This window comes from Carettochelys insculpta, chromosome 10 (genome assembly GCF_033958435.1).
Source record: "Carettochelys insculpta isolate YL-2023 chromosome 10, ASM3395843v1, whole genome shotgun sequence".
Classification (NCBI taxonomy): Eukaryota; Metazoa; Chordata; order Testudines; family Carettochelyidae; genus Carettochelys; species Carettochelys insculpta.
In genome coordinates this window covers 52,773,731-52,843,548 of record NC_134146.1, presented here as the reverse complement: position 1 = coordinate 52,843,548, position 69,818 = coordinate 52,773,731, and the positions used below count along the sequence as shown (strand labels likewise).

The 69,818-nt window shown below is 53.8% G+C and overlaps 2 protein-coding genes across 3 annotated transcripts; one reads left to right on the top strand and one right to left on the bottom strand.

Annotated features, from left to right (window-relative positions):
- Positions 1–18,923: 18,923 nt before the first annotated feature.
- FAM43A (family with sequence similarity 43 member A) lies at positions 18,924–20,160 on the bottom strand. The gene has a single exon (XM_075004134.1). The coding sequence runs from the start codon at positions 20,037–20,039 to the stop codon at positions 19,071–19,073; it is 969 nt and encodes a 322-aa protein (XP_074860235.1). The 5' UTR covers positions 20,040–20,160; the 3' UTR covers positions 18,924–19,070.
- A 23,884-nt stretch (positions 20,161–44,044) lies between these two features.
- Positions 44,045–68,923, top strand: LSG1 (large 60S subunit nuclear export GTPase 1). Of its 2 annotated transcripts, XM_075004224.1 has the most exons (14): positions 44,045–44,572; positions 45,921–46,047; positions 49,158–49,278; positions 50,801–50,887; positions 51,824–51,910; positions 58,965–59,025; positions 59,629–59,805; positions 61,357–61,773; positions 62,061–62,162; positions 62,554–62,699; positions 63,074–63,195; positions 64,518–64,597; positions 65,229–65,402; positions 66,740–68,923. In XM_075004224.1, exons 1-14 carry the CDS (start codon positions 44,483–44,485, stop codon positions 66,917–66,919), a joined length of 1,971 nt encoding a protein of 656 aa, XP_074860325.1. In that variant the 5' UTR covers positions 44,045–44,482; the 3' UTR covers positions 66,920–68,923. The 2 variants fall into 2 exon arrangements, with proteins under 2 accessions (XP_074860325.1, XP_074860326.1); XM_075004225.1 differs by lacking the exon at positions 51,824–51,910.
- Positions 68,924–69,818: the final 895 nt, after the last annotated feature.

The following is a 69,818-nucleotide window of genomic DNA, read 5'->3' as shown; positions in this document are numbered from 1 at the left end:
GGTACAGTCGTTACATTCCCAGAGGGGACGAACTATCACTTCCTGGCTTTCCAAGCTATGCATGATCCATCTTTATGTTGGTTAATTAGCAACAAACGACTAGCTAATCCACCGGGCCTTGCTAGTAGCACCACTTCACTCTTCCTTGCCAGGCCCTGAATTATAGCAACATTTTCAACCGTGGGGCACATGGCTCTGAATGTGTTTCCCTTTGTGTTGTTTGCCCACAGCTCTCGCCGGGCTCCTCTGGGCTCGTTTCTGATTTGCTGTACAAATTCCAGCTGGCTCCTAGGTTGACTTGTTCATGATGAATTGCACATTTCCTGTTTGTTTGCCTGTTCATTGCCCACTATCCCTGCATGCACCAGGATCCTCGCTCTTACTAGGGTGGTACCCAGCTGCATCTCTGGGCTGTTAGCTGCAATATCATATTAAGAATGTCATGTCTGTGCTCAGACACTGCATTGTCAATTGCCTGCAGGCCTGAGAAGGACCCAGAAAGGAGGGCCCCAGCCACTGGCCCCCATCGAAAGCTCATTGCCCTTCTGCTTCAAGGGCCCTCTGCTCATACTAAACATCCTGCTCTGCCAGGAGGCTCTGCAATCACCTGAGCCTGGGTCGCCATCCACATACAGTCAGTCAAACAGTGCTGACCTCAGACTCTGCTAACCCACTCAGGGCCTGAGGGGGGGGTCACACTCCATCACAGTCAGTATTGTTAGCCCCATTTTACAGATAGGAAACTGAGGTTCAGGGTACTTGCTTCTGTACCATTCAAGTCCATGGGAGCTTTACCATCAACTTCAATGGGCACAGGATGAAAACCAGACATAAAGTGCCTTGCCCAAGGGTGCACAAGGCTCTGTAGCAGGAGCTGGGTGAGGGTCACCTGAGTCCCAGCCCCACCTCTTAACCACACGAACGGACGTCCCTCCAGCTGCAGCAACTCACTCCCAGCACTCCACTGCTGGATGCTGCTCCCTGAGGCAACAGGCCTTATTATGGATGTTATTCACTGAGCGACCCACTGCTGTCGCGTGACGAATCAGTAGGGAGAGGGGTGTGACAGGGCCTGAAAACCCCACGCCAGGACTAAGCGAGCTGCTCTAGGCCCAGCCAGCCCTGTGCGGCCACACGTGCAAAGCACCCGCATGTGAGCAGCCAGCTCAGGTGGGAAGCAGTGGAGGGGCAAGAGCTGCACCACACGTGCTGGCAAGGAGCTCCGGCACCTGGCTGCAAAGAGGTTGCCAAACTCCAAAGGGTGAGCCTAGGGAGTCTGAGACATCACTTGTGGGGCCTGGCGTTCGGCATCTGTGTGACATGTGATGTTTGACCTCTGCGTGTGGGAAAGTGGGCTCTGGCCGGAGGGGTCTAGGGGGGCAGCAGTACAGCACTTACCACTTACACTGGCCCCTTGACTGCAGCCTTAGCAGGGATCAAAGGCAGGAGCCTACCCCCAGGGGAGTGTCTAGGGCAGAGAAGACCCTGATGACACACGGGTCAAGATCCTGAGACTCACCCCAGCGTTCAGACCTGGGGACTCCTGTCTCACCCCAGCCTTTGGATGTATCCTGAATGGGGCAGACACAAGCCAAATAAGCTGTCAGGGGGCTGCATCGTGGCAGGGGCAGATCATGACAGGAGCAAAGTGCTGCCAACAGGGGGTGCCAGGAAAACAGAGAAACTGCCTGAACCCCAAGGAGCTCCTGCCGCGAGTAACTCCCTTTGCAAAGGGATGAGTCAGCACTTCCCATGTGTGCCACAGTGTGAAGGCCTCAGCTCAGTGCCCTCAGAGCAAGGAGAACATCCTTCAGAACGTGAGACATTGCAGCTGGAAACAGACTCCAGACAACCAAATGGGACCTATGCCATGGCAGCACCTCCCAGACATCCACCAGAGCTGGCCACGACCATCTCCGCCACACAATCTGGCCAAGTGGCTGTACCATGGGCCAGTTCTTTACGCCTTAACTCCAGTAAACTTCCCTTAAAATAAGATCTTGTGCATATCAGCATGCAAATGCCCTGTGCATATCAGCATGCAAATTGCCATTGGTGGTCTCCAAAGGTAGTTCTTGTATTCTGGGCTCTGTGGTTTCCAGGTTTGCTGTTCTGAGAATATGTACTGAAGTAATAATGGCACAACAAAGCTGTGTGCAGTCAAGCTCTGATTCTGATACTTATTGTCATACGTTTCTTACAGATATTATTCCCCAGCTGTCCATAAGTGTCAGGATCATTTTTCTTTTTACAGCTTGAAATTTAAGTTGCTCCAAAGCCTGCAGAGTAGACAATGCTGCAAGCCACATTACACAATTTTGTGTTGCAATCCAAAGAAAACAAGTTCTTCTTTTTGGCAATTACCAAACTACTTAATTGGGCAATTTCACTGCATTTGCACTTTTTTCAGATAATAGCATTCCTTAAAGAGTGAGAGCATATCTACAGCTGCATGAGAAATATTGCTGTTTATGGCAGTACAGAGGACTATCCAAAGTTTCCTGGGTGCTTTAATTGTTGCAAATACAGTATTAGCTCCCAAATCAGACAAGGTTCACAAACATTAGAGATGGGCCTGACTCTCTGCATAAGAACACTCCCAAACTTGAATGTGAATGGAGACCTCAACTGGGCAGCTAACCCCTGAACAAAAACCCTGGACAAAAACACTCCAGATTTGTGGGGAATAAAAATCCACATTCGAATTTTGCAACTTGGCTCCGTCTCTGCTCCACCAGCCAGCTGTACTCTCTGGAAGAATAATGACCCAGCTTTGAACAAACCCTGTTTCAAGCAAGCTCAAGGAGTGTTTTGGTTTGGTATCAAGTCATGCAACTCTCCCCAGGCAGGGCGGCTTTGCATGAAAGCAGATGAAATTTGAACTTTGAATTACTTCTCACAAGGAACTCAAGTGGAGCTGAGGCGTGAGGAGTGAGGAAACCCAGGAGATTGGAAACCAAAGCAAATAGTTGCACAGGCCTCTGCGAAGCAGCACCAGGCATGGGGCAATATTTGCGTGTGCCCTGCTGCTCAGACTGGCAAGCCAAGTCCAAGGATTAGGCCAGAGAAGCTGGCTTGTTGCTGGGAGAAGTCCATCCTGAATTACATCCTTTAAGAATTTCAAATGAACACCCCCTCTTAGAGCTCTTCTGGACCTGGCAAACAAAGGGGGTGAGGGGCCCCCGGTGTAACACTCCAATAGCAGCCAGCTAGCTAGTTAAGGAGCAAGGGGGCTTCCCCGACGCTGTCAGGCAGGCACGTTGCAGAGCTGAGCACATGACAAGCCTTCTGGCTGTAGCACGACAGGCGTTAACTCACGTGCTGTCGCCTGGCCTGCACAGGAACCATGGAACACGTGTTTCCTCTTTTGCATTCCAAGGCCCTGTGGAAAGGCATCAGAGCCCCCAGAGTCAGTGAGCCGACCAGCACCAGCCTGCGCTCGGAGATGGCTGTTAGAACTGCGTGAAATGGCTGTGTGCACCCTGGCGGCACAGCACAGAAGTAGGGCCTTGTGAGCAGGTCACCTTAGTCCAACAGCAACGCCCCGTGCGGTGCCATCTTCATTGCTGCCACGGCCACCACCCTGCAGGGCTGGGCCTCGCCTACGTGCGGGAGAAGGCCCCCGTGGGCAGGGTACTGTGTACTCAGAGCTCCCCTTCCCTGGCGGGGGGACAGGCCAGCCACTCCCAGGGGAGCCCCCCACTTCTGGAGCCTGAGTAACCCCAAAGCACTGTGTGGGTGGGGTAAGAGGGGTGGGCTGAGGTGGAGCCACAATTCACTCACCAGTCTGGGGCATTAGCGGCTTTCCCACTTTGCACTGAGGAGCTCCCCACCCTTTCAAGGCAGGAGCCTGGGGGCAGCTGCAGCCAGGAGGCGGGATGTGGGGTTGGCTCAAGGCCTCAGCCTGGGGAAGGGAGCCAGGCCTAGGAGTCACTCTCAGCCCTGCTCCAGGTGGAACTGGGCAGCCTCCTGCCACGTGTTTAGCTCTAGCAGGGATGACAGGGCTCCAGGCTCGCACATCAACACAGCCAGTACCGGCTGCTCACAGCCCACAGGCTGGCCAAAGTCTCAGGCTTACCTCTTCACCTGAAAACCAGCACCTGGTGGGCAGGGGAGGTACCACCAGGCTGGGGGCTAGGGCCGCACTGACTCAGAGAGCACCCCATGTCCTCATAGGTTCCCACCAAGGGCTGTGAAATGACTCTCGGAGCTTTGCAGAAAGGTGGTGGTGTGCACACTCAGCGCACAAGCCCTCAGGGCATCGGCCCCCAGCAGACGGGCCCCAGGGCAGGGCGTTTTATCAGTGGGCCACCTCCACAGAGTAAACTGTTGTGCTTGAGAAACTTCCCCAAAGCAATGTAACAGAAGAAATGGATGCACCACCAACGCCTCCCACTGCTAGGCTCAGCCAACCCCCACCTTAACATTGGGTGGCCAGGCAAAGCAACAGCTGGGATACCCGCAGGGCAGCGCGGAACGCTGGGCACCTCCTGGGGACCATTCCTGCCTTTCCCTCCTTGCCTCTCAGGCCAGTAAAAGGGTTTCAGTTGGGAGAGCACCAGCCAGGCACTCCCCGGGAATGCAGAGCTCGGTTCTGCAGGAAGAGCTCTGCTTCGACAACTGCAGTAACCGCCGTTTGCATTCAGGCTCCTGCCCCTGCGGCGATTCACATGGGCCCCTGCGTGGAACCCTACTGCTTTAAATGGCTGCTCCCCCCGGCAGGGCACTGTGCGGGAGCAGGGCCTTGGGGCGCAAAGCCCACAGCTCTCCAGACACCCAGCAACAAGCGAGCCCTCGTAGCGCTCCTCTACGTTGCTGTCTTCACCACCTTCCCAGTCTTACGTACTCCCGAACAAAGCCCAGTGTCCCACACCGCTGGCTGCGCCCAGGGCCCCCGACTCCTCTGACATGAGCTGACCTCAGTGGCCTTCCCTGCAGCCATACGCCAAGCCAGGGACGGAGCAGAGAACAGTGCCAGAAGGCCCATTCTGCCAGTTCCCTGGGAAATCGGGCAAGCGAGTTCTCCTCCTCTTTCCTGCTCAGCCTGGGGCCTGGCCAGGCAACGAAAGCCACGCTTAGGTGGGGTAGCAGAGGCAAAGTGGATGAAGGGATATTCTGTACTGGACCAAAGTCTGTCTGCCTCCGGGAAAGCTGTGTGTGACACAGAAGTTTGTGTCCCTCACTCACAGAGGATGGTGCAATAAAACATATCCCCCATCCTTTGTCTCTAAAATCCTGAGACCAACATGGCTACCACACTGCGCACAACATTTGCAGGAGGCATTGCCAGCTCACGCCTGGGGTTTAAATGCACCAGAATGAACTAATTCACCCTTTGATTCCTCCCCTCGGGCTTGCAACAGGAACAGCTCAAGTTCACTTAAATATTTCAGCAGAAGCCAGATCTGACTGAGGGATCAGATGAGCCTTAAACAGAGCTTTCCGTGGGAGCAGAGATGAATGCTGGCATGAGGTGAAATCGCCCTGTGTTCTTACGGCACACAAACCCCTACATGTTCTAGTGGCTGCCTGTTTCCTCCCTTCTCAGAGCAGGGGGGTACCCCTGCCACACCAGTTGGGCAGCACCACAGGCAGCACAGCAGGCAGAGAGGAGCTGCAGAGAGAGGGTGATGAGCATTTCATGAGTGCATCAATATTTCATCTCGACAGCAAGCCCTGGAAGGTGCTGAAGCCCTGACCTCACGTGCCTGTGCCACGCCTCTGGAAACATCAGAGCCCCACTTCGAAGAGCTGAGGTGGCAGAGCCTTCACAGCCAAGGGAAATGACATCAGACATTGCCCAGCCCAGTCCAACCCACCTCCACCCTTAAAAGAATGTTAAGGCGGTAAAAGTCAAACACTGGAAAGCTGGGAAAGGCCTGGATAACCGTTTCTGGGGCCTCCTGAGAGCAGAGCCAAACGCACACCAACTTGGCACATTCATATTAATGGGAGAAGGGCTGAGTCTTGGCTCTGCTGAATCAGAGACCTGGTCCTGCCTGCTAGGGCCTTGTGGAGCCTCTGTTAACCCATCTGTAAAATGGGGAAATGATGCCTGTCTGCCTCCCCAGGTGGGGGACAAGGCTGTCACAGAGCTGGTCAAACTCCCCCTGCTGGACACTTGCTGGGTTGCTGAGAGGGGCCCCTGCGTGGCCTTAGCTGACTGGGGGCTAGGCAGACAGGAGCACTGTCCGGGGCGCTCGGGCCCAGCATGCACACCAGGTGCAGATCTCGTGTCTGATCCCGCCAAGGCCCTGACATTAGTGCTGCCTCCCCCAGCCGCTCCTGGGGGTCTCCAGACTCACCCCAGAAGTCTGAGCCCTCCTGGCTCACAGGCCACCTCTGGGGGGACTGCAGTAAGGAAACCAATGGATGCCTGGAGAGATTTAGCGCAGGATCCAGATCACTGTTGCCCTTTACTTGGTGTGACCGATGCTGGGAGGTGTACAAATAAGTAGCCCACCTCCCGGCTGAGGTCCCTCACCACTCTGGGAGTTTGGGGGCTTGGTCAGAGCCCTTTGGGAGCACCTGGCATCTCTTCAGCCCCGTGGGGACTTTCCAGCTGCGCTAGCCACACTGGCTGCGACATGGGCTGCTCGCCCTTTAAACTAGATCCCAGTGCTACACAAGCCTGGTGTCTCTTTCCTTCTCTGTCCCCAGGCTTCCCACCATCAGGGCTAATGACTCTGCACTGTCCTTGGCCTGGCAGAGATGTGCTCCAGTCCCAGCCAGCAAATGGCAGAGCCCACCTCAAAGCCTTGCATGTCATCAGGCAGAAGCCGCACCTCTTACAGAACGATTCGCCAATTGCCGCATCGGCCGTGCCCAGGAGCAGGGCATGAGGGGCCCAGGATTACCCAGGCAGGGTACTGTAAGGGCAAGAACTCCCAGCCCAGCCCTGCTTGGGCTCCTTTCAGCCTGGGCACAGCTGCCAAGCCCTGGGAGCTCCATGTAGGGCCTCTTGCAGTGGGATGGGGATGCTAAATTCCCCTGCCCTGGGGCCCTGTGGAATGGGGGAAGGGCAGAGACTGGGATTCTGTCCTTCACACAGGATCTGTGAGCCCAGGTGAGAAGGGTCCTGGAGAACCTAGAGTGACTCACAGCTTCTTGGCCACCTCTGGGGGAAAGCAGGGAGCTGGGGGCTCAGAGGTGATGCTGGGGGCCTGAGACAGCTGGGCTGGGAGCCTGTGCAGTGCGTGCTCTGGGTATGGAGCACGTTCACTGCAGACAAAATGCCCATCACAGAACAGGCACTAACAGAGCACAGGCTAATGGGGACTTTTCCAGCAGCAACAGAAGTCAGCCACAAGGGTTTTCACAAGATCAGCAAAAAGCACCCTGACTACAGACTCCCTTCTGCCAAATACCAAGGCTCTAGTCCAAAGCCTGGAGATCCTACACCTAGACAAACAAACAGCAATTGGGCTTATTACGGGGTACAGGAAACTATTCTCCTTAAGTTTATCCCCAGAAAGAGCTGAAAAGTTTTAGCTAAAGGCTTCCAAAACTTCAGCCTCAGACAGGTACCCAGCAGGGAACACTGCAGCCCAGGTAAAGTTAGGCAAAGTTATAAGCAGCTGGAAGCAGGTTCTATTAATAGCACACGTTAGGCAACTTTACCCAGAGCTGGCACTGTCAGCTTGTTAAAACTCAGCCCAGGGCATGCAGGCCCCTCCCTCAGAGCCAGGCTGCGGGGGTTGGAGAATGCCACCGCAACCCTAGGAGTCAGGCTACCCCACAGATGCTACTGGCCTGATTCTCTGCTACTCTGCACTGTGCGTCATCAGGTCCTCCTGTGCGCAGAGCAGGTAGAATGTTGCAAATCAAATGTGGCACCTTGTGTACTGTGCACAGATGTAAATGAAAACAGGCGGCCCCAAGCAGCAGGAAGATCCTTCCACAGCCATTGGGTTAAATTGCTCCCCAACCTTCTGCAGAACGTGGGACTCATGGCTGAAGTGCATCCATCTATGCATGCAATGGAGACAGCATCTGGTAGGGTTCAGATAGTCAAGTCATGGTGCAGAGACCCCATGGCTGCAAACTTCTTGTGGTACCTCTTCTACAACCTGCACTGTTACTCCTACCCTTAGAATACCACAGATTTATCTCCCGCTGTGCAAACATCTCCAGAACACTCCACACCCTGCCCTTCCATAAGGAGCTTGAAAGACCCAAGCCTGCAAATTCCCAGCAGCAGCCATTTCGGTAGGACTACACACAAATGAGGACTACTCTCACAAGAGGTTAGCGCTACTGGGTCTTGATTCAGATGGGGGCTGTATATCTGGGGGCCACAGGAATCTTAATATCTCCTTATTTGTATTTGCATGTAGTTTGGCACAAGCTTTTCTAGTGCTGTTTATGGAGATGCTGTGAGGAGGCGCCATAAAACCCTGAATCTGGCTTTATTTCAGCTTAATAGACAGCTCCAGGAAAAGCCTGGCAGGACTGTGGAATGCAGAAACAAACACAAATGCACCCTGGAAACCCCAGACTTAGTCCCTCACTGCCACAAACCTCCATTGTTCAGATCTTAGTGTTTGGTTGGATGAGTGATGACAGTGAACTGCAATTGTTAACTTGCAACTTTCGACTACCGGTCCAGCTTCCTTTGTTTGTCTCCCTTGGGCTATTTAGGGCCACAGCGAGTTTTTGAGTCTTTGACTCAGTGTATATTTAGGGAATGATAGTTCTGGGGGCAGAAGGGAGGAGGGAACAACGAAAATGTTACATGCCGCAAACGTTCTGTCTCACACTGTTTTGACTGATCTATTTTTCCACTATGTGTCCCCTGGAAACCCTGCTAGAGCCGAGATCTCAGTGCCCAAGGTGCACTGGGGGACACAGGCGGTCCCAGCCACCTCATGTGAGCAACAGCAGCTGGACAAAGAACGCTGCCGGACAGGCATAGTTTAGCAATATTCTATAGCTGGCATTGTAAACAGAGCCCTGAGGATTCTACGATGCCAGCCTGCCTCTGCCTTGCACTCCAGTGCCCGTCAGCCAAGAAGCTGCTGTTGCACAGGTCAGACTGAATGCTCAAGAGTGAAGGTGATACACTGGTCCGACAAACACAAGGTCAAATTCATCCCTGGTGTGACCCCTCTGAAGTCAAACAGGTGTGGCTGGGAGAGGCTCCAGCCCATAGTAGAGTTAGTTGCAGATGAAGAGAAGGTGAGATTACAAAAGAAAAGTGACCCTACCTGCAGGAACAAGCCCCCTTAAGGGGCTCTCCTTTGGAGAACAATAATCTGCAGTGGATTGTAGCGATAGCCTTATTACATTTTCCAAGGGCTTTGTTTAGCTCTCGGAGTTTTCTGATGCAGCCCAGAGGAGCAGCATGCACTGCTCAATGTCATTGTTCTACCAGAGCAGGTTTAGCAAGATGGGTTTTTTCTTGTAAGAAATAACTAATTAGACTTGACATTTGAGAGTGTCACGTTGGTATCAAAATAGCTCTTCTATGCCACTACTTGCAAAGGTCCTACAAGAAACAATGGGCATACGTATCCATCGAACAGCCTGCAGTGGGTATCGGTTATACAAGACACACAGGGGCCCTAGGACAAAGAGCACACAAGAAGTAAATAACACTTACAGGTCCAATTGTCTGTAAAGTTGAGCCAAAGTGAATGACTGTTATACAAACCGGCCACCACTAATCAGTTGTCTGAGAAGAAGATAAGACCTCTTCAGAAAGATCCATTTGCCAACACATGCTAATTCTTTGTAATACGGCTCTGTGCCTGGAATGACCCTCACACAGCAACTCACAACCAGGCACTCAACTATAGCCCCACAGACCCAACTACTACTGATTCTGACAGACAGCATTTCAACATGCAACTTAACAAAGGAGACAGACCCTTCAAACACCCTGAAACAATGGCCAGGGACCTGCCTGGTTTCCCATTGCCTCAGATAGACTCTGCAGAGTGGTTATGAGCCAGGCGTGGTGCCCCGGGGCAGCAGGCTTTCTGCCATTCCCAATGTCTCCCCAGCCCGTTCTGGGCCATTCACTTACATCTTCTTCAGCAAAGGACCAGCCGCTGTAATCTCACTGGCCCTTCCCATAGCAGCCAGGCCCTTCCCATCAAGAGATGCTCCCTGTCCCTCGATCACTACACGTAAAATTGCCCCACTGCAGTCCTGGAGGTGAGATACTCAAGTCACATGACTGCACCTGCTGAGGCAGGTGTGCCAGGTGGGCTGGAGTCACCTGGGGGGTGTGCTCCGCTCAAAGGGAGCAGCAAGGGTCAGCATGTCTCAGGGGCTCTCGCAAGCCTTTGCGTGAATTTCAGTTGGGCGGTCAGTTCTCTCCCTAGGAAAACTAACAGACGAGTCGCGCAGGCGCCAGTGACATGATGGGGGCCATAGGGAGAGGTGGCTTGCTTGTGTGTGTGGTGAATGCCTTCAGCTCCCAAGCCGGGGGCCAGGGCGAGTGTGGCCAGGCCATATCTGGCTGATTGGACAGACCCCAGCCTCCCCTACCCATGACCAATGGTGCCTCCTGTGCCCAGTGGAGAACCTGGCCTGAGGCTTTGCCTTGTACACCATGGCGGGGCGAGCTAACGTTTTATGTCAGGCCCCACTTTTCAGCCCTGCAGTTAGCTGGGGCCCCCCAACCTGCGGGAGAACTACAGGAAGGGATGCGCGGGGCACTCAGGGAGGGGGTGTGATGCCTGGGAAGGGAATGCTGGGGGTTCCAGGGGGTGCCCCAAAAGGGGAGAGGTGTTTGGGGGAGGACCCCAAGAGGGTATGTGGGGCACTCAAGGGGACTCGTGGCTGCAGCACCCGGCTGGCAGTAGCCCTGCACCCCCACAGGCAGCAGCACTCGCTCCACGCCCATGTCTCGGGGGACTCCTGGGAGCCAATGTGACGTGGGCTATGGGGACCGATGCGTTGGCCTTACCCGAGCCGGGAACTCACCGACTTGGCCCTGCCACTTGACTTGGGGCCTCTGCACATGCCGACTGGCCCAGTGGTGAGGATGGGGTGTTCCCGGGGTGACAGCTGTGGTGGAGGAAGCAGAGAGCTGGGGAGGCACCGGAAGCTGTGGGGTGGGGGGGGGCATCCTGCTGTGCCCCCCTTACAAAATGGCTCACCCACACGTTGCGCACCCCTGCGCTGTGGGATGGCACAGGAGCTAAATGAACTGCCCTGCAGGAATAACCTGACCTTAGTGTGCCCTGGCACCTCCTGCTTCCTACTCAGCTTATTCCTCCTGTGCAGCGTGAAGCATTCCTGCGTGGCCAGCTCAGCTGCAGCTGCCAGCGTGCGCACCCCTCCAAGCACAGTCCCCTCCCCGGGGAATGCCCTCACGCTGTGCAGAGCCGTCACCTGCCAGGGAGCAGGGAGGGGGCTCGTGCCCTCTGAGCTTCTTGGGGACGGCCAGTGGAGGGCAAAGGCCTTGCCGGGAGGTGCTGCTGCTTGGCCACACCCGGCTGTCCTGGCAGCAGTGCGTGTGGATGACGGACATGCCGCGTAACTAGCACACCAGAGAGGGAAGGGCGGGTGTCCGAGCAAGGATGGGCTTTAACTCCAGTGACTAATGAACCCCCAGGAGAAGGGACTTCCTTGAGACAACTCACGCCACGCCTCCGGCGTTGAAATGGGTGAACTCCCCACGTACAGTTCTCACTCCCCTCCCTCCGTCAGACCTGACACTCCACATACCGGGCACAAGTTCCACTCTCTCTCTCTCCTTCCGCCAGGAAGGAGCCTATGCAGACCCAGTTTCTAGCATTACCCTGTACTGCAGGTCTCCTCCAGGTGGCTGGCCGTGCCCCTGCTGGGCAGTGGGACAGGGTCAGCCAGAAGCTGCCCTGGCTAACCAGGTGGTGTCACAGGCAGAGTGGGAGTGGGGGTGGAGAGGTTGCTATAAATCAATTAGGGCCAGCTGGCCCCACTCAAGGCTGCCACGGGCCTTTTAAAAGCCTTCCCCTAGCAGGGAGAAGTGAGGAAATTAGAGCAGGCAAGGGTAGAGCTGTGAAGGACAATGCCAACTGGATCAGAGACACTAGGGGAGGTGAGGAGCTTCTACAGGCTGGGAGGGACTGGTTACTCCACCTGGTCAGACCAGAGGGCTCCCACCCACTGTCCTTCTGGCTAAGGGACCAAGACCCAAACTCTGGTGAGGGCAAGGAGGCTCCATATTGTGGGACTATGGACTGAGCGGTGGTCTGGGGTCCAGGAGTGACACTGACCCTGTTACAGTGGCTGTGATGGACTGCAGGGTGGGTCAGCAGCTGAGCAGGCTACTGTCTCAGTGCTCTCAGGGGCTTGCCAGTGTTCCAGAAAATTTGGTTTGGGTCTGTTTGTCCTGTTTTCTTGCTCCTGCAATGTTGGGTGCCTGAGAACATGGAGGCCCTGGCAAGCTGGGCACAGGAACCAGTGACATTTTAAAACTCCCTTAATACAGCCTCAAACAGTGATCCTGGGGTGAAGTCTGAGGCCCGATCAGACCTGGCCACAGTGGGGTGCTGTGTGATGTGGCCTGAGGGGCTTCCTTGGCACATGTGCTGCTTGGGATGACCTGCCTGACTCACGAGTGGCTGCACCACGACTGTGTGATGCAGGTCACCTGCAGTGAGTGCCAGTAACAACTATACACCACGCCCCACTGTCACGTACGCTGCCTCCCATGGCCAGATCCCCGCAGGCTTTGCCGTCACAGCCATGTGCGAGCTGCGGGGTGGCATGTTCCTACCAGCAGAATCCGGGCACACCACGGGCAGCTGCTTGCTCACAACGGCACCCCTGGACGCAGGCTGCTGCCAGGGCTGTCAAAATACTTTGTAGCTCGCCAAGCTAATCTGCTCTCCCGCAGCAGCGCTCCCGCCTGCTCCCCTGGATGAAAGCTGCCTCTGTTAACACGGCTGGGGGTTGTTTTGTAATAAGGCTGGCTTTGGCTGATGCCCAAGGGCTGGGAAGTGGGATGATTACGCTGTACTACATTTCAGGGACCAACCAACAAAAGGCGCAGGCCAGCCAGGAGGCGTCTGTTTTCCAGCACAAGCTAATGGAAGAGACCGCGAATGCCAGATAGGGAGTTTGACTCTGTGATGGAGTGGGGGATACCTGTGTGTATGTGAGTGGCTCACAGAGGGTGGGGGGCTCCTGCTGAGGGTAACCTTGATGACCAGGTAACACCTTTGTACTGCAGACAAAGGAGGAGGTGAAGCCTGAGGGGTTTGAATTGGAACTGGGAGTTGGAAGCAGTGAGTCTGGGCTGAGGGAGAGAGAGACAAAGGAGGGGGCAAGGCCCCAGCTCTGGGGGCCCCTCAGGGCCTCCTCTCCTCAACATGGATTGGACTGGCTGTCTCTGCCTGATGCACTGAGTCCTCTGTACGATGCTGTGTCCTGTCGGCTAATAAACCCGCTGTTTTCCTGCTGAGTGAGACTCTCCTGCCTGCGGACAGGGTGCAGAGCTTGGGGGACCCCAGAACCCCATCACAGACTCATCTTGACATGTATTTAAAGAGCTGTAGCATTTGCATGCCTGCCTTCTGCCTGGGGGTTGTGGCCTCACACTGTACTGAGAACACAATACAACATATTAGTCATTTCCATTGGGGAGGAGACCCTAAGGGGCTGTCCCAACATGGCTGTAGCCACTGTATAAAACATTTCTTACCAGCTTGCAGTATAGGCGCTGTACTGCGTTCTGCCCAACCGGACCCACTCCCTGGGTGCTGAGCTTTGCGACCAACAGTGCACAGCTACAAGCCTCTACTCGCAGCCAGGCTGCTGAAGCGCTCACAGCCCTGCGAGGAATCAAGTCCTTACAGCCCCCTCCCAAGCAGGTGACTGTCACGACACTAGATGTTCAGAGGACCCGTCAACTTGAACCCAAGGTCATTCTGATGTCTCAATCCCAAAGCCAATTTCACAGACATTCCAAACTGTCTCCAGCCCCCACACATACCATGGCTCTGTCAGTCGCCAGCGGAAGGAGCCATACGAAGCACAGGGGAAAGTGACCACCTGTGGCTGAATCCTGCGAACATTCCTGCATGCACTGAACTTTGCCAAACGTACAAAGCGTGGGCAGGTTCAGCCCCCCACACGTGAACCAGGGAACACGGACACTGACAGGGTGGAGTCAGCAAACAGGGACCAAGTATTGATTTCTGTCCCCTCTCTTCCAGTGACGGGCATCACAGGCGGCATTTGGGAACTTGCACAGGGAAACCATTCCAGCAGATGTGCCATGTGTAAGCTGACCTGCCCAAGGCAGCTCACGGAATGGCAGAAACAGACCCCAGGCTGCTGGTTCTTAGTCACTGGCTCTAGCCAGTGGATGAAAATCTGTAAACCCCATCTTTACATCATGCCCGTCACACAGGCTCATGACTCTGCCACCACATCATCACACAGGGCTGTTTCCTGGCCAAGCTATCCCAAGGTGTCTGACACTCCGTTACTCACAGATGGACAGAGACATCACTTTTCTTTCTAGCCCAGACTGGCTGTAGCACATGGCTGCTCCTCCTCCTCGGGCAGGCGGGTGGGAGGCAAGTCAGACCACACCCACCGTTGACCTTCTGCATTTACACCAGGGGCGAGTAGAGATGCTTGACTGCTGTATTCACACCACTTGCTCCCCATCTGCAGCCCAAGTGATCCAACCATTCTGGCCTCCCTGTCCCTTTGCAGAGTGGCCCCTGGGCTGCTCAGTGTATCTCCAAGAGGAGCTGAAGGGAACAATGGAATCCCTTTGCAGGCCAGCATGAAAGCAGGATCTGGTCTCAAGCACCAGCTGGGATCGTGAAGGTGTTTGCAAATGCAAGTGAATGGTGCTCAAGCCAGGAACTGATTCCCTGCAGATCCCCACCAGCCCAGCAAGGGACTGCACCTGGTGCTCAGACAGCCTGTCCCAGTGCCTCACCAGGGGCCTGCAGGGACCAGCCTGCATGCCCCATTTAGTGCTGGGCTTCTTGCTGCAGCTGAGAACGATTGTGCAAATGAGACGGTTGTATGTGAGGCAGCAGACACCTGTCCTTAAACCAACCCAGAGACCACAAACCAGCGCGTGGTTGCTGGCCTGGGCTGTATAAACCCTGCTCAAGCCTGGAGAGGGTTAAGGAGCTGCTCTGGGCTGGAGTAGGGAGTCCCCTCCTTGGCTGCACCTGAAAGTCATGGCAGCGATGGCACGATTTACAAGACAGAAACTTAGTTCAGGAAGGCGTTGCTCTGGGAGGGGAGCAGTGCTGGGCATCCCAGCTCCCAGGAGGAGGCTGGAGAGCAAGTGCAGCCTTGCCCTGCACAAGGCTCTGCTTAAGCCAGGGGCTGTATCCTATAATCGGGCTGGACAGCCAGGCGGTTTTCAGTGGTTTTCTGTGGGCTGAGGACCCATCCCGGTTTCCTCCGAGGGCAGAGAACCAGCAGCCTGAATGGAACTATCTGCTCCTCTTGCTTCTGTGGTTATTTTCTTGGGCTGTTCCTGAGTTGTTGGCTGGTCCCTCCCAGCTCCAGAGGAGGGGGAAGTACCAGAGGGGCTCAGTGCAGGGCTGAGAGCCTGTCGCTGCCAGAGTGCTACAGCCCACACCACAGGAGAAACCGGGTCTGAGTCTCCAGGGCTAGAGGGGTGTTTTGTAAGGACGGGACCTAGACAGTCACTAGTGACCTAAGCACATGCAGGCTCCTGCCTGCCTGAGACAGGAATAGCCTCCTGGCCCTGTGGCTGTCTTCAGTGGGGGAGCCATTCGGTCCCCCCCCGTCTCACAAGGGTAACCCCAGGGACTGCACACCATCTTTGAGATATGCAGAGAGACTTGCAAATCAGCCCATGTACAGTGGACTCCGACTCTGCTAGAAGCTGTTTGTGCCAAGCAAAATAATGAGCGGTTCAGGCTGTTACAGGAACCTGGCCTAGAAAAAGGGACTGCACTTTCCTCCTGTCCCAGCCCTGCTGGGTGGGAACTGTGTCCAGCACCATCAATCCCACTCGCGCCCACTCCAGACGCATCACGCCACAGGAGGAACGCTGCACACAGGCAGCTACAGTGCCACCGCAGTCACTTCTTTGCTCCAGGCGAGGTTCTGACAAGTCCTGTTCGGAGGCTTTCATGAGCTGGGTTTAACAGAGGCAAAATAACAGACTGGAGCCTGCTGTCTACTGCAAATGATCCCCGTCCACACAGGGGGCTGCTCCTGTTCCCAGTGAAATCGGAGCGGTGCTCCGAGCCTTCCAGAGTGGCTGATCTCCCACAGCGGCACCAGCATGGCACAGGGTGGGATTCAAAGGTCTGCCTGTTGCTGCAGATGCACAAGCCGCTCTCCAGCGGGGAAAAGCACCGGTGGAGCTGGTACTCTGAAATGCACTGAAGCAAACACAGATTACATGAAAGCAAATGTGACTTTATCCTTCCCTCGCAGCGGGCGTTTGGAGGGCGGGTGAATCAGACTCTTCACTTATGCAGACCTCATGAGAAACAGACCCTCCTTAGTGCTTTTACTGGGCAAAGCCCAGCCTCTCTCTCCTTCCTAAGGCTGGTGAGGAGGCGTCAGAGGGGGATATGTGTAGGGGGCTCCTGTATTTAGTGTGTGATTTGTAATGGACAGGACAGGTGCCCTCAGCACAGGACGGGCACCTCGAGGTATGTTTAAGAAATCTGGAATAAATAAATGCAAAAGGATTCTCCCTGATTTTTTATGTCAAGGCCTAAATCTCTTCCTGCTGGGGTGTCCTTCCTGGAAAGTGAGTTTGGCAGGTGAGCCTCCTATGTCAGCACTCAAAGAGACGCTCCCCAAAGCAGCCAGGTGCTCTTGCAATTCAGAGCTGCCCCTGATAGGAGCAGTCAGGAGTGAGGGGCACACAAGCCCCTTCCAGAATTCCCTAGCTTGTAGCTAGTTTCACACAGACTTCTGTTCCTGGGAGTATGGGCTGAGCCCTGCGCTCCTCACTCAGGCAGCACTCCAGGGAAATTAAACGGGGGAGCCTGGAATAACTCTGGGCTGCAGGATTGGGCCCTAAGGGAACAGTAGCTCCACATCATCTCACCCACTTCTGTTCAAACATCTTTAACGTCATTTGGCTCAGTTGCACTTTGAAGGGTCCATCCAGAGCATGCAGCTAGCAAAGCTGAGCAATAGGGATGCAGGCGGGGTAACAAGCCACTCTACAATATAAAGGTCCAAATTTTGCAACTTGTCCTATGACATGGAGACATCTGGTCATCCTGAACCAGGCAGAACACACTGTCCCATTACAAATAAAACCCATCCCATGACAACATCTCCCCTCTAGGATTATTCTGCCTCTCCAGCATTAAAAAATCACATCTTTCTGCACAACTGCGACCTCACCAGGTCTCCCGCACAGGACTGGCCCACTGCAAGGTGCCTCTCACTGGCAGTGTGCTGTGTGTTTTAAGCAAGAATTAACAACCTCATGGGCTGGCTCCCGGCACACGGGCTTTCAAATGTACCCAGCAGCTTCTGGGCACAGGCACCGTCAGCCTGCTTCGCTAATCACTGGCTTTTCTGCCTTTGCCTTGGTGAGCACACCACCACTGTAGAAAATATTCACACATGGGAACTTAATCTCCTAACTGATACCTTCACAGTGGGACAAATGGCACCTGGACCATCTCTACTACCTTGGGAGCCTTCAGCATACAAAGAGATTTACGGCTGAAAATAACTCCGCAGCCTGGAGGGATCGGGCTAATTGACTTCACTGCTAATCCCTGGGGTTGGTTACGAAATCTGCCAGGCTTTCAGGGATCAGAGGAGGGATGGAAGCAGCCTGCTGCTCTGGCAGGGCTCACTGCAGCAGTCACAGCATTTGCCTCTGGAGCCTAAACAAGGACCAGATGTTTGGAATTTACAAAAGAAATAAACATTCTGCAAGCTCCAGGGAAGTCACCCTGGCCCCTGGATCTCTGCCCAGGTAAGCACTGCTGAATAGTTAGCTCCATGTTGGTTCCTCTGATCTGCTGCACCCCTGCGGGGTGGAGCATTTACTCTGTTCCTCCCACCCCACTCCTGGGGAGTTCAGAAGAAGACACAGCATCAAACATGCATAAAGCGCCTCCCCCATACAACAGAGCGATGTCAGCCAGAGTGACAATGCTTTAAAGCATTCAGAAACACGCCTAAACATCTCCTTCTGCACGACGGCCATCAGGAGCAGCCATCCCTGCAGATGCCAGATCTTACACACATCCCTGATATTACCACCTGTGTCAACTCAGTTCACCTTCTGGGCGTTATCGAACCCTTGGCCCGGGGAGAGGGGCGAAACGCACATCACCCAGTGTGGTGTGAGACACTGCAGCACTTTCCCCTAGCTCCAGCCTGCACTGCCTTTGCTGACACCTGCAAATGCCTTGCTAGGCAACTACTTACTAAAGCCATCTGCAGAACTGATCCGCCTCTCGAGTTTATTTTGTCCCATTCGCTTTACAAGACACACACAGGATGGCAAATCGCCACAGCCAATCCAGTTCTGTTAAATTATTGTCATCTTTATTATCTCCACTTGTGCGCAAACGGAAAGGGGGGTGTCCTCACAAGTAACCCCGCGTGCTGGACATACATCTTCCCCAGATGTACAAGGGAACATCCACACTTACATTTTTCTTTTGCATAGCAAAAGATATGAACCTTGAGAGAGGAGAATTGGGGATCAGGTACAAAAAAAGGGGAGGAGGGCTAAAAAATCTCACAACAGTGCAAAAATCTCTTACAGGACAGCGTGGAATGGAACGACTTGTTCAAAATATAGAAAAGGGCAGAAAACTCCCTGGTAGCGCTGAACCTGTAAACAAAAGGCCCCTCTCTCCCGCAGGCCCGCTCCTTGGCTCCTCCGGGCCCTCTGGCTCCGCACCACGCCGGCCAAAGGGGGTGCGTCCGCTCGAGAAGGGCAAAAACCTTCCGTAGCAAGAGGTGGGAAGCGGGAACCAGGCGGATCCGCTGCCCCGGCCCCGGGCGCCCCCGGATTGCACATATCCCCCGTGGCTCTGCGGCGCGGCTCTGCGCTCCCGCTGCCCGGCCGGCCGGGCGGGCGGGCAGTCCCGGCGCCCCGCAGCCTTCGCCGGCGGCTCCTCGGCCAGGGCGGCTCAGCCGGTCTCGGGCTCCGGGCCGGGGCAGGGCTCGGCGCCGCCGCCCTCCAGGGAGCTCTCCCCGGCCAGCAGGCGCGTGACGCGCGCGTCGGCCCGCAGCGCCCGCACGTCGTTGCCGATGCGGAGCTGGCCCAGGTCGCTGATGAGGCGGCTCAGGTCCTGCCCCGCCAGCAGGCCGGGCCCGCCGCGCTCCTCCTGCGCCTCGCCCAGCAGGTCCTCGGCGATGGAGCCCAGCTTGGGCGCGCTGCGGCTGCGCTCGGCCGGCGGCTTGTAGCAGCTCTGGGCGCGCAGCAGCGGGCGCCGGGGCAGGCCCTGCGCGCCCACCAGCTGCTGCTGCTGCCTGCGCGCCTCCTGGCGCCGCTTGAGCCGGCGGAACTCGGCCAGCGCGGCCGCCGAGGTCTGGTAGAGCAGCAGCGCCATGGCGCGGGCCTTCTCGGGCCGGGAGAGCAGCACGGCGTGGCAGCGCAGCGCGACCGCCTTGTGCCGCAGCTCGTGCCGGTAGATCCAGGCGAAGACGCGCGGCAGGCGCGGGTCGGCCACGCAGTAGGTGACGCGGTGCAGCAGGTAGAGGTGGCCGGGCCGGCGCGGGGCGCGCTCCTCGGCGTGCGCCATGCGGATGCCCTGCGCGCCGATGGTCAGCTTCATCCTGGCGCCGCGGCGGCCCGCCTCGCTCTTGGCCCAGATCTTGCCCACGGCCAGGTCGGTGCAGCCCTCGCCCTTGGCCTGCAGCGTGGCCGCGTTGCCCAGGTACAGCGCCGTGTAGGTGGGGTCCTCGCTGCTCACGCGGAACTTGCGCCGCCGCGAGCGGAACATGCCGCCCACCCGGCGCAGCGCGGCCTCGGGGCAGGCGCGGGCCAGCGAGCCGAGCGCGGAGCAGCGCAGCCGCACGGCGTAGCCCTTGGCCTTGCTGGGCTGCCGCGGCTCCTGCGCCGCCAGCTGCAGCTTGCTGCGCCGCCAGGGCAGCATCGCGCCGCGCAGTCACCGCCCGGGCGGGCGCGCAGTCCCCGGCCCGCGTCCGGGCCCGGGCGCCGCCGCTCCGCGCCCCTGCCGCCCGCCTGCCATGGGGGCCGGGCCGGGCGGGCGGGCCGCGCCGCGCTACATATAGCCTGGCGCAGGCGGGGGCGGCGCCGCGGAGGGCGGCTCCGGAGCGGCAGGCGGAGAGCGGCCGCGCTGCCTCGGGGCTCGGCTCGGCTCGGCGGGGCTGGGGCTGGGGCTGGGGCTGGGGCGCCCCGGACCCGGCAGCCTCGCTCCCTCCGCGGCCTCCAGCGAGGGGCTGCGGGACTCTCCCCCAGCCGCTGCCCCCGCCGGGCAGAGCGCAGGGCTGCGGCTGGGCGCGGGGACCTGCCTTGTGCCCGCGGGCTGGGGCGGCGCTGGCAGCCTCGGGGAGGGCGCGCCTGGTGCTGGGCCAGCTCTGGAGCAGCTTGCGTCAAGCCTGGCCCTGGCGCTGGACCCCGGCCCCTGCTGCCGTCTGTGCCAGGGGCTGGGACCCGGCCTGGCAGCCGGCCGAGTGCAGGAGGCGGGGGCCTGTCCTCTGCCCCCAGCTCCAGCTCCAGCGGCAGAGCGCTGAGCCCGGCCCAGGCAGTTGGGGCACAAGTGGGGAAGGGGGGCAGGAGTGAGGTGGGGGTTGGGGAAGGAGGTCTGGGGGGGAACTGCTCAGCACTCTCTGCCTGGAGGGCCTCTAGTGAGCCAGCCCACATCCAGAGCAGCTCACCCAGGTAGGCCCCGCAGCCGCAGAGCTCTGCCCGGGGAGCGACACTTGGGCCAGCGCCAGGAGGTCTTGCTGCTCTGGCATGGGGTGCAGCAGCTGGGAGGGGCAGTGCGGAGGGGCACAGTGCTGCCTGGTGAGTGGGGGGCGCCCCGCCTGCTGCGGTGGGTAGCATTGCACAGGGCAGGGCTAGGCCAGGGAGAGCTGTCCCAGGCCCTGCGTCTGGGGCACTGGGCAGGAGTTTGCCATAGGCCCCATGGAACAACCCTGCTTATATCCCAGCTTCAGGCCCTTGCAGTATACTTGGTTCCTAGGCTGGGCAGCAGGAGGGGTCAGAAAGCCGCTCCAGCACTGAGCTGTCCCAGTGCCAGGCTGGAACGTCAGGGCTGTGCTGGTTCTCGCTGGATGGACGTACGAGGATGCAGCTGTGCCCCAGGCTGCCCCACAGGATGTCTGCACTGCACAGCAGGAAGGGGGCCAGGCACTGCTGAACCTGCCTGATGACAAGTACTTCCCTGCTCGGTCCTCACAGGCTGCATGTGCCTGCGGGAAGGAGAGGCCTGTACGAGGGAGCAGGCAACCTTGGCAGTGGGGACCAACCGCTTTCTGAGCACAGGCACAGAGCCAGCAGCTGGGCCTGAGTAAGCCATGTTTACACAGAGCTGCAGGGCCCAGGGGGAGCTGCCCCACGAGTCATTTATAGCACTGGGGGCTGATTGGGTTCACAGGCTGTCAAGGGAAGGTGCTCAAAGGAGACAAGCCGAAGCATTTGCCTAAGAAAGAGTTTGCAGCTGGCCCAGACGTATTTTCCAGGTGGCTGGGAAGTGTCCCTTCGAGTATGCTGGAATTGGTTGGTTCTCAGGTTACCCCCATTCAGCTCCATTCAGACTCTCCTGAAGTCAGCTGAGGGCTTCTGTAAACTTCAGGGGACGTTAAACTGGGCTCGACTGTCGGGCTGTGTCCAGTTTGCCTGCACGTGAGCAACTCCCATTGACTCAGTGGCTGCAAGACCAGGTCCTGCATTGTTTTGTTAGAACTGTGGTTAAGTCTGCCCAAGTAGTAATAACAACGGTCGATGAATGTTCACCTATGGCCTCTCATTCTGCAGCTAAATGCCTTACCTGGTTACAGAGGTACATTAGCATGCAGAGGCCTCATCGGGGCAGGAGTATGGCTGGTATCTGAGACTGACTAATGGACTTGTTTCAAAATAATAAGTATTATTATTATTAATAATTAATAAGCTTCTGTGGTAACTCCAGGGAGTCGCCCTCAGGGGAGGCCATCCAATGGGGAATCTGGCTCTGTGGGGCAGCAGCGGCAAATTCCTGCTGGTTTCCTGTAGTGTGGGTGATCATCCATCCCGTATTAGGTGGGACAGTCTTGTATTTGGAACGCCAAAAAGGCGTCCCTAGTTATTTTTTAGGAGGGACTAATTGTCCCATATTTGGGCCCTCCCACGCTGACCTTTTCTGCCAGCAGCTGCGCAGGTGCAGCTGCTGCAGGAGTCACTTCCCTGAGCCTCGGGGAAGCAGGGAGTGTGGGTGGCTGCTGTGTGCCTGCTGCTTCCCCGGGGCTTGGGGAGGGCTGGTGGCTGCCACCTCCATCCCAGCTCCCTGGGGCTTGGTGGAGCTGAGAGGAGCTGGTCCTCCCCGCATATCTCCCTGTCCCCTATTTGGGAAGCAAGATGTGGTCACCTTACCTATAGGTCCCCGTGCTCTTTGGGGGCAGGGAAACGGTGAGTTAAAGATGGCAAATCACAGTGGATTCTTTGTTACTGTGGCTTAACATCTCAGATCCCTAATACTGTTTTAATAGGTTTGGCTAATGCATCTCTCAGAGCAGAAGTCCAGGAACAGGTACAAGTGAGTAATGCTTTGTTTCTATTTCTGTGCAGCAGGGTGATAACAAGCTGTATTCTAACTTTTTGCTTGGGTTACTGCATACAGAGAGAGAGAGAATTTCAGATAGTTGGTTAATGTCTGTGGTTACCATTTTTCATGTTATGCATCAAATCCCCGGATAGAAAAAACAGCCTTTTGCAGAAAATGGCAACTAACCCCTGTTCAGATAAATACAACCCCAAAAGGGGAGTAGTATTAGCTAATCAAACTGAAAACATGTCTGTCTTTCAGTCATTTGCCAAATAACTCATAGAGTATGGTTTACCTTAAAACAAACCTAAAGCCACCTCTTTTTGATTATGCTGTGCCATCTGCTAGATTACGTTGGAACTGCAGGTACCCACTGGAAAAGGGCTTACACTAAACTTACATACTTTCAATAGCTGCTTATAGCAAAACAACAACTCCTTGTGGTCTGAAGCGCTCCTGGGCTGTTCTTGGCCTAATGCATGGTGTTCTAAACCGGGCAGAGTGCGTGGGGGGTACCACACGGAGCCCCCTCATCCACTGGCATCCCAGCACATCTTAAAAGCCTTCCTAGAGCTCTGCCAGATCCCTGGGGAGCTGGTGTAATTACCCCCATTTTCCAGGCAGGGAAAGTGAAACACTGATTCAAGGCCCGATTGTATGATGTACTCCATGCCCTGGACCTGATCCAGCCATGCACTTAAGCATGTGTATAGCATGTGTATAGCTCCATTGAAGTGAACGGGGCTCGTCATGTTCTGGCATGGGACTTGGGGTTGGGGTCAGAGTGCTCAGCACTGTGCAGACTTGAGTCATAAATGTGTTGCTCAGGATCACACCAGGAGACAGAGCAGGGTTGGGGGGGGGTCCCAGGTGTCCTGACTTCCACCCACGGCCATGTTCTAAAACCGAGCGCTCCAATGTCCTATTCCCTTTGGCGAGGTGGATGTTTCTCTCTCTGTGCTCCTGCCTGGGCTAATGGCGGCCAGCTTGGAGTTCTGCCTGGGCTCCCTTAAGGGTTTCCACTTTCCACCGTTTGTCGCCCAGAGACCTGTCTCTGGCTATGCATGCTGAGCTTTTTTCTGCCTGCTCGCTGGCCAGCAGTGCCTGTGCCACTCTGCAGCCCACCAGCCCTAGAGCACTACTAGGTAGCAGGTTTGGTACAAATCCGATCCAGGTGGCTGGGATTTGCCATAGGTAGAGATTAGTTTCCACGTGCAGCCAACTGCCTCCATTCCTGCCACTGTGTTTGCCCCTGAAGTGAAAGGAAACACATTCCTGTGCAGTGGATGGGGACCAGCTAGGGCTTGCCACTGGCCAGGGGTTTGGCTGCTGTCTTCCAGCCCCGGTGGCATGGCCTGGCCTGGCTTGGCCTGACAGGGGCATCCTTCAGGCCTGCTGCTTTCCCAGCCCCACTCAGACTTGCTGCAAAAATGTGCTATGAAAGTCAGGCCCCAGCCCCACACTGGCTTCCTCTGGCCTGGGGGAGGAAGTTCTGCCTTGCCCCCCATGAGATCACCCCTGTCAGACCCTTTGTCTGGCTCACATAACTGGGAAACAGCCCTGAGACCCACATTGGAACTGCCCCCCAAGTGGGACAGAAGTGCAGCCATGGGGGAGGTTCCTGGCGGTGGGCAGAAAGAGCCAGGTGTGAGCAGGGGTGCACAGCAGAGGGCCCCTCCCCAGCACCAGCAGCATGTGGTGGGAAGCACAGACTGCCCTGCCACTGCCTTTGCCAGTCCCTGGCTGGGGAGGAAGGGGCCTGGCTCATGTGCTTCCTGTGCAGGGTATCCTTCACAGTCAGACTCATTTGTTTAACTCCCTTCCTCACGCCCAATGGAAACAGCCTGGCCAACCCCCACGTCCTGACCCCCTCGCCCTGAGTCACCCCGGGGGAGCAAGGCCTGCTGAAGGGAGGAGATGCTGCTGCTGGTGACCAGGGCTACCCAAGATCACTCCTATCTGCAGCACCCTGTGCTCGGGCGCTCAGTCCAGATATTTGCATCTGCAGAACCAGCCTGGCAGCTCAGAGCAGCTCCCCCTCCCTGGCAGCCATAGTTCGGGGGCTGTCTCCTGCCCTCCCCAGGGCCCTGCTCAGGCTGTCTGTGCAGTGCCTGACACAACAGGGACTCTGCTCTCAGGCAGGGTCTCTGTAGCACCTGGCACAAGGGAACTGTGATCTTGGTCAAGGTCTGTGCGACACCCGGAATGGGGGGCCCTGCTCTTGGTCCGGTTCCCAGGTGCTGCTCAGTGCTGACAAAGCACCCAGAAAATGTTTCTGGTTTGCACCCCAAGGATCAATGTTCCTTCTAATTTTTTCCATCTATGGGAAGGATAAATTTGCTGTGCACCAACCACGAGAACCACACGCTGCCAGCTGTGGGTGCTCTGCCAGATGGTACCTGAATCTCTCCTGGACAGCTGCCAAGTGCTCAGCATACAGGGAGCACTGGCCAGGTGTGTGGGTGGGGGCGCTGAATTTACCGAGGGGGGGCTGCTCCGACTTGCCTGAAGTCATCCAACGAAGCTGCAGCAGGAGGCGTAACTCCCGGGTGTGTTCCTGCCTCCCAGGAGCGTGTTCCTTTGGAAGAGCCTGCCAGCAGCCTTCACACTGGTTCTGCTGACTGATGAACCCTGAGAGCCATGGGACATGCCCTAGTCATGGCATAACCCCAGTTACTGACAATCACTTGCCTTTGCACAGGAAGCCTCAGAGCTGTGGGCCTGTCTGAGATAGAATCTGTCCCAAATGTCAGGCAGCTCAGCTCAGCGTCACAGCCAATGCTCAGCATGGCCCCTGGCACCACGCTGCTCCCCTCCCACCCACTGCCTATGCGCCCTTCCTGCTGATCTCTGCCTTTCCACATCAGAAAGTGCAGAGGTGTGCAGGAAAGCCAATGGAAGTGCTCTGTGACTTCTGTGGGAGCTGGGTGGGACTGAAGGAACTGCTGTGCTCATGAAATAGACAGTGAAACTAAGAGCCAGGTAAGGCCAGATCTGCTGCTGAAGCTGGGCCAGGGACCAACCCCCATACACTAGTATGGGGACACCTGCTTACTGACTGGGGAGGCACTAGCCCAGACAAAGCAGCAACTGGCTTCTGGTCTGCAAGAACATGGGAAACACCTGCATTTGCTCAAAGGAAAAGAGTAAAACTGAGGTGGAGAGAGGCTGCCTTTCTCAGGCAGCATTTCCACAATCACCACCTGCAAATGAAGCTGGCCCCAGGGAGGACAGACCAGAGGAGGTTCAGCTGTGGAAAATGCTGATTTGACTAAACTGAAATGTTCTAAGGAACATGTCGACTTCATCAAAGTTTTTAACAAAACAACAACAAAACCCCACCCTGAACGTTTCCTGAAGCTTGAAGCACTGTTTCAGTTTTATCATTCAATATCTGTGTCATCTTGAAGAGGCTGATGCTTCAACAGTGCTCCTTGAGACAGTCATTTTGATATTTCTAAAATGAAAATGTGCTGGAGGTTTGAGGTCAGGCTGGAAATTTCAGCTCGTTTTCTCAGTTCAAGATGAAAGGAAGTTTTCCACTAAATGGAAAATCTGGGCTGCAACCAGCTGTAAGGTCAGGAAAGGGCTAGGCCCTCTCTTACCTCCAGCCCACTGGTTCCACTGCACCCCAGTTTGTAGTGACTAGCTAGTGTTTCCAGCTCCTTTCAGTGCCTCACTTAATGAGTCAGCCGAGCTTCTGGGGGAAGTGGGGATAAGAAACCCTTTTAACACTCTGGGGACAACTTGTCCTTAGGTGCTGGGATTTGTTAGTGCTGTGTGTAATCCTCCCATGGGAGTAGATTTCATGAAACACCACATTTTCCCTGGAATGGAAATTCTGAGTTGTGACCAGCTGTGCTTGGCAGGTTGTGTACACTCCAAGAGCAGAAGGTGGGACCAGCAAGAGACCTGAAAAATACCTTGCCTCTATAGGTTTCTGCTTAGAAGGTTTCCAAGGTCACAGATTCCCTGACCCTGGGAGGTAGCTGCCACCACACAAGTGAGAAAACCCCCCTTTAAAACCCTGGCAGATACACTTGGGATATCTCCCCATGGGATAACCCCCAGCTCTTAACCCTCTCTTAGGAGACAGCTTGAAACAAAGAGGAAGAAATTAAACTGCAATCTGATAGCTGACCTTTCAATCTTAGGCACGAATATACACAGACCCTTCTGCAGGTCAAAGGAGTCAAATCATTGCCTAAAAAGGTGATTTATTAACAAAACAAAAGATCCAGGTGATAAAACCTATTTGGTTGCTAGGTGCTACAGGACAACTAAAAAAAATTGGTAGATTAAAGCCCAGAGAATTACTTTTGGGGGATTTAGTTTAGAAGTTTCAGTGTGCATGGGGGTACATCAACCAGCCCGAGTAGTCCAGCACCCAACCCAAAATGATCACGCCTGCCTAAGATTTCCTTTCTACTCACATATCTGTGTGCTCAGATTTCTTCTGAGGCCTGAATACTGCCTAAATCCCCCAAGCCTGCTCACATTTAAGGACCTCTGTGTCTCTCTCCTCAGGCCACACAAAAGAAAAGACTGCTCAGCAGATAATGGCTTCACTTCAAAGGAGCCTCTCTCTTCCCATTGGCTCACCTGACTGCCTGCCAACAGAGAACCCACTCTCCCTGGGTTTAACCCTTTGCAGGCATTCATTCGTGACAGACCAGCTGTGCTTGGCACATTGCATAGCCTAGGCCATGTCATGCAGCTGTGGCACATACAGCTCGTGGCACGCACAAGGTGCTGTTGAGATATGTACAGTCCCTGGGGCACGCACGGGGGGCTGGAGTGGGGTGGGGTGGTATGTACAGTCCCTGGGGGCACTCACAGAGTTGGTCCTGTGGTATAGATGGGTGGTGTTGTGTTACATACAGCTGGTGGTGCACACACGGGTGCTGTTGTGGTACGTACAGCTGGTGGCACACACAGGGGTACTGTTGTGGTATGTACAGTTCCTGTGGCAAACATAGGGGTGCCGTTGTGGTAGGTAGAGTCCCTGGTGCACACAGGAGGTGGCTTTGTACATACAGCCAGTGACACACACAGGGGTGCCATTTGCTATGGACAGTCCCTGGGGCATACACAGATTTATTGTTGTGGTACATTTAGTCCCTGAGGTGTGCACAGGGATAGTTCCATGGTGTAGAGCTGGTGGCACACACAGGCATATTGTTGCGGTACATATAGCCCCTGGGGCACACACACAGTGGTACTCAGTTTGCAGTGCTGGCATAGTAGTAGTAGTAGTAGTAGTAGTGGGCACCCTTCAGTGTACGTAGACTATGGCATAGCTTAAAAGACAAGGTAACAGTGGATGACACAAGCTGGCTAGCATGGAGTTTGGGAAAAGTAGGTTAAAACAATAATAAGATGTACACAATCCTTAGCCAGTCTGGAGCCAGCTAATGAGCTGTAGTTTTGTTTGTGCCACTCACAGTTTCTGGGACACAAATGGGAGTGGTATTGTGGTATGTACAATCCCTGGAGCACACACTGGAGTGGTGTTGTGGTACATACAGCCAAAGGCACACACAAGGGTGTTCATGTAGTATGCACAGCTGGTGGCACACACAAGGGTGGTGTTATGCTACATACAGCTAGTTGGACACACAGGAGTACTGTTTTGGTACATACGGTTCCTGGGCACACGTGGGGTGCTAAATATCAGAGGGGTCACTGTGTTAGTCTGTATCCGCAAAAACAACAAGAAGTCCTGTGGCACCTTATAGACTAACCGATTTTTTGGAGCATAAGCTTTTGTGGGCAAAGACCCACTTTGTCAGATGTGTACATAGGCGTGCTGTTGTGGTACGTACAGCCAGTGGCACACAAAGGAGTGCTGTTGTATGTACAGCTGGTGGCATACTGGGTAGCGTTGTGGTACGTACAGCTGGTGGGACACATAGGAGTGCTGTTGTATGTACAGCTGGTGGCACACATAGGAGTGCTGTTGTATGTACAGCTGGTGGCACACGGGGTAACGTTGTGGTCCGTACAGCTGGTGGCACACATAGGAGCACCCTTGTTGTATGTACAGCTGGTGGCACACAGGGTAGCATTGTGGTACGTACAGCCGGTGGCACACACAGGAGCGCCCTTGTTGTATGTACAGCCGGTGGTACACCCAGGTTTGTTTGTCATGCGCCAAGCACAAGCACGCCCTGCTTCCTGTGCAGGATGGATTCTCTCACAGAGTCCAAGCAGCGCTTCCTGTAGGGACGCTATAGTTAGAGCAGCCACTGGATGACCCGAGTCCTTCCCACTCCCCCACACTGAGTGGCACCTCCCTCCCTGAGCAGCCCCTTCTGTGTCAGCAGAGCTGTCTGAGAGATGGGTGCTGCTCCGTGTGCCTGTGACACCCCCTCCTTGGTCACGCGGCTGCTGTGGCAATGCGGGGGCTGGGCTGAAAATGGCAGGTTCATACTTGGGGGGTGTGGAGGGTGTGAACCCCCACTGCCCACCAGGGACCAAGGAGGTCCGCAGTGCTTGAGGCCCTCCAGGCTTGTAGAGTCAAAGCCGGCCTCGGGTGGGAACCTCTACCGTGCGCAGCACCGATGCTCGAGCTGCTGCCCGCCCTGGCTTCAGACACTGCTCCCGGCTCTTGGCGGGCACTAAAAAGGTGCAGAGGGGCCATGGCAGTGGGGTGATGGGCAGGGACACAGTGTTACCGGCCTGGGGGCCCAGCGCCCATCGGGGAGGCAGAACAGGGCGTGAGGGGAAGAATTGGATCAGAGGGTAGAAGCAGGAGTTCAGTGGTGGGAGTGATGCTGCCAGTCCCTGTGCTATGTACGCAGGGGGGACGGAGGGTAACAGTGACCCCAGGGGATGAGCCCTCTGGCCAGTGCTCAAAGGCAGCAGTCGGGGGAGGCAGCGGAGCAGCAAGGTGGGTTTTGCTCTCCTGCACCGTTCAGCAGGCTGCAGGGGAGGGGTGGGTGCTGGCCCACTGGTGGGCGGGGTATTCCGGCTGAGCGGGGCAGGTGCATTCAGGCTTAGTGGGGGATGTTGCAGCTCAGTGGTGGGGGAGGAGGTGTTTGGGCCAAGCTGGCGGTGGGCTGTTCAGGGGATGGGGGCCAAACTGGGGGTGGCCATGCTCCAGCGGGTCCAGGCCCAAGCGGCCTGGTAAGCTAACCCAGCCACAAGGTTGTCCCCCACATCCCCCCACCCCAAGCTCCCTGCCCTGCTCCTGCACCCTGCCTCCCCTGCTCCACTCTTTGTGGCTCCGTTGAATTACATTTGGGGAAAATGGCACACTGCTACCCCACATGCCCTCCCTGCGTTGCTGAGTCACCCTGATCACGGAAGGCCTGATGAACGCTTGTCCTCTCTCCTCTGAGCCCTGCAGCCTCGGTGCTGCTCTGGGTGGGGCGCTGCACTCCAGCCTGGCTCTTCCAACCATCTGCCCAGTGCATCACAGCTCTGGGGGAGGTGGCAGCCCAGCTTGGCTCTCTGGGACCAGGCACAGCTGGCCGGTCTGGTGGCTGGAGTAAAACTTAGTTAATTTGCAGCTTGGAACTTTGCTTCTCCAAACCCTGACACCAACATCTCTCCTTAGCCTGCCTGCCAGAGAACATCAGCACTGCCACAGGACTTAGAGATGAACAGGGAGTTTAAGGAACTTGCCTGCGGCTCTGTTGTGTCAGTGGCAGAGCTCTGTGCTTATGCCTTGGGAGCATGTTGCCTCTAGCTCGTGGGAGCCTCTGAACAGATCACCTGGCTGCCCTGCACACCTCGCCACTAGCCGGGATTCCCACAGACAAGGACCTGTCCTCAGGCAGATGCTGTGTCATCGTTAAACCAGCAGATAAACCCTGTCCTCCCCGCCACTGCCCCGGGGCAGTGTGCGTCTGTGCAGCACCAGCCCCGAGGACCCTGGTCCATGGCTGAAGCTCCTGAGCAGGCACAAATGATAAATAAATCTCCTAACACTCGACAGCTTGAAACCTCCCCTCCTCCACAACTGTTACATAGCCAGTCCTCGTGCCACGAAAGGCCGTCCCTGCTAGTCTAAGTGCACAGCCCACCACCTCCTGGGGGAGACAGCCCTGTGCTGTGGGGGTGTGCCACAGGATGGCAGGGACATGGCTAGGAAGCAGGTCCTGCGTCCCGGTGTCAGGCGAGGGGCTTGCCTTGGGCCAGTGAGGCGAGCGTGGCAGTGTGGTGCTGTGTGTAAAGAAGATATAACCCCATTTGCTCCAACCCCTCCGACAGAGACAAACACCTACAGGATCTCTACCAAGCATTCTTGAAACTGCAATACCCACCTGAGGAACTGAAAAAACAGATCAACAGAGCCAGACGTTTGCCATGAAGCTTCTTACTACAGGACAAGCCCAAGAGAGAAACCAACAGAACACCACTAGCCATCACCTACAGTCCTCAGCTAAAACCTCTGCAGCGCATCATCAGGGATTTACAACCCATCCTGGACAATGATCCCCCACTTTCACAGGCCTTGGGAGGCAGACCAGTCCTTGCCCACAGACAATGTGCCAACCTGAAGCAAATGCTAACCAGCAACTATACACCGCACCACAGTCACTCTAACTCAGGGACCCATCCATGCAACAAACCTCGTTGCCAGCTCTGCCCACATATCTACACCAGCAACACCTTTACAGGACCTAACCAGATCAGCCACACCATTGTGGGTTCATTCAGCTGCACATCTACCAATGTAATTTATGCCATCATGTGCCAGCAATGCCCCTCTGCTATATACATCGGACAGACTGGACAGTCTCTACGTAAAAGAATAAACGCACACAAATCAGATATCAGAAATGGCAATATACAAAAACCCGTAGGAGAGCACTTCAATCTCCCAGGCCACACAGTGGCAGACTTAAAAGTAGCCATCCTACAGCAAAGAAATTTCAGGACCAGACTCCAAAGAGAAATTTCAGAGCTACAATTCATCTGCAAATTCGACACCCTCAGCTCAGGCTTAAACAAAGACTGCGAATGGCTGGCTAAATACAGAAGCAGCTTCCCCTCCCTTGGTGTTCACACCTCCAGACCAACTGCTGGTAGTAAGCCTCACCCTTGCTGACTGAGCTAACCTTGTTATCCCCACCCTTGCTCTGGCTTATTTATACCTGGCCCTGCAGATTTCCAAGACCAGCATCTGATGAAGTGAGTCTGTGCTCACGAAAGCTCATGCTCAAAACTTTTCTGTTACTCTATAAGGTGCCACAGGACCCTTCATTGCTGTGTAGAGAAGGTGACCAGTCACAACACGGCTGTTCCAGTTTCCGTAAATCTTGTAGGAAGTCTGACATATCAGGGTCCAAAAGAAACAGAGGCCTGTGTGCACCCCCCAAGCTTCTACCCCTGTCTCCAGGGGAGCAGCCACTCCCCTCACGGGGGGTGCCAGTGTTTCTAGGGGCAGCCCTGCGAGGAACCTCCAAGCTTTCGGAAGTTACCAGAGAGACTTTACTAGCCAGCAGTCTGTTCCAGCACTGCTGCACACCTGAGCTAAGGCATTTGCCATCATTTGCATGTCTCTGAGCTGTTACCACTCTTTGCTTTTGTCAATAAATCTTTGGTTAGTTTCCAAAGGGTTGACTGACACCAGGCTATTGGGGTAAGTCCTGAGATTAACAGTGCCCTGGAGCATGTGATCCTCTGGGATTAGAACCTCACATATGGTGAGCTGGGCTTCCAACAACCTCTCACTCTGGTTGTCTGGATGGGAGCCAGGGGCGGGAACAGCTAAAGGAGACTCTGTTTTGGCCCCTGGTTAAGCAGTGTGGTACTGCAGAAGCTCTCCTGTTACTGTCTTAGTGACTCAGATAACAAGCAGTCCTGTAGCACCTCAGAGACTACCAAATGTATTAGGTCATCTAAGAAGTGGGTTTGACCCACAAAAGCTCATGACCTAATAAATGTAGTGGTCTATCAGGTGCCCCAGGACTGCTTGTTATTTGTGATGCCACGGAGTAACACGGCTTCCCTCTAAGACTTTGTCTCGGTGGGTGTAATTATCGAATAAATCACAGTTTGGGGCCTGTCTGCCCTGAATGCAGCTATCTCCTCTCAGGCACCTGCATACAGGCAGCACTTGGGGGCTATAAAGGCTCGTGCAGATTCAGAGATGGGGAGGGCCCCAGTGAATCAGAGCTGCCTGGATGGGATGATGGGCGGGTGACGCACCTTGGGGACCTGGGAGAAAACCTTAAGCAAGAGAACAGGAAGAGGCCGTTGCTGGTTGGCGTCCCCAAGCCAGAGAGCCAGGGCCAGGTGGATGGAAAGGGCTGCAGGCAGGGCAGCAGCAGAAGACCTGACCCGCATGCATCTGCAGGGTGAGAGAGGCCACCCAAGAAGACCCTGGAGGCCCTGGCAGAGGGAGGATGGGCTTTGGGCTTCCTGCTGCCTGGGAAGAATGGGGGTGCCCTCCAGCTGGAAGAGCTGCCGTGGCTGCCTTGGTATGAGGCCTGCCACAGAGCCAGGCTGGGTTAGAAGGTGCCAGAGAAATGTGAGGGGCTGAGGCAGCAGCTAGCATCACTGGCTGAAAAATGAACTCTGTGGATTTGGAGCATCTGTGCTGGCTGTTGGCACAATGTTTTCTAATAACCCAGCACCAGGGAGGGCAGCATTATGGCAAGAGAGCTCGCCTGGTTTGTGGGACTTCGGAATGGGCAATGGAGGCCAGCATGTCTGTCCAGCTGCAGCCTGCTCCAGGAGGGCCAGCGAGGCTGGAGCTGCCCTGCGACAGGGCTCCATGGCCCCTCTGCTCCTGCATTGCAATAAGGGTACAACCCCTGCTCGTCCACTGCAAGCCAGTGTGACTAGGCAGAGATGATGGTGGCTATAGCAGATGCCCTTAGCTCTGCATAGCTGCACTTCCTTTATGCCAAATCCCAAGGACCACAAAGGAGCAGTGGACACTCTAAGCAGCACAAGCCCTCCCCTGACCTCAGAACCATGGCAAGTGCACCTCAGTCATGTCCTATGCACATGCTGCGACTTTCCCTGTCTGATGGGGTCGCGGAGAGCGAGTAGGAACTAGAAGAGCATCAGCCAGGCTGCAGCCCTCGTGCACTGCCACAGCCGGGGAGGACGGGGAGAGTTTCTGTGCAGCTGGCCAGTATCCAGGGCTTTGGCCACTCCCTGCCACTACTCAAGGGCCTAGTCCCACCTCTGGCTGCCCCACACCTCAGCCAGTTCTGGGATGCCAGAAAGAGCAGGCAGTGCTTCTGAACTTGTTCAGAGACTTCCGCACTGACTTGTTTCAGAAAGGATCCCATGGGGGAGTGTCGGTACAGGCAGGGTTTGTGGGGGGCTGATGAGCATTTATGATGGGCAGCTTTAGAACTGTTCAGTGCCACTTGCTGGATTTTTTATTATTCGCTTGCTACAGAGGAGCCATATGCACAATCCACTTACAAGCAGTGGGTGCTGAGGGGTGCGTGTGAGCACAGCTAGGTACTAGTTCCTGGTCCCCATATATACCATCAAAGCACATTCCTGTCTGATAAATTCTTTGAGCCAAAATTTGATCTCCCTGAGCCCCATGCTTTGGGGATCAGTTTCCTGCCTGGATGTATTTAATAAAATGTAAAAATATCCTTTCATGGACCACCACCCCCAACTATCACTGAAAAGTTGCTGCATAGGCTGGAATGAAAACAGCTCCATTATCTTTTGCGTTCTGATGGTGGGGGTCCTGAATATGTTCATTTCTAACTAGCAGGCCTGGTAATACCACTGACTCAGGCACTGTGACACTGCACGACTAAACAAGAGCCATCACATGAATATTTTAGAAATACAGTACTAAGCTCTCCCACCACTATCCAAGAGGAGAACGGGAGAAAACTCAGCTGCAAAGAACAGTGCTTCCTTTAGGCAAAATGCACTAGTGTCTTTGGCTTTTGAAAATGAGCTACTGCTACTAAATTCTCAGGATTTCCATGAAAACAGGAACAGTTCGTTTTGCTCCAAGGCAAAAGGAGCTGGAAAGCACCCCAGTCATTTGGACACAGGCAGAGAGGTTAGATGATCTCACTGCAGCACCAGAGAAGCAGACTTGTTCTTCAGCTACTGCTCTTCAGGGCTTTTTGTTGTTGTTGTTGTGGGGGTACAGGCCTGTATGGAGTACCGGCACCTCTGCACCCATGTTCCCCGACAACTGGGGATCCCACAGCTGGGGCTGCCAATGGGGCTTGGTGCCCCAGCCAACTCCCAGCTGCAGGGCTGCTGGAGCTCCTGAGCCCTGCACCAAAGCAGGGCTGAGAGCCAGAGCCCCCACAGCAGAGCACAGCCAGGAACCAGAGCCCTCACCACCCACAGGAGCACAGCCTGGGAACCAGAGCCCACTGCCTCTTGGTCATTTGCTATGGTTGCCTTTGCACAGACAGGCATAGCTATGGCATTAGGGAAAGGAGTGCACAGAAACAGATAGCAAGGAACAGGTGCTGTGTGAAGTGGGGCTTGTGATTCAGTAGTAGGTGCAGTTTCTTGTGGGCCAGCATCAAAGCAAACCCAAGCCCAGCATTAAATGAGGCCAAGCCCTTAAAGCAGGTGTCTATTAGATGAGTTACTAAAAAAAAAAAAAAAAAAAAGGAGTCCAACATTAAAATCCAGGTCATCTCTAGCATCATGTTAACAGCTGTTTAGCCTGGAAGTCATTTGAACATAACTTTATTGACCATATCCACATACAAACAAAACTACAGCTCATTAGCTCGCTCCAAGCTGCCCAAGGATTGTGCACATCTTATTATTGTTTTAACCTACTTTTTCCCAAACTCCATCCTAGCCAGCTTGTGTGATCCACTGTTACTTTGACTTTTAAGCTACACCTGTACTGGAAACTGGGGGTTTAACTTACCAGCAGATGAGACCTCTCTCTGCTAGCTCTGACTGAGCTAACGCTAAAAACTGGAGAGTGACTACAGCAGTACAAGCAATGAGTGTGACCCTAAGGTCTGAGATGAAGATGTACTGGGACAGCCGGCCACTCTTGCTGTTGTTTTGAGAACACCAGAGCTGCTGTGGACGTCTCCTTGAGCTGGGCATTACCCCGCAAGAGCTAAGCGCTCACGTACACTTTCATTGGAAAGGGCGTGTGGTAGAGAATGTATTTGGCCAGGTTCACAGACTTTGCACAATGGGGCCAATGCCTGGTGGGGGCTCTGGAAGCTGCCACAAAGTTAAATAAAGCTAAATCCTTCTCCTACTAATCACAGATACATATGTGTAGTCCATGCGTTGTGCTTCAATTCCTCTGCATATCCTGAAATACACGTGGGCAGTTGTTAAAAAGCGGGTGCAGGAGAGAGAAAGGCAGGCGCTGCCCTCTACTGCTCAGAGTGCGATCAGTTCACCTTGTGCCATGGCTCCCCCGCTCCTCACAGCTGCTTCAGTCTCCTTCGGGTGACGTGGCAGGGACTTGCAGGAGTCGTCAAGTCAGGGTCGTCACTGCTGAAAATGATTTTTAAGGACAATACAGAAAAAAATCCATAGACAATGAAACTTCCTACGGACACAGTCTTACCTGATGTAAAGATGGATCAAAAGGATAAAAGTGAGTCCGTCAAGGTTTTTATTCATAGAGCCCAATAGCCATGTTAGGATGCTAGTTTAACCTGCGACTAGACACATCAGCATCTTCCAGGTTCTCCAGTTTATGATCATACACTGCAGCAGCTGCACAGTCAAACATTGGTTTAGTAATTTTCCCAGGTCCCTTTTTGATCATCAGGGATCCTTCCAGTACAGGAGTGAACCACCCATTTCTTATATTGAAGTGATCGCTCTGCTATGAAATAAAACAGCAGTAATGTAGCACTTTATAGACTAACAAAATGATTTATTCGATGATGAGCTTTCATGGGATCTGATAAAGCAGGTCTGTCCCATGATCACTGAATAAATCATTTTGTTAGTCTTTAATGTATTACATTACTGCTATTTTGTTAGAACACAGACTAACATAGCTACTCTGTGTTACTACCCTGCTATGAGTTAACTGTGGGAAGCCCATGGGAAGCCCACTGTACCCATCTCCTGTGTCCCCCACCAACTGGGGGAAGCTCAGCCACAGCATGTGCTGCAGGCATGCAATCCACCAGAGTTGCAGCTGTACTGGTGTTAGTATGTATATGGCACAGGCAAACCAGGTACACTGAACCCGAGGAGCACTCTGACCTGTTACTTATATATCACAATGGGTGCATGTACACTAGCATTCTATTTCGAAAGGGGCCTCAATTTCGAAAGAGGCTGCAGAGCATCTACACGCTCAACAGCCTCTTTCGAAATTGTTTTCGGCGAAAACGGGTCCGAATTTCGAAATCGCTCTTCCCATCTGGGATTGGGAAGAGCGACCCCTTTCGAAATAAAATTTCAAAATAGGGCATGAGTAGACGCTCCGCGGCCCGCAATTTCGAAATTGTGGGTCTGCCATGGCGGCAGCTCCAGGGATTGCGGGAGACGCGCTAGCAAGCCCCAGCGGGGCTCTATGGTCCCTGGGCCAGCCCCTTAAAACCGCAAGGCTCTGGAAACCCCATGCAGGAAGCTGAGAGCATGCCTAGGGCTCGAGAAGCACGAGCTCAGCCCTATACACGCTCTAGCAGCCAGACGGCTGTGCCTCCCAGCCCATCAGTGGGATGGCGAACCCCCTGCACTCTGGGGCATCCCAGGAGTCCCCCTCTTCCCCACCCGAGGGATCGCCAGAGGGGAGCCAGGGCCAGAGAAGGGGGGGCCCGTCCTGGACCGAGGCTGAGGTAAAAGACCTCCTCGGCCTCGGGGTGGAGGAGGAGGTGCTGCTCCACAGCACAGGGAGGCCCCGCAATGCAGCTGCCTTTGAGCGGCTGTCCCTGGGGCTGCGGAAGCGGGGACACCCCGAGCGCACGGCTGCTCAGGTCCGCTCCAAAGTTAAGGAGCTCAGGCAGGCCTACAGCCGGGCCAAGGATGCCTGCAGCCGATCGGGGGCTGGGGCCAGCCCGAGGTGCCCACACTACCGGGCCCTGCAACAGCTCCTTGGCCTGAAGGATGTCCCAGAGCCGTCGGTGCAGGTGGACACAGGCGACCCAGACCCTGACTGGGAGATAGACCCGCTGGAGCAGCCGGGACCCTCCAACCAGACCACACCTGCAGGGACCGGGAGCGACTCAGATGAGGGGGGCCCATTACTCATCACAGTGAGCTCCAAGACCTCCAGCCAGGTGCCCTCGAGGCTGGTGTCCCCGGACCTGTTCTCTGGAGGTCCAGGTATGTGACAGGTGGATCGGGTGGCCTGGGTGGGGGGACCTATCCCACGGTACCCTGCCCTGTCCCAGACCCAAGCACGGCACCATCCAGCACCTGCACCCGTGGACAGCACCCTAGCCTGCCCGACTGGGGAGGGATGCGGGGTCCAGGCTGCAGCCAGCAATTGCCCCACAGACGAGGTCCCGGCAGGGACACGGGAACCCCAAATGTGGTCAGCAGGGGAGGCACCACCTTGGGGGATGGCCTGGAGATGGCGCGGGTGAAGACCCCGGTCCCGGGCGACAGCACTGATGGGTGGCCACTCTCCCCTTGTGTCTCCACAGCATCATCCTCTGAGGGCTGGACCACACCCGTGCCACCCTCGGACGAAGCCGGAGAGCCCTCCTCCCCATTGCCCCGCGTGCCGCCTGCCCAGACCCGGAAGGCCCGACGCTGGCAGCGCTACGACCCCCAGGAGGCGGTGGAGGCCTACACCGCAGCCATCCAGGAGCAGACCGCCGTGCTCCGGGAGTGGCTGCTCATGGAGTGGGAGGACAGGGCCTGGCGGAAGGAGATCTGGTCTGAGGCAGTCGCAGGCCTCCAACGGCTGGCCCCCCAGCCCGCCCCCCCCCACCCCCCCTTCTGCCCCTGAACCCACTCCCACTGCTGCCCCCAAACACATTGCCCACATCCCACCCACCCTCAGCCCATACGCCCGTCTTGCCCTGGCCAGCTGGCTGGTCGCCAGTGCCAGCCAGGAGAGGGATCCCCTCCCCGGTCCCCCCAGCCCCCACCCCTGCTCCACCTCACACAGCCCACCCTGTTCTTCAGCCCCTGAACGACCCTACCTCCCTGTCCTTCCAGCCCCCTCCCGGCCCCGACAGGGCCCCCACACCAGGGGCGGCAGGGACACCCGTACCCGCCGGGGGTCTCGCCCCTCCACCCCTGTGGGGGACTAGACCTGCCCATGGCTGTGGCCCGGGCCATGGGGGCGTGGCCCTGCCCCATTGTATACAGTTCTCCCCGTTCCCCCCATATTTAGCCCCAGTAGGAAGACCCCACGCCATTGTTTAACAGCCGTTTATTTACATAGTTAGTCCTCAGTTAATAAACCTTTTTGTGCAGCCCAGTGTCCCCTGTTTGTGTGCGGGGGGCCATGCTGCAGGGTGAGTGTGAGCCATGTGCCAGGTGGGGGTCAGCCTGGCTCCTGCTCGAAAGCCTCCCGGAAGGCTTCCCGGACCCTAACCCCTTCACGCTGTGCCTGGTGGCATGGGGCTGTGGGTGGCTGCTCATAGCCAGGGCCGCTGTCTGCAGTCCACCCGGGCATGTAGCACTCCTGCTTGCCCTCCACCACATTTTGCAGCATGCAACAGACCACAACCACCCGGGGGACGTTGCACAGGCTCACGTCCAGCCGTGCATTGAGGCATCGGAAACGCCCCTTGAGGCGTCCGAAGGCCCGCTCAACAGTGTTGTGAGCCTGGTTCGAGCGGGCATTAAAAACGTCCTGGCTGGCGGTGGTGTGCCCAGTGTAGGGGCGCATCAGCCACAGTTTTAATGGGTATGCCCCATCGGCCACCATACAGGGTGGCATCGTTGTGTCCCCCATGGGGAGCTCCCGGGCAGGGATGTAGGTGCCCTCCTCCATGTGCCGCCCCAGCCAGGAGTTGTGGAATACCCACGCATCATGGGCTCGACCGGACCAGCCAACGCAGATGTCAGTAAACCAGCCCCAGGCATCTACCAGCGCTTGGAGCACCACCGAGTGGTACCCCTTGCGGTTTATATAGCGTCCTGCACTATGGTCTGGGGCACAGAGAGCAATGTGCGTGCCATCAAGCGCACCAAAGCAGTTTGGGAATCCGAGAGCTGCGAATCCCACCATGGCGTTGTCCAAGTTGCCAAGGCGGACGACCCTCCGCAGGAGGAGACGGTTGATGGCCTGGACCACCTGTAGGGAGGCACTGACATTTGGGCCTGTGCATCGGGGAGTCCCCCTGCCCCCTGCAGGCCCCTCACCCAAGGGCCCCCTGCCCCTGCAGGCCCCTGCAGGTTCCCCACCCCGGGGCCCCCTGTCCCCTGCCCCTGCAGGCCCCTCACCTGGGGATCCCTGCCCCCTGCCCCTGCAGGCTCCCCACCCGGGGGCCCCCTGTCCCCTGCAGGCCCCTCACGTGGGGACCCCCGCCCCTTCCTGGGGAGGGTGTGGGGCCCTTGTCTGACTTACCTCCAGGAGGATGGCTCCCATGGTGGCCTTGCCCACCCCGAATTGGTGCCCCACTGACCGATGGCTGTCCAGGGTGGCCAGCTTCCACAGGGCAATCCCTACACGCTTCTCGACTGGGAGCGCGGGCCGCATGCGGGTGTCCATGTGCTGCAGGGTGGGTGAGAGCCACTGACACAGCTCCACGAATGTCTGCCTCATCATTCTAAAATTGGTGAGCCACCTTTCGTTGTCCCACTGGCCCAGGACCAGCCTCTCCCACCAGTCCCCACTGCTGGCGTGGCTCCAGAGGCGCCGTGGGGGAAGGGGAGCGGTGGCTGCCCCCTTGGCAGGGCCTGCAGGACACGTGTGGGGGGGGAAGGTGGGCTCCAGGGCATCCCCCAAGCCCAGGAGTGCAATGACTGCCTGGGTCCCAGTGACAGTGCCAGCATCAGACTCTGACAGCTGCTGCTCCTCCATTCTCCTCTTGGTTCTGGGTGCACAGTCCACGCGGTGCTGTGTACTGCTCTCTGGGCTGTGTGTGTGTGCAGGGTGGATGTGTTTGGGAGGGGCCCCTTAAGGGCACTGCTGGCTGTGTGACCCAGAAGGGCTTGTCAGCCATGTGACCCCGTGCGTGATGTTTCCTGGCTGCTTATTTCGAAATAGCCCATTTTCCAGTGTGGACGCTCTCTTTCGAAAAGTGGAGGGTGTTCTTTCGAGATAGCGGATCAGTACAGCGATCCGTTTTGTGTGTAGCCGCGCTATTTCGAAATCCCTTATTTCGATTTTCTTTTTCAGTGTTCCCCCTTTCGAAATTTCTTTGTAGTGTAGACACAGCCAATGAGCTTTATAACATGGGCAAACCAGGTAAGTCAAGCGTGAGGCGCACACTGTTCTGGTGAATACAAAAATCCTCATGTGCTTTCTAATAAGTTTGTTGAGCTCTGTACCCCCCCCCGTGCCCCTTCTCCATCCATCTCTCCCTGTGTGCTCCTCCTCCATTTGCCCATTGCCATGTGCTCCATCTGCCCCGCTCTTACTGTTCCATCTTTCTTTGTGAAGTTGTGCGATTAGAAAGTTGGAAACCTGAGATCAGGGTCTACAATAGTTTCTGATGGGCTGTGGGGGGGGCGCTCCAAGATTTTGGTAAGTGGTGAAGGGCCACACTTTTCTATGGAGGGAGTGCGGAGTCTGGGACGCAGGAGGTTGGGGAGGGGCGCCAGAAGGGAGCTCATGGCAGAGGGCTGGGAAGAAGGAGAGAGTGGGGGCGGGGGGAGCTGAGAGAGAGTTTGGGTGAACGAGAAGGTTGGGAGCTCGAGCAGGTGCTTGGGAGACAGGGTCTGGGAGGGACTATGGGGGCAGGAGAGGATTCCAGCCTGGGGGAAGGACATAAAAGGGGTGCAGGGTTGGGGGTGGTGGGGGAGAAGAGTATGGGTGCAGGAAAGGATTCCGGCCCGGGGGGAGGACATGGAGGGGTGCAGGGTCTGGGGGGGAGTGGGGGTGCAGGAGCGGATTCCGGCCCGGGGGGAGGACATGGAGGGGTGCAGGGTCTAGGGGGGCGGGGAGTGGGGGTGCAGGAAAGGATTCCGGCCCGGGGGGAGGACATGGAGGGGTGCAGGGTCTGCGTGGGGGGAGTGGGGGTGCAGGAAAGGATTCCGGCCCGGGGGGAGGACACGGAGGGGTGCAGGGTCTGGGGGGGAGTGGGGGTGCAGGAAAGGATTCCAGCCCGGGGGGGGGGACATGGAGGGGTGCAGGGTCTGCGTGGGGGGAGTGGGGGTGCAGGAAAGGATTCCGGCCCAGGGGAAGGGCATGGAGAGGTGCAGGGTCTAGGGGGGCGGGGAGTGGGGGTGCAGGAAAGGATTCCGGCCCGGGGGGAGGACATGGAGGGGTGCAGGGTCTGGGGGCGGGGAGTGGGGATGCAGGAGCGGATTCCGGCCCGGGGGGAGGACATGGAGGGGTGCAGGGTCTGGGGGGGGAGTGGGGGTGCAGGAGCGGATTCCGGCCTGGGGGGAGGACACGGAGGGGTGCAGCGTCTGGGGGGGAGTGGGGGTGCAGGAGCAGATTCTGGCCCAGGGGAAGGACATGGAGGGGTGCAGGGTCTAGTGGGGCGGGGAGTGGGGGTGCAGGAGCGGATTCCGGCCCGGGGGAGGACATGGAGGGGTGCAGGGTCTGGGGGGGGCGGGGAGTGGGGGTGCAGGAGCGGATTCCGGCCCTGGGGGAGGACACGGAGGGGTGCAGGGTCTGGGGGGGCAGGGAGTGGGGGTGCAGGAAAGGATTCCGGCCCGGGGGGAGGACATGGAGGGGTGCAGGGTCTGGGGGCGGGGAGTGGGGGTGCAGGAGCGGATTCCGGCCCGGGGGGAGGACACGGAGGGGTGCAGGGTCTGGGGGGGCAGGGAGTGGGGGTGCAGGAAAGGATTCCGGCCCGGGGGGAGGACATGGAGGGGTGCAGGGTCTGGGGGCGGGGAGTGGGGGTGCAGGAGCGGATTCCGGCCCGGGGGGAGGACACGGAGGGGTGCAGGGTCTAGGGGGGCAGGGAGTGGGGGTGCAGGAGCAGATTCCGGCCCGGGGGGAGAACACGGAGGGTTGCAGGGTCTGGGGGGGCGGGGAGTGGGGGTGCAGGAGCGGATTCCGGCCCGGGGGGAGGACACGGAGGGTTGCAGGGTCTGGGGGGGCAGGGAGTGGGGGTGCAGGAGCGGATTCCGGCCCGGGGGAAGGACACGGAGGGGTGCAGGGTCTAGTGGGGCGGGGAGTGGGGGTGCAGGAGCGGATTCCGGCCCGGGGGGAGGACACGGAGGGGTGGAGGGTCTGGGGGGGCGGGGAGTGGGGGTGCAGGAGCGGATTCCGGCCCTGGGGGAGGACACGGAGGGGTGCAGGGTCTGGGGGGGCAGGGAGTGGGGGTGCAGGAGTGGATTCCGGCCCGGGGGGAGGACACGGAGGGGTGCAGGGTCTGGGGGGGAGTGGGGGTGCAGGAGCGGATTCCGGCCCGGGGGGAGGACACGGAGGGGTGCAGGGTCTGGGGGGGCGGGGAGTGGGGGTGCAGGAGCGGATTCCGGCCCGGGGGGAGCACACGGAGGGGTGCAGGGTCTGGGGGGCGTGGGGGTGCAGGAGCGGATTCCGGCCCGGGGGGAGCACACGGAGGGGTGCAGGGTCTGGGGGGGAGTGGGGGTGCAGGAGCGGATTCCGGCCCGGGGGGAGGACATGGAGGGGTGCAGGGTCTGGGGGGGAGTGGGGGTTCAGGAGCGGATTCCGGCCCGGGGGGAGGACATGGAGGGGTGCAGGGTCTGGGGGGGAGTGGGGGTGCAGGAGCGGATTCCGGCCCGGGGGGAGCACACGGAGGGGTGCAGGGTCTGGGGGGGAGTGGGGGTGCAGGAGCGGATTCCGGCCCGGGGGGAGGACATGGAGGGGTGCAGGGTCTGGGGGGGCGGGGAGTGGGGGTGCAGGAGCGGATTCCGGCCCGGGGGGAGGACATGGAGGGGTGCAGGGTCTGGGGGGGGAGTGGGGGTTCAGGAGCGGATTCCGGCCCGGGGGGAGGACATGGAGGGGTGCAGGGTCTGGGGGGGCGGGGAGCGGGGGTGCAGGAGCGGATTCCGGCCCGGGGGGAGCACACGGAGGGGCGGTGCCAGAGGCAGGCTGTGGCCGGGGGGCGCTTTGCTCAGGGGCACGGTGAGGCGGACGGCCCGGGCGGTGCGCAGGGAGGGGCGTTGTGCGGCTCGGCCCCGCCCCCAGGAACACCTCTCAGCTCCCATTGGCCAGGCGCGGGCAGCACCGGGAGCTCTCCCCCGCCCTGGTGGTGGGAAACGCTGGGCAGGTCACACCCCGCCCCCCGTCTGACCTTCCCACCGCAGGGCTGGACGGCAGAGGGGCGCCCGGGGAGGGAGGCGGAGCCTGTGGGGGAGGGGGCGGGAGGCGGAGCCCGTGGGGGCGGGGCGCCCGGGGAGGGAGGCGGAGCCTGTGGGCGAGCGGCGCACGAGGGGCTACGAGATGGGGTGGCGCCAGGGGAGGGAGCAGGGAACCGGCCCATCCCGGTTCCGAGGAGGCTGCTCCCCCACAGATCGGTCCCGTGGCGGCCGCCGCGGAGCCGCTGACGCACCGGCCCCATCGGACTCTGGGAGCCCGGAACGCATCGCTCTGGGGACGCGTTTCCGCCGGACACCGTCGAAGCGGACGCAGCCTGGCTCGTCCGGAGCGGCGCCGGGCAGCGCTCTCCGCGCCATGGCCGGGCCCTGCTGGAGCCGGGCAGCCCGGTCTGCTTTCGGACGGAGGGAACACGGGGCTGCGGCTGCTGCGCGTCCCTGATGCTAAGGCCTTTCCCGCGCACTCAGCGGGTTTCCGGTTCAGGCAGTAGCACTTCCGGGGCAGCGACGGCAGCCGGCGGAGGCCAGTAACGGAGAAAAGCGTTTGGGAAGTGGGAGTTGGCGGTGGCGGCATGGGCAAGAAGAGAAGTCCGGGGCTCGGCCGGGCCCTCATCAAGGAGAGGAGCCAGGCCGAGCGGGGCAGCCGGCACGCGGACTCCTGGGTAATGGGCCCTCGCCAGGCTGGGCTACGCGGGCTCCGCTCTCCCGGGGATCCCCTCCCCCCACGAGGACCTCAGACCCCCCCCGGCGCCCCTCCCCCATGGGTGCGGCCCTGGGGTGCGCTGCTTCCGGTGTGCCCCTCCCCCATGGGTGCGGCCCTGGGGTGCGCTGCTTCCGGTGTGCCCCTCCCCCATGGGTGCGGCCCTGGGGTGCTTTCGCCTACGGGGATCTCCTACTGTCCCCTGGGGCGCTTCCTGGGTGCCCTCTTTCGGGTGTGCTCATCCCCCAGGGGGACCTCTCAGGTTTCTCCTGCTCCTCCGTCCCCACGGGGATCTCATACTCCCCCTCCCCCGGTACCCCTCCCCTATAGGGCACACCTGGGGGTTCCCTCTTTCCGGTGTGCCCCTCCCTCCGTAGGGAGCTCCCAGGTGTGTCCTCCTCCCCATGGGGATCTTATGTTCCCACCCACCCGGTGGCACTGCCTGCCGGAGCGCTCTTTCTGGTTGTGCCCTTTTCCCCATGGGACACCACCCCCCAGTACCTGTGTGCTCACAGTGCAGTCTAACTTGTTGACTTGGTAACTTGGGCTACGTCTACACGTGCACCCAACTTCGAAATAGCTTATTTCGATGTTGCGACATCGAAATAGACTATTTCGATGAATAACGTCTACACGTCCTCCAGGGCTGGCAACGTCGATGTTCAACTTCGACGTTGCTCAGCCCAACATCGAAATAGGCACAGCGAGGGAACGTCTACACGCCAAAGTAGCACACATCGAAATAAGGGAGCCAGGCACAGCTGCAGACAGGGTCACGGGGCGGACTCAACAGCAAGTCGCTCCCTTAAAGGGCCCCTCCCAGACACACTTTCATTAAACAGTGCAAGATACACAGAGCCAACAACTAGTTGCAGACCCTGTATATGCAGCACGGACCCCCAGCTGCAGCAGCAGCAGCCAGAAGCCCTGGGCTAAGGGCTGCTGCCCACGGTGACCACAGAGCCCCGCAAGGGCTGGAGAGAGAGTATCTCTCAACCCCCCAGCTGATGGCCGCCATGGAGGACCCCGCTATTTCGATGTTGCGGGACGCGGATCGTCTACACGTCCCTACTTCGATGTTGAACGTCGAAGTAGGGCGCTATTCCCATCCCCTCATGGGGTTAGCGACTTCGACGTCTCGCCGCCTAACGTCGATTTCAACTTCGAAATAGCGCCCAACACGTGTAGACGTGACGGGCGCTATTTCGAAGTTACTGCCGCTACTTCGAAGTAGCGTGCACGTGTAGACGCAGCCTTGGTGACTTGGTGCTCACAGTGCAGTCTAACACCACATCTGCTTCTCGTTGCAGTTACATACAAGTGAGTTAAATGATGGGTATGACTGGAGCCGTCTCAACCTTCAGTCCATCACAGAACAGAGCTCGCTTGAGGAATTCCTTGCAACAGCAGAGCTTGCAGGAACTGAATTTGTGTCTGGTGAGTTTTGCTGTACTAGAGACTCCCGATATGAGGATTTAAATGTAAAAATATGTTTCTGACAGTATTTATAGGCATTAGGGATGTTAAAACTGGAGCAAGCAGTTTTTAAGGCTTTCTGTACATTTTCCCATAAGCTGCTGTAGGATATTGCTGGACATGTGGAATGTGTGTGCACTTGGAGCATTTGTATTTAATACACATTTTTGTGAATGTTCCAGGTATTTGAAATTAGGGGGCTCAAATGGGAATGTAATTTGACTCTTAACTCAAACATTTTCCCATTGTATTAATTACTTTGAGGAAAGCAAATAGATTAGTAGTGAATATTTTAAATTAGAAAAAGTTGTCAAATACATATTAGCTCAGTAATATAGTATTCCACATGCTTAAATATATTGTTTTGAGGGTGTGTCAGGGAGGAGGGAATAGTTAGCTCATAAAAATAGTTGTGGCGGAAGGAAGAGCATTTTTTCTCTAGGTTCCTATCTTAAATACAACCCAGTGAGGGTTTGCAGGAGAAATTCCTGAAGGGAAAAGTGCTAATGTGCCCACATTCAAAAAGAGCAAATGGGGATGACACAGCTAACGTCTGGACATAAACTGGCATCAATCCTGGTTAAAACAATAAGATTACTGTTCTCCAAATTCAGTTGGGATGGGAATATAATTAATGCAAGTTGTGAGGAGAGGCATACTGGGCCAGGCCAAAGGTCCATCTAGCATAATATCCTGTCTGCTGACAGTGGCTGCTACCAGGTGCCCCAAAGAGAATGAACAGAACAGGTAATCATTTAGCACTCATCCTCATTCCACGAGGAAGAAGAGAAATGTCGGCAGAGGGGCTTTTCCTGACATTTGGCCCCATGTAGATGGGTCAAATATCGGGATAGCCTCTCCTGACAGAATTGTTGGCAGGAGATATGCAAATACATTACACAATTTGCACGTTTTTTGCCAACAGATCTCTTCAATCTAGACCACCTCAATGCGTCACTGATAACACCAGTCCTGGAATACTGTGCAGGGGTCCATGTTTTTTAAAGTTTGTCAAAAAATTGGAGCAAGTATAAGAGAGTCACAAAAAGTATTGAGAATTAGAAAAAGTGCCTTATTACGGCATTCACCAACCAATGGGATGTGCCTTCCCCCACCTGTCGGGCAATGGAGGAAGGAGCATCACAGCTCTACTCCTGGTCCTGGCTGTCAGCCCCATGCCCAGGGCCTTAGCTGCTTGCCCAAGCACTGCAGTGGAGCTCCACTCCTGCTCCAGCCTTGACCCCCTGACCTCTGATGTGGTTCGGGGGTGGTATTTGGGGGCCACTCCTATAATGAGAGGCTTAAAAAGCACAAACAGTTTATCAGAAGGGAGAATGAGCATGCCCTTGTAATTGTGTCTGAGTGCCTTTTGAGGGAAAGACTGCTGGGTACGGGAGAGCGCTTTTCTGCAGTAGTGAAAGGCAATGCTCCTTCCTTGTCGGTCATTTCCCATTTTGTATTTGTGCAATTGATTGCTTCTTTGTAAGTGTAGTACTTTTGAATTTGTCTGTTTGAATGTCAGACTAGTGGGTCTTTCTGGCCTTAAGAAATCTATGAAAAATGGTAACTGAAAGTTGTTATCAACTCATATTTCAGGGGCATTTGCAAAGGTTTGCTCTGAAATAGCAACATTCGTGATTTCAATAAAAGTCTGGGGGCAGAAGTGCTCATTTTGAAATACAGCAAACCCTCGACTTAACAGACCAGTTTGGGGAGAGGGCCGTTGTTGTTCCCAAAGTGCAGTTAAATGCCAGGGTTTACTGCCCCCACCAGGCAACCCCCATCTCCTGTTCCATCCCCTCCTCCAAAAACCAAACAAACCTGATTTACCAGACCTGTCACTGGAGGAGCTGCTGGACCCCTGTGTGGCTGGCACCTTGCTGCGCGCGTCTGGAAGCTCTTTGCTGCGTGTGGCTGGAGGCATCCCACTGCACAGCTGGAGCACCCCCGCCATGTGCTGGAAGCACTTCATGCAGGATGCCTCTGGCTGCACACAGTGAGGCGCCAGCCAGGTGAGGGTCCAGCAGCCTGGTGAAGCCACTGCCGCCGGAGCCGCCATGCGCTCCTCTCACCAGAGATGGGGTGCGAGTGTGGTCTTCCCGCATTAACCCCCCATGGCTGTTCTGGTGGAGGAGGTGGTGGCACCTCCAGGCCATGGCAGAGGTAAGTCCCTTTACTTTTTTGGGGGGGGCCTGCGGGGGGGATGCAGACAGATTTAGGATTTCACTGACCCCAGCAGACTTTAGGAACAACGGGGGGCATCCGTTGTTCCCGAAGTCCACTAAATCAGGGTCCATAAAATCAAGGGTTTACTGTAAGTGTACTGTTCGATTTAACACCAGTTGCTAAAAGCTTGGATTAAGCTAACTCAGAGTACGACGCTTTTGTTTAACGTTGAGTCTGTCCACCTGCTGATACCAAAATAACGAAAAACATCTGTTTAAAACCTATTTTGGTTATTTCAGTGCAAGTTTGTGTAGAGTAGGCCTTCTTTGGAATGTCTCATGGTATCAGTCCATCTCCCATGGGAAGCAAATGCATGTCACACATGGAATGTTTGTTTTGCGTTATCTGCAAAGAAACCAGGGGTTGAGTAGGGACCAATCCCTTGTCCCTCTCAGTGAAAGTTGAGGTAGACTAGTAGAGAAGTGGATGTTAAACTTTAACACAGCTGCCATCTGTGCTTTCTACTCTGTTAGAGGACTTCAGTGTTGGGTACTATTCATCTAATACCTTTCTCAAACACTCAATTAGCATGATTAAAGTGATTGTTTTAATAGTGTTGAAATCTCCCCAAAGGACTTAAGCTGTTCTTATTGTAATGGTCAACAATGGAAGTAGCTTCTTTAAAGTGAAACAGCAGCATTCACTGTGTTTGCCCAACTGCACAGTCAAAGTTTCAATTGAGCCTAGCACCAGTTGAATGGTCTGGGGATCAGTAGTTTTCACTGGGCAGGTTTCCTGACAGCTTGGTGTGTAATCCCACCATCCTCATGTGGGCATTCCTTTGTTCTAGCCCAGATGCTAACGCCTGCGCTTACTGAACATCAGGGCTTTTTCTTCATAAACAGAGAAACTGAATATCAAGTTTGTTCCTGCTGTGGGGAGGACAGGTCTGCTGACAGCAGAAGAGACCAAAAATATCCAGAAACTCCACGAGAAAAACAGAAAGTTTCTGTGTATACCGAGAAGGTAAGGTCTGACTCGAGTGCCACTGCAAGGTCCTCTCAGTTGAGCACACAAATTTGCTTTTATGGAGAGCCACAATCCATCGTTATTCTTTGCCACTTTTGTTCTAACATACCAGTTATGTGACAGAAAATAGGCCCCAGTTCCTTTGGGGTACTAGGCACCCCATGAAGTCCATTGGGTGGCAGTGTAACGTATCTGTCCTGGGGCGCAGAGGCCCAGCAGGAGAGCAGTTAGTGGGCTTTTCTTAAGTAAGTGAGGCATGGGACAACTCAAGGTATCATAGTCTGCTTTGGGAATATCCACACTGGAGCTGGAAGCTGGAACTTCTGGCTTGGTAGACATACCAAGCTATCTGTCATTGCATGGGTGGTGGGATGGTCCCACTGCCCCCATACAATTGAACCTCACAGGAAGGCAGTTCTAAGATCATTGAACAACATCTTAAAAGGGTTTTAAGGCTGAGAAAGGTGTGGGTACTGATCTCTGCCACACTAGTTGAGACCAACCAGATAGAAGAGGCTTTTCAACTCAAAAAGATGTGGAGCGAGAGATGAATCTCTCATTCTTAAATATCCTGAGCAACACAGCTCAGGGAACTGGCTTTTTGAATGAGAGATAACGAAGTGCCGTGAAATGCATTTTTAGTGTGCTCATCACTCTTGAAATGTGGAGTTGCTGCTGTGGCACCTCTTGCTGGTCACTCAGGAATTAGCTCAGGCCAGTCTTCCAAACATCCTTTTTCAGCTGTCAACTTGCCCACTGTTACCTGCTATCCATTCTCCATCACTTGTAACGGATCCACACCCTTCCCAGACCACATTACCCTCCTCTCAGTGTGCTGCCCTGGGGCAGTGCCCTCACTCTGGGGTCCTCCTCTCCCAGGGAACCCCAACCCCCTATACCCACCTTGCCTCAGTGACCCACTGCTGGTCATCATCTAGCTGCTACTTCAGGGGCAAACTGCAGTCTGCAACAGCTGCTTACCTTTTGCAAGAGGGTGTGGTGAACCTGCTGCAGCCCTAGTACCCTCAGGCTTTGTTTCAGGCCCTAAAGCCTGGAATTGGGATCAGTCCAGAGCTGCCCAGCCCAGCCTGTCTTTCTCCATCCCTGTTCTGTCTGAGGAAGCCTTGTTAGCTTCCCTGGTGGCTAGGTCCCTTCTGTTCCACAGCTGGAACTAGACGTTCTGTCCTCCTCTCCAGAGCCCCTGTTTATACCGCCCCAATTGGGCCCTAATTGGCAGCTAATTGCCTCAGCTGCTGGCTGTACAGACTCAGCTCTCACCCAGAGCTGAGCTGAATCCTTGTTCCTCCAGTGTGCAGCAGCTGCCCTTCACCAAAGAGAACAAAGAAATATAATACTCACAAGGCTGCTAAAAATACTTACCTCTATGTTAGACCAACAACCAATAAAAGGCCTCTTAGCTGTCCCGGGCAAGTGTTCTTTCTGAGCTTCCTTGTATTGGACAAATATAACTGAGAAAATATTCTAAAACACTGTTTCTTTCAATACATGAACATTCTAGACCCTGCTGGGATAGGGGAACCAGTGCTGAGAAGCTAAAGCAAGCAGAGAGAGAGAGCTTTCTGGAGTGGAGACGGCAGCTTGCTCGGTGAGTGTGCTACTCATGCTTCATGCAACCAGTCAATGAGATTTGGGGAAGGGTGAGTTTTCTATATCCTTGTTAGAAACCTAAGGATGTACGGATCATGTTTTTTCGCTCCTGGTAAATATAGGAAAAGGCCCTTTGTGGTCTGTCACCATTATGATCCTGGCCCCCCCATGTGGTGAGCTTCTGAAAAGTGTCACTGTATGTATTGGTTATATGAGGTTAGGCATTTGGGCCCTGTGTCATAGAATAACAGTGATGTAGGGCTGGATGGTACCTTCAAAAGTGGTGAAGTCCAGTACCCTGTATTAAGTCAGGACCAACTAAACCCGTAACTCGTGTTTACGTACTGCAGGGTTCTCCTTTTTTGCCCCACTCTCACCCCCTCAAAAAAAGGGGCTAGTTTAGAATCCTCTGAGTCTGTGCCCTCAGCTGAGGGCACAATGTCCTGTCCACACCCCTTTAGAGGAGCCTGTCTCTCCAGAGAATGTGCTTCAGGTTTCTGCAGAAAGTGCTACACAAGAGAGATGTGAGGAGCACAGCCCTGATGGGAGCCAAGTTCACTTCCGGCCCAGAGATTAAGCTGCCAGGAATGGACCTCAAATATATTTTTCCCACATGCCAACTAGCTGTGCAGATACTGGGTGTCACAGGGGTAGTATCTTTGATCTGTTCCAATACCCTCACTCTAATGGATGTGGCTTTTGTTTGCTGAGATGAGTTGCCATCACATCATCTATGTACCAATGGCACGAAGACACATCTTCAGGAGCTGAGATCTATTTAGACACCTCACAGAAAGGGCACTTTAATGTTTGGGTCCCTGACTTCTATAGATTCCTCTGTGAGAGGCGAGTGTAGAGTAATTCCAGAGACTTGGTGCTGTGGTCGCTGTCTAACATGATCTGCGTGTGGGGGGTACCCTTTGTTCCTCTCTAGGCTAGAGGAAGAACAGAAACTGATTTTGACCCCATTTGAACGGAATTTAGACTTTTGGCGCCAACTCTGGAGAGTCATTGAAAGAAGGTAACATTTATTAGTTTCTGTGCTGGTGAGGATAAAAATCATGATATTAAAAGAGAGAGAGAGAGAGATTGTTGGATCTTTTGCTTTTAATTTAAATTAGTGTTTTTATTCACATATTGCTGGTACTTTACTCTATTCCCGGGTCATAGTCATAAGTGGCTGATATGGATATCTGTGCTGAACACCTCCAGAGCGTCAATAGCATCCTTCCTGTGAGTACAGTACATACCAAAACATCTGATTGGTAAGCAGATAGCCAGTACAATGTTTGCGGCCAACTCACCTTCCGATATATTGAACTGCCACAGGTCAAGAAAACTGAAATAACCATAGTTTGCAGTCTATAGTCAGTGACTTGTGCTTTGAAGTCCTGAGACAGTGGAGCATTTGAAAGCCAAGGTGAGGTAGAGAGTGGGCTCCTGATCCAGGGCCTCTTGCTGTTCAGAATAAGATGTTATTAACATTGGGGATGTTAATAACAGCCTCTCACGGATTAAAAACTGGTTAAAAGACAGGAAACAAAGGGTAGGAATCAATGGTAAGTTTTCAGAATGGGAAGGGGTAACAAGTGGTGTCCCCCAGGGATGTGTACTGGGACTGATCCTACTCAAATTATTTATAAATGATCTGGAGAAAGGGATAAACAGTGAGGTGGTAAAATCTGCAAATGAGGCTAAACTGCTCGAGATAGTTAAGAACAAAGCATACCGTAAAAAGCTTCAGAAGGCTCTCACAAAACTAAATGATTGGGCAACAAAATGGCAATTGAAATTTAATGTTGTTAAATATAAAGTAATGCACATTGGAAAAACTAATCCTAACTATATGTACAAAATGACGGGGACTAATTTAGTTATAACCACTCGAGAGATCTTGGAGTCATTGTGAATAGTTCTCTGAAAACATCCACTCAATGTACAACAGCAGTCAAAAAGGCAAACAGAATGCTGGGGATCCTTAAAAAACGGATAGAATAAGACAGAGAATATCTTATTACCTCTACATAATATAGCCATGTTATGCCCACATCTTGAGTACTCCATGCAGATGTGGTCGCCTTATCTTAAAAAGATTGGCATTGGAAAAGATTCAGAAAAGGGCAACAAAACAATTAGGGGCTTGGAGCGGTTCCATATGAAGAAAGATTAAAAAGACTGGGACTTGTCAGTTTTAGGAAAAACGGAAACTAAGAGAGGATATGGTAGGGGTCTATAAAATCATGACTGGTGTGAAGAAAACAAATAAGAGTTGTTTACTTGTTCCCATAACATAAGAACTAGGGGTCACCAAATGAAATTAATGAGTAACAGGTTTAAAATGAACAAAAGAAAGGTTTCTTCACACAGTGCATAGTAGACTTGTGGAATTACCTGCCAGAGGATGTTGTAACGACAGGTTAACAGGGTTCCAAAAAGAACTAGATAAATTCACAGAGATTAGGTCTGTTAATGGCTGTTAGCCAGGAGGGGTAAGGATGACGTCCCTAGCTTGTGTTTGTCAGAGGTGGGAAATGGATGACCGGAGGGATCACTTTGATTACCTGTTCTCTTTGCGCCCTCTGGGGCATCTTGCACTGGCCACTGCTGTGGAGACAGGAGACAGGGCTAGACTGGCCTTTGGTTTGACCCAGTCTGTCTGTTCTTATGTAACCTGGCATAGAACAGAAATAATTTTGCTGTTTGCTCTGCTTAGTTGAAACAGGAGAGCTAAGCCCTCTGCCAGTTTAATCTGTCTGCGGCATTGAATTTCATTAGTAATTAACTTTTGCTATTGTATCTCTGATTTTTCCGAAATTGAAGAATACTTCAGCAGCAAGGTCACAGTGATCTGCTCATTTCATAAAGAGCCTCTTTGTGCTGTCTAAGTGTTGAGGGGCTTTGGTTAGTCAGTTCTGATACTGTCAGAAACACGCTCCTTTGTGTGTGCCCTTACATCTGGCATCCAGACGTTGCACATGTTTAGACAGTGGTGCTGTTCTGCACAAATCTGCAGGCCCTCTTTGGAGCTCAGTTTTGTGATCTAATTCTACAACTTGATTCTGAGAGAAACCTGTTCTACTGTCCAGTCCACCTGCCTGGCAATACTGGTTTGCTCACTATTATGCATTTCCTACACATGTTTAGTTCAGTCTAGTTCAAAAAAGAGCTAGATAAATACATGGAGGACAGGTCCATCGATGGCTATGAGCCAGGGTGGGTGGGAGTGGTGTCCCAGCCTCTCTTTGTCAGCAGCTGGAAATGGATGGTGGGAGAGAGATCACTCAGTGATTAGCTGTTCAGTCCCTCTGGGGCATCTGGCACTCTCCACTGTTGGGAGACAGGATTCTGGGCTAGATGGGGCTTTGGTCTGACTCAGTATGGCTGGTCTTATGTTCTTACTGCCAAAAGTCTCCAGCAGTTGGACCTCTGCCATTTCCTTTTTCTTCCTATACACTGTCCTAATGCATTGCTATCAGGATGATACGCTGCTTTTGTTATTCCTGTCCCATCCCCATGCCACTCGTTGTATGATTTGTCTGTGGCTGGCTGGCCGGCCCTGCCTTCAGCATTGCTGGTAAGTTACCTCTGTGCGATGTCTAATGGACTCTCCACATCATTTTGTAACTTTAGCTCTAGTCATGAAATTCCCCACCAGACAGTCTCAGCATTGAGATGAACCCTGTGTGCAGGGTCTCACCTACTTGTCATATAGGTGGTCATGCACCCTCCTCTGCTGGCTCAGCAGAATGTTAGGATGGGGTCCAGACACCCAACCCTCCGTGGGCTGTAAGCTTCCCTGGCTCCCTGCAGGTTGCAGCACTGTTTCCTACACATGTGTTCCTGGTACATTTCCTGAGCACAATTGCTGTGCAGGTGGATGACCAGCTGACCTTGAACTCTCCATGTGATGTTGTGGACAAAGAAGGTAATGAGATCTGGAATGTGTACACAGCGAACCTGGAGTAGGAATGGAAAGGGGATTTTTTTTTTCCCCCTCTGTATTTGGCATTGGTGCAGCTGCTGCTGGAATCCTGTGTCCAGTTCTGGACTCAGAATTCAAGCAGGATGTTGATAAACTGGAGGGATCAGAAAAGAGTGCTTAGAAAACCTGCCTTATCATGATAGACTCAAAGGGCTCAATCTTTTTAGCCTAGCAAAGAGAAGGTTGAGGAGTGACTTCATTGCAGTGTAGAAGTATCTACATGGGGAAGAAATATTTAATAAAGGGTTCGTCCGTCTATCAGAGACAGGGCTAACATGATCCAATGGCTGGCATATGACACTAGACAAGTTTTTTACAGTGGGAGTAGTTAAACATTAGAACAGTTTACCACTATCACACTACATTCTCCATCACTGACCATTCATGGAGGATAGGTTTATCAAGGACTGTTAGCCAGGACAGGTAGAAATTTGTCCACAGCCTCTGCTTGTCCGAAGATGGGAATAGGAGATGGGGAGGAGTCACCTGATGAAAGTGGAAGGCAGCTTAGGTGAAAGTGATCATGAAATCATAGAGTTCACACTTTTTAAGGAAGGGTAGAAGGGAGAATAGCAAAACAGAGACAATGGATTTCAAGAAGGTGGATTTTGGTAAACAAAGAGCTGGTAGGTAGGGTCCCATGGGAAGCTAAACTGAGGGGAAAAAAACAACTGAGGAGAGTTGGCAGTTTTTCAAAGGGACATTATTAAGGGTCCAAAAACAAGCTATTCTGCTGCGTAGGAAATGTGGCAAAAGACTGCCTTGGCGTAATGAGGAGATCTTCCATGATCTCAAAATAAAAAAGGAATCATATAAAAAATGGAAACAAGGACAAATTACAAAGGATGAATATAGGAGGAATGCAGGGGCAATATTAGAAAGGCAAAGGCACACAATGAGCTCAAATTAGCTACAGGCATAAAGGGAAACAAGAAGACTTTATAAATACATTAAAAGCAAGAGGAAGACCAAGGACAGGGTAGGCCCATTGCTCAGTGAGGAGGGAGAAACAGTAACTGGAAACTTGGAAATGGCAGAAATGCTTAATGACTTCTTTGTTTCAGTCTTCACTGAGAAGTCTGAAGGAATGCCTAACATAGTGAATGCTGGTGGGAAAGGGGTAGGTGTAGAAGATTAAAAAAAGAACAAATTAAAAATCACTTAGGAAAGTTAGATGTCTGCAAGTCACCAGGGCCTGATGAGAAATGCATCCTAGAATACTCAAGGAGCTGATAGAGGAGGTATCTGAGCCATTAGCTATCATCTTTGGAAAATCATGGGAGACAGGAGAGATTCCGGCAGACTGGAAAAGGGCAAATATAGTACCCATCTATAAAAGGGGAGTAAGACCAATGTAGGAAACTACAGACCAGTCAGTGTAACTTCTGTGCCAGGAAAGATAATGGAACAAGTAATTAAGGAAGTCATCTGCAAACACTTGGAAGGTGGTAAGCTGATAGGAAACAGCCAGCATGGATTGGCTAAGAACAAATCATGTCAAACCAATCTGATAGCTTTCTTTGATAGGATAATGAGCCTTATGGATAAGGAAGAAGCGGTAGATGTGGTATACCTTAGACTTTAGCAAGGCATTTGATACAGTCTTGCATGATATTCTTATCAATAAACTAGGCAAATGCAACTTAGATGGGGCTACTATAAGGTGGGTGCAAAACTGGCTAGATAACCGTACTCAGAGAGTAGTTATTAATCGTTCTTAATCCTGCTGGAAAGGTATAACAAGTGGGGTTCCGCAGAGGTCTGTTTTGGGACCGGTTCTGTTCAATATCTTCATCAACGATTTAGATATTGGCATAGAAAGTACGCTTATTAAGTTTGCAGATGATACCGAGCTAGGAGGGATTGCAACTGCTTTGGAGAATAGGGTCAAAATTCAAAACGATCTGGATAAATTGGAGAAATCATCTGGGGTAAACAGGATGAAGTTTAATAAAGACAAATGCAAAGCGCTTCGCTTAGGAAGGAACAATCAGTTTCAGACATACAGCATGGGAAGCGACTATCTAGGAAAGAGTATGGCAGAAAGGGATCTAGGGGTTATAGTGGACCACAAGTTAAATATGAATCAACAGTGTGATGCTGTTGCGAAACGAGCAAACGTGATTCTGGGATGCATTAACAGGTGTGTTGTGAACAAGACATGAGAAGTCATTCTTCCGCTCTACTCTGCGCTGGTTAGGCCTCAGTTGGAGTATTGTGTCCAGTTATGGATGCTGCGTTTCAAGAAAGATGTGGAGAAATTGGAAAGGGTCCAGAAAAGAGCAACAAGAATGATCAAAGGTCTAGAGAACATGACCTAAGAAGAAAGGCTGAAAGAATTGGGCTTGTTTAATTTGGAAAAGAGAAGATTGAGGGGGGGACATGGTAGCGGTTTTCAGGTATCTAAAAGGGTGTTATAAGGAGGAGGGAGAAAACTTGTTCTTCTTGGTCTCTGAGGATAGAACAAGAAGCAACAGGCTTAAGCTGCAGCAAGGGAGATTCAGGGTGGACATTAGGAAAAAGTTCCCAACTATCAGGGTGGTCAAACACTGGAATAAATTGCCTAGGGAGTTTGTGGAATCTCCATCTCTGGAGATATTTAAGAACAGGCTAGATAAGTGTCTATCAGGGATGGTCTAGACAGTACTTGGTCCTGCCATTGGGGCAGGGGGCTGGACTGGATGACCTGTCAGGGTCCCTTCCAGTCCTAGTGTTCTGTGATTCTATTCTATGATTCTACTTGTTCTGGTCTTTCCCCTGGGATGAACACCTGGCGTTGGCCACTATCAGAAGACGGGACACTGGTCTAGATGGGCCTTTGGTCTGGCCATTCTTATGACCATTTTAGAACAAGGATTGGCTGTTTTTCTGAAAGATCTGCTCTAGGAGTTGTTTTGGAGAGGGTTTTTTCCCCTGTACTGTGCAGGAGCTCAGAGTAGATAAGCACAATGGTCCCTTCTGGTCTTGGAACCCAGGAACTCCAGGATTCAGCATTTTCATCGCGACAACTTCCTAATACCAGATATAATTCATAAATTGCACAGGTGGGTCCCCCAGATCATCACACCAGCAATCAATATTTAAAATGTTCTGCTTCTAGAAGTGTGAGCTGAATCTATAGTATTGGATTTGAAGATGGAAGAGGGAGACAGAGACCTGGATGCCAGTGATATCTCTGACATAAATGGTAGTTGCTTTGGAGAGCAATGAGTCTTACTCATATTCATTATGGTAAACTGCTCAGTGGTTCCCAAAGTCACACTGGCAAGGACTCTGTGCATGAGTCAGTGTTTGGAGGAGGTGTGACTCTTGAGATTAGCTGGGCTTATCCTGAGTGATTCAGCTCTGGGTCTTTGTCTTCTCTCTGCACTGTGCTTGGCAGCCATCAAGTTTATATGGCAGTCTGTGTTAGCAGACCTGTCTGTGGTCTAAGGGGAATGATTAGGATATTGACAAGAATTACTGTAATGAGTCCCAGCTAAATTGCTCTGTGTCCCTCAGGAAGGGGTTGCATACATCTTTCTCCAGTCCAGTAACAGGCCATGCTGTTTCTCTGCAGAATACAAAGTGGATCCTGATTGCTCTCCCTGGGTGCCTAGGTGTACTGAAAAGCCTCTCTGATTCTCTGTCCCCAGCAGTGCTATTACAGGGAGAGGCCATGAGCAGTGGGAGATGCACTTCAGTTTGGTACCAGTTCAGAGAAGATGACTTTTGTGGAAATTGTAAGCTGGCTGTCAGGGAAGGACTGGTATTCAGCAGGGGAATATTTCCCAGGGGTAGATCAATCAGTGTGGCTTGCCCAATGGGAATGAAACTGCTACCCCTTTCCAAATAACTGATTGCGTTAGAGGAGAACTAGCCACCAAAGTCTGGAAGGAGCTGAGATACTTTCTAACAATGGCAGTCCTTTGACATGAGTTGGCATGTCCTGGGTCAGTGCAGGGGTTTAATGGCACTAGTCAACACAATGGATGAGTGGAATTCTATCTCTTAAGATTGCACTGAAGAGAAACAATAACCATGTGGTGCAGTGCTCTGTAGTTTCCTTCATGGTAATGAAGCAGCACGTGCTTAATGGCTTTTTATTTTGCAGTGACATTGTGGTTCAGATAGTAGATGCCAGAAATCCTCTCCTGTTTAGATGCCAAGATCTGGTAAGTTAAATGAAGCAAATGTACTTCTAAGCTGCTGTCCTTGTCTCCGTGCTCACTGTGACAGTATATAAGTTCATATACAGTATAATTATATGGGTTATACCGCATACAAAGGTGTGTGTCTCTAATATACTCATCTCAACATCAGTGTAGAATCAAAAAACGAGTGGATTACTTTTGTCCTAAAGCTGTAAAAGAACTATTGGGAATTACAGAAACAGCAGCCCTTCCATAGAAGTCTCTGCAGTAAAATATCGTGCAGCAACAAAATGGCAAACTTGATAAATAGAGAGCCAGCTTTGGGACTGTACTTTAAGGTCTGGAGTCCTTCTGTGCCACACCTGTACGAGTAACTAGAATTTGTTGTGTATGTGCCTGGTCCTTTGTGCTGCAAATATCCTCTTTGTGCAAGTGGTCCCTGTGGCTGCATTTGCAAACCAAACAGGTAGCTGTGTGTGGGGGCCAGAGCAAATCAGGTCCTAGTGGTGGAATTGTTGGTGAGCCCACCTAAGTAAGCTGAAGTGGCCTGATTTTACTGTACTTCATGCTGGAGTGCAGCCGTTTCCAAATCCAAATCCTGTCTAGTCCTTTTTTATTCTTCAGGAATGTTACGTGAAGGAAGTCAGCAGTGACAAAGAGAACATCATTCTGATGAACAAGGCAGATTTGCTGAGCAAAGAGCAGCGCTTGACGTGGGCACAGTTCTTTGAAAGAGAAGGCGTGAAAGTTGTGTTTTGGTCAGCCTTGGCAGAAGGCCTACGGCTGAATGCCGACGTTAAGGTAACTTGGTGTGGGCGAGTGTCTGGTGAGTTGTGAAGACTGAGACTTGCCTTTTGCTTGTAATTGAACTCTTGAGAGAGGGAAAATACCCTCTTCCTTAGGGAAGACTGTCTGCCCTGCCTTGCTGTAGTGCAGGGTGTGGTACCCATCATGTGTATGTGCCACCCCTGGAAGTACACTAGACATCTCTGGGGGTACATGGCAGAGATGGAAGAATGATGGGTTTTATTATTAATTATGTTACTTATGGCATTTGGTAAGAGGTTACTCAGACAAAGCCTTAAAACTGGGGGTATTTGTTATATAAAAATATGGGAGTTACTGTATTTCAGGGTGTGCAGTGAGAGCGCAGATGCTGACGTACAGAGCCATCACCTCCTATTGCCGTCCTGCCTGGATTCAATTGCCCAGTAACTGTCCATTGTAACTGAGCGTATGACTGGGGGCAGTGGTCTGCTTGTATGCATCGCACTATAACAATGTCTGTACTTAACGGCAAGGTATGGACAGATGGCCGAAGCGAGCTAGGTTTAAGAAGAGTATGCAGAGTAATGGTGAAGAGAAGGGTGGGGGTATGTGGGCAGCTGGTGGACCTGGAAGGGGGCATGCTGTGAGAAGAGAACCTCTGCGCAGTCACTAAAGAGCATTGCAGTGGCAGATAGAGACGTGGGTGGGAAGCTGTAGTGAAATGGCGTAACGCATCCCTTCAGTTAATTTAGCACAGCTCTTCCAGTCCTGCTTCACAACAAATGAAACAATTGCTGAGCAAAGATGTGAAGCTGCTAGAGGAAGACATGCAGCAAGCGCCCAGCCCTCAGGCTGCTGCAGAAACGGGAGTGCAGAGGGGGTTATTGGTGATCTACGGTACCCATGTAACCCCCGTCTGGGTGGCAAGGGTTAAATCTGGCTGGATGGTTGTCCAGGACAGGCAGGGCTTCCAGTTCTCTTCTGAGCGCTAACGTGGAGGTGACATGTGACACATCACCTTCATATTGGTGCACATAACACAATTCATGTGGCTGGAGTGGGATCAAGAGGTTTTGAGTGTGGGGGGTGCAGAGTGAGGGCTCTGGCTGCCGGGGGCTGAGGTTGAGTGGCTCAGGGTTGGGACAGAGGGTTGAGGAGTAGGCTCTGGGATGGGGCTGGCTATGCGGGGGTTGGGGTGCAGGAGGGAGGCATCAGATGTGGGGAGGGGTTGGGGTGCACAGTGGGATATAGGTTTGGGGCTAAGGTGTGAGCTTTGCGATAGGGCCAGGGATAAGGGTTTTGTGGTGCAGGAGTGTGCTCAGGACTGGAGGTGAGGGGCTCAAGGTGGGGCAGGGAGGTTGGGCTTGGGCTTACCTGGGCAGCTCCAGGCTGTGGCCATTGGGGAGGGGCTCCCCCCCGCCAGCCCCAGCAGCTTCAGGACTTGGGGAGGGGCATGGGGCTTGCTGGAAGCTGCGGCTGTGCAGCTTAGGGGGTACATGAGTACACTAATCATTTCCCCACAGCATGGCTGCTTTTACACTCTGCTGTCTCTGGTCCATTCATGAAACTCTCATTCTTTTCCAGGGACTAGAAGTGGGGGTGATAGCAGAGGAGGCGAGTGACTCCGAGGAGGGCAGGTCCAGTGATGAAGAGGATGGAGCCCTGCGGAGTGGTGCAGAAAGCACAGGGCTGGGTAACTCTCAGCACCTGGAAAGCCGCGTGCTCCATAGTGATAACACTGACAGTGAAGAATATGAGGACTGTGAGGAGGATGCCTGGCAGACCTGTTCTGAAGATGATGGTGAGGGAGGCATGAATTCCAATAACCCAAGCTGCATGGGAAGCAAGACTTTTGGGGTGCTAGAGCAAAGCCCAGAGCCAGTGCAGAGCAGACACGTCCGGAACGTGAGCCAGTTGGTACGCAGAAATGAGCTGCTGGAGATATTCAGAACGATACACACTGGGAAGAAGGTGAAGGAGGGAGAGGTCACAGTAGGGCTGGTAAGTTGAAGCTTGTACTTAAAATAGACTAACGTGGCCCAAGTGCTTTGCACCAGGAAATGTACGCTTGGCCAGAGAGCCAGCTTCACACGGGGACAAGAGCTGCAAGTGGAATCAGGGCAGATTCAAAGTGTGGATTCATTTTAAGCACCGCAGTCTTTCAGCTTTCTACTGTGCAACTTTCAAACGGCACTTAGATTGATGGGTACCACCTGTGCCAAACCTCTGAAAGCTGCTTAACAGTGACTTGATATGACCGTGTTGTCAATCTGCTCTCTTCCTTCTAGGTGGGTTATCCTAACGTTGGTAAGAGCTCAACAATCAACACGATCCTCGGGAACAAGAAAGTTTCTGTGTCTGCCACACCAGGTCACACAAAGCACTTTCAGGTATTAGTGTGGGGCTGCAATTTCAGTCACCTGGTGGCTGAAGAAACCTTCATTGCAAGGTGGCTTGTCCATGAGACAGAAACTGGGAGGTCTCAGAAATCTGATGTGAATGCTGTGTATTGTTTTGACCACAGTGCCAGTCACTTTCGGAGTGTCTGGTCAAACTTGCTGGCTGGAGTTCTCAAGTGGTTTCGTAGTGTTAATGAGCTTAGAGAGCTTCTGTCATGGTGGAAATATTGTGGAGTTTCTGCTCAAATCTTTGCCTCTGCTTGCTTATTATTTTCCTCTCTCCTGACTTTATGACTGTGATTTTTCTGTCTTTTGTTTCCTCCCCTGGCTTGGAACGACCACTGGCTGCTCTTAGTGCCCTAAGTTGTTCTGTTCCTTGTAGACGCTGTATGTGGAGCCTGGGCTGTGTCTCTGCGACTGTCCTGGTCTGGTGATGCCATCCTTCGTCTCTACAAAGGCAGAGATGATATGCAGTGGAATTCTGCCTATAGACCAGATGAGGGACCATGTTCCACCTATCTCTCTAATATCCTTTGCTTGGCATTTGGAAGTGTACTTGCCCGTATGTTGTGGCATGTAGTAACACTTGGATGTGAAATGTGCAGTATGCTAACAGGAGCGAGCTGAGGCTGTCTGGCTATAGTTATTGAAGACAGTGGAGTTGCCAAAGGGATGAAGACGACCTGTGTTTCTCTTGTCTTCTGCTTTTGTTCTTTTAAGATAGGCACCAGTGTGGAGGCACGTGGGTCTTTCCCATTTCAATCTCTGTAATCAAATCGGAAAGTTGTTCTTTACTCTTAAAAGTGAGGTTGTCTTCCTGAGTAACCTAGAGTAACTTTCACCTGTGCAGCTCATGCATGCATAACAGAACTCAACCTGTGGCTTCCTTCACTAGCTCACATTTGCCAGCATATCCCACGACATGTTTTAGAAGCAACCTATGGGATAAACATCATACGCCCCAGAGAAGATGAAGAGCCAGATCGCCAACCAACATCTGAAGAGCTGCTAACAGCATATGGATGTGAGTAACAGTGCATCTGAATCCAACCTCTGCAATACTGTTAGCCACCAAAGCATAGGATAAAATTCAGTTTTACCCTTGGGTGTCTCGGGTCCTAAAACCATCTCTCCTGGAGGCCATGTGGAGATGGCTGATCCTCTGTGTGTGTTTTACTCCTGGGGGAAGTCTGTGCCAAAAATGATGTGCACTTTGTTTTACAATTCTGCACGTTTTGTCAAAATAACAATATAACCATGCCAGTTTCAATTATTTTGGATTTTTTTTTCAAATTCCTAACAGCAAGCCTGTCTGTAACAATATAGACAACAAAGCCATCCCCCAGCGGCAGCAGGTTAAAGAAACCCCTACAATGGCACAGTGCCTGTTTCTCTGTTATGCTTTTGTTGGGTGCCTCAGCCTGGGTGTGTCACACATACCAGCTGTCCCCATCTTGGTTGGGGGTGGAGAGATCTGCCCCTCTGACTTCAAACACCCCTACGCCCCCTGCCTTCTGGGGCCCAGCTGTCTCTGCCTGCCTTGTTCTGCCCAGCCTGGGGATCCGGGGGGAGCAAGAGAGTTCGAGGCTGAGTCCTGGAGTTGTATGGAATTTCCTGCATTGCGAACTGCAGCCTCTCAGCCCCCATTTCCCTCAGCAGTGTCCAGTATTTGCAAGCCAGAGAGTCCAGCTCTGCTAGGTCCAGCAGCCCCTCAGCATAAAATCTGCAGAGAGAAATGAAATTCTGCATGGAGCAGTGATGCATAATTCCCCAGGGGGTTTGTTCTGCTTCGCAAATGTGCTTCCTGCAGATGTGATAGCACCAGTCAGAGGGTATTTACCAGAAACATACCTATCTGAATGGTACCAGCCAATGAACTTGAACTTGGGAGTTGGTTTGGGATGTTCATCTTATTAGGTGCCTGACGCCAACACTCCTTGAATCAGTCAGCAGAGTCAGTCTGAGCTAAATGCAGCAGCTGTTCCCTTTTCTCAGGACTGAATGTACTCCCCGACAGGTTTAATCTTCTCTAGCCTGGCAGTGACTGGATTTGGGGGTTGTCAAATCTCTTCATTTCTTTGGGACTAGAATGCTTCTTGATGCCTCGTGCAATCAACAGGTTTCCCTGCCCCTGGGCACAGTTTTCATCTCCCATTCCCTGCTCGTCCCAACAAGCCTAGCATCTTAATGAGCTCTGGAGAAGACATAGTCTGTTCTTTGAAAGAAAGGCCGGCACTAGTCCTAGCAGTGTCTGTTGTTCAGCTGTTGGTCTCTTCCCTTGGTAGACCGTTCAGAGTCAGCTGTAACTCGTCTCTGAGTTGTAACCTTCTGCTGCCTTTCTCCCAGATATGAGAGGATTTATGACAGCACACGGGCAGCCGGACCAGCCAAGATCAGCTCGTTATGTGTTGAAAGATTACGTCAGTGTAAGTGCTCGCTTCCACTGCTGCCTACCGTGCCTGAGCAGCTCTGCCTTTGGAGGATGAAGGGCTGCAATACAGTGAAGTGCTTCTTGACAGGATTCTGTAATCTGGGCTTTTTATTTTCAATCACCAGGAGCCTGGGAAGGGATGGGCTCGCTCAGTCAGTGTCCCTTAGAAAGGGGGCTTTGTGTGTGATTCTAGACGGTTCATGCAAGCTGAACAGCAGAGGGTATCTGCAGCACACACAGCACCCAGCTAGAAAGAGCGCTTGCTGCAGTTAGTGGGCCAGGTGCTAGCCGCCTTATTGCTGCAGTGCCCCAACCTGGACAATAACAATTCTTGGCCCTTTTATCTTCCCCCTCGCTGCCTGATCCAGAAGGGCTTTCATGGCACTGCTGGGATGTTTGTTTTGTACCCATCTGGCAAAATGAAATGTGCGTGAGGGACTTGCCAAAAGTGAGAGCGAGGTTGGGCAAGAGTTGGAACAGAGTCCTGGCAGTTTGCAGCTCCTAGCCACTAGACATAGCTTTGCTTTCTTAGCTTTTTGGGGTCCTCTCTTGCCCTCCTGGGGCCTGGCTGTGAGTTTCTTGCCGTGAAGATGAAAGCCAGTTTTCATCTTGTTTTGTTTTAACAGGGTAAGTTGCTGTATTGCCATCCTCCTCCTGGCATTGACCCAAAAGACTTCCAGAACCAGCATGAAAAATATACACAGCACAGAGTTATGCAGGGCAATGCTGAAATGAAGCCAGCAAAGAATCAGAAAGCAAAACAAATTGAAAATGTGGTGGACAAAACCTTTTTCCACCAGGTAAGTGCTGGAGTAGTTGCCTCAGAGACACACCCTCTGCACCTGGGATCCGCGATCAGTAGCTCTGCCCATGGGGCTACAGGTGCATTTCTCCCCACCTCGCACCATGAGTGATGTTTGCATAGTGCTGTCTCATCCAACCACCCTCAGTTCCTTCTCAGGTGCTGTTGGGTGGATGGGGGGCGGAGAGGGCTGACAGAACTGCCAGGCCCCTGGACCAGGTGGAGCAGGCCAGCTTAGTGCTCCCAGGTGGGGTGGGACTGGGGTTAGCCTCCCCCAGCCAGCCCTTCAGCGGGGTCTGGAGTACGCCGTGTGGGACACAGGAACCTTTTGAATGGCTGGGGTCTGGGGCAGTCACCTCCTTTGCCCCACCTGTCAGCAGGCGAGTGGTTGGGTCTGGAGCCCTGAACAGGGCCCTTCAGAGAGCTGTAGCCTTAGTGACAGATGTGTTTCTGGTATAACTTTTTGTATTTTTGCCATTCCCTTCATTTTTCTACGCCTGATTTTAAAATGAATAAATCTGGTGAGCTGTCTCCCGCTCCCTGCTATTCGTTAGCTTAGCATAGTTTCTCTTCCTACGCCCTTCACAGTCTGGAAGCTCTTCCTTCTTGGGGGTTAGCACGTATGTCCTGGGTTCAGGAGGTGCCTCTCATCGTGAAAGCGTCCCTGCGGGTGGCAGTCACTCCTGGGGCATCTGTAGGCTCGGGGCGGGACGTGTCTCTCAGAAGTGTACCTGCTGCCTCAAATGAAAGGCTTGGCTCAGAAAGGGCCAAGAACTGAGGCTAAAACTTCCACTAATGGACAGCTCTCTGTGAGCAGCCTCAGGCCCAGCTCTCCTGTGCACTGATCGCCACCGGCGCATTTGTCAGCAGACCCTCATTCACCCCGCAGCACCAAGCGAAAATCCACTCTCTCCTGCCACGGTGAAAAGAGGGCCACTAGCTAACCCACCAGGGAGCCACCTCAGAGAGAGGCATCCCTGTGAGGTCGGCATCGTCAGAGGTGAGACTTAGCTCCTGCCCCGTCAGAGCACCTCCAGCACTGGTGCTGAGGGGAGGCAGGACCACAAACAGAGAGGCCGTTCTTCTGCACTGAGCAGGACTCAACAGGAATTTTGAAATCAGTAGCACCTGCCTCACTAAAATGACATTGAGTGTCACTGAGCAAGCCCTGGATGATGTAACCATCAGCTCCCTCTACTGGCTGCAGCTATGGAGGCACCTCGTAAGACCAGGGTTGGCTTACATCTGAGGCTAAAAGTTTTAGGTTGTCATTTAATCTACAGTTACCTTGTTCTGTGCTCAGGTTTGCAAATATTTATTTATTTATTTTCCCAGGAGAATGTCCGTGCTCTGACAAAAGGGTTCCATACTCTGTTGGGATACAAACCTGGCAGTGGGCTTGTGTCTGTGGCTGCATCCAGCTCTGAGAATATCCGAGGAAAGCCCTGGAAAAAACATGGGAACAAAAACAAAAAGGAGAAGGTCCGCAGGATCACCAAGCACCTGGAGGCTTAGCTGTGGTGTAGCCCCAGGGGCTTGCTGCCAGGTTTGAGACCACAGCGTGTTGTAGATGTTATGTGCACACTGAAGCCAGAAAGGATAAACGCACATTAGCTTTTCATACTGGAAATCGGGTTGTGATACAGGCTGCATGGAGCAGGGGTGTATGGTCAGACTCTGCTACTCCGTGTCCCTTCCTTCTCAGAGAGAAGCCAAGCTCCCTGCTAGTCAGCAAAGAACTCATCGGTCTCTCCAGAAAGCAAGTCAGTGTGGGCACATCTGACTGCTCCTGAAAAATCAGTCATTTTTTGCACAGAATGGATGGAGTCATTTAGGATCATGCCTAGCTTGCGAAGAACCCCTGTCTTATAACTGCAGAGGGCTACACAAACACCCAGACAGCTGATGGAGAAGTTGAATAATTGACTCTTATTGGCTAAAGCTAGTCATATTTGAGACACTTTCATCTGTCTCCTTTTGTATGTGTTCTGACAAATTCTGGCAGAACATAACTCAAAGCTCCAAATGTTGAGTCTTGTGGTGTGGTTTTTTGCTCCTTAGTTCTGGGACCGGGAATGGTCCCTCTCCAGGCTACTTGCTTGGCCAGGGGAGCATTCAGTAGAGTTTGTCTCTGGGAACTTGTCTTCCAGTGCACTGGCTGAGTAAAGGGTTAGAGAGTGAGCTGGGACTCAACATGCTAGGGGAAGGGAATGCAGCTTTTGTTTCCCTGATGTTCCGTTGGTTGTGGAGTTAACAGTTCCAGACATTTTTCCACTGACCTCCTTAAAACAGTCTGCCTCTGTGCAAGTCTCTTTGGCGCCTACCCTGTCCCTAACTGGCATGAGGTTGATATTCTGCAAGTGGCCACGTCTTACTGTGTCTCATCTAAGATCTGGTGCTGTGTAGACGTTGGATACAAAACATGCAGTAATGGAAGCTCCACATATAGCTCAGACTGATGAGCTCCTGTTAGTGAGCTGCAAAGCCAGCCACAGCTGTGAGCAGTTTCTGCCCTGAGCTGGGTGCACGTAGCTCCCTTGAGGGCAGAACGCACTCTGCAGAGCTGCCAGACTGAGCTGGGGGGCCCGCATGCACACAGGGTGGTGGGAGCTGGGAGCAAATACTGGGCTGTTTTATTTAGTTGTAAAACCAGGGCCGTTCTGTTCCACAGTATAAGTGGGAATGGTCAGCATTCCTCTGTCATTCTTACAACCCATCCATGCCCTGGCCTCCTGGGCTCTCCGCTCTTGTGGAGTGGGCAGACCGATGGCCCCCTGCCCTAGCCAGACGAAACGGAGAGCTCAGGGGCCCTCTTGTCAGCACCACCTGCCTTCCCTGGCCTGCTGTCTGCCTAAGTGCTGCATTTTACTGGTTCTCTGGCATTTCAGTCAGCCTCACTGGGAACAAATGAGCTTGTGGTAGGAGATTCTGACAGGTCAAAGGCCCTTCTGCCTCAGCTAACACTTGTCTTGCACTGGGACTCACACAGTTACCACAGGGAGGGCGATGAACAAAGCCTGATGTTTGGATTATATACAGATCTGGTTTGGTTTTGTTTAACACCCGCGTCTGGCGACTGGTTCCAGCAGAGCAGCACCGCACATCTGAGCAATTGGGGTGAGGTAGCTGGTCAGTGCGATGGCATTTTGTCTATTTTCACAGGCTGAACGCTGCTGGACAGTCACTGTCAATGTATATTTGAAAATACACGCAGGGGGTGTCCCTGTCAGTCTGTAGCTTCATGAAAACCAAGCAGTCCAGTAGCACCTTGAAGACTAACACTTTTATTTATTAGGTAATAGTTGGTAAAATTAGGTAACATACATGATTACTGAGCTCCAAGAGGCTGAAATACACTTGGCCGCTTGGGGGGCAAGTTACAGACCATCGCCAGCCTAGCTGGAGCTCTGCGTAGTGGACAGATCAATGCAGCATGCAAGAGGCCAGATTACAGGGCAGGACATTGTCACTGGTAAACTGAAGGAATGTGATGTCTTTGTTTTCCACTGGAGCAGCTCAGAAAATGGGGTGAGGCGATTTCCATAAAAATAATTCAGCTGTTTGGAGAAAGTCTTGTTTGCGTTGTTGCCATGAAGTATCGCTGGTGTTGTCAGCTGGATGCTGTGGGTCTAAAGGCTGGCGGGCTCCCCTGCCTCTCCTAGGAAACAGTAGTTTCCTGTTGCTACTTGAGCCTCAGTGCAGCCCCAGGGAGAGGTTTTGCTTTCAGGCCTGCTGGGGTTAGCGGAGTTACTCTGGATTTACACCAGGGCACAGGAGCAGTCTCCCCCAGGAGTGCGAGCTAGGGCAGTCTTAGGACATGGCTTGTTAGGGTCAAAGAGGGGACTCTGCTAATCTCCCCAACAGGAAGTGACCCGCCTCAGCACTGGCTCTCGCCGACTGGAGATAACGTAACAATGCTGATAAAATCCACACGGCCCTGAACTCCAGAGCACCGTGACCCTGGGCTGCTACAGACCAGCCGGGGGGTGGCACTGCCAGCGCTGGGTTGGTCTTGTGGCACCTAAGTATTGTAGGAACAGAGACAGCTCCTGTGGGGCCAGGGGAAGTGGGTCTGCAGGCCTGTTCCTGGGCAGACAATGGCTCCTGGCCTGGTGAAAAGAGAGGTGTCCAGCTCAGCTCGGCGGAGCTGGGAGTCGCTTTGTCTCAGTCCATCCAGCTGGCAGCTGTGGGAGACGCAGAGCTGGCATGTCTGCCCCCCAGTAAGTGCTTGCAGGACTCTGAGGGTGCAGGCACCACGGAGCGAGCTTCACACCTGTGGGTTTGCTCAGGGCCAGGCAGGCGCCCTCCGCTGTCGCCAAATGAGCAGCAGAAAGGGAATAGCCCCACTTTGCCCTGCTCATCCCTCTGCTGGGGCAGCTGGGCCACAGGGCGCAGCCTTAGCTGGGTGTGCAGG

Excerpts from the sequence above, each read along its gene's own strand:
- FAM43A (XM_075004134.1), bottom strand. The coding sequence starts at position 20,039 with ATGCTGCCCTGGCGGCGCAGCAAGCTGCAGCTGGCGGCGCAGGAGCCG.
- LSG1 (XM_075004224.1), top strand. The coding sequence starts at position 44,483 with ATGGGCAAGAAGAGAAGTCCGGGGCTCGGCCGGGCCCTCATCAAGGAG. Across the intron at positions 62,163-62,553 it reads GTCACACAAAGCACTTTCAG|ACGCTGTATGTGGAGCCTGG; the intron begins GTATTAGTGTGG and ends TGTTCCTTGTAG. Across the intron at positions 62,700-63,073 it reads GTTCCACCTATCTCTCTAAT|TTGCCAGCATATCCCACGAC; the intron begins ATCCTTTGCTTG and ends ACTAGCTCACAT.